Source organism: Haliotis cracherodii, unplaced genomic scaffold, assembly GCF_022045235.1.
Source record: "Haliotis cracherodii isolate W230 unplaced genomic scaffold, xgHalCrac1.p SCAF_14, whole genome shotgun sequence".
Lineage (NCBI taxonomy): Eukaryota > Metazoa > Mollusca > Gastropoda > Lepetellida > Haliotidae > Haliotis > Haliotis cracherodii.
In genome coordinates this window covers 40,555,780-40,627,868 of record NW_027266269.1, presented here as the reverse complement: position 1 = coordinate 40,627,868, position 72,089 = coordinate 40,555,780, and the positions used below count along the sequence as shown (strand labels likewise).

The window sequence follows — 72,089 nt, the reverse complement described above, 5'->3', positions numbered from 1 at the left end:
CAGCGAGCCTGACCATCCGATCCCGTTAGTCGCCTCTTACGACAAGCATAGTCGCCTGGTACGGTAAGCATGGGTTGCAGAAGACCTATTCTACCCCGGTAGCAAGTACAATAATCCTGAACGCGACGTTAAACCCCATTCACCTTACCTTTGGAATACCCCAAGGGGGTATAAAGCAATGATACCTTTGGAATACCCCAAGGGGGTATAAAACAATGATACCTTTGGAATACCCCAAGGGGGTATGAAACAATGATACTTACGTGTTTTACACTGACATAGTTTACATCCCATCATATCTCTTTTGAAGCCGGAAGGACAGTTTTTGCCACACATGAACCCCGGACAGCCTCCAAACATCATGGAGCGTGCGGGGGCTGCAGTGGAGATAGCATCATCGGTTACTAAACTCAAAACGTCGATGTCATTATTCAGTCTCGATTGTCTTCCGAAACAGATTTCATGGGCGTAAAAGGCAAAACAGTGATGTTAATTACATGTATGGACCATTGAGAATCAGTGATGACACCAGGTGTTCGGGAAATGGTTGGTTGGTTGGTTGGTATGTTGTTTAACGCCGCATTCCGCAATATTCCAGCTATCTGGCGGTCTGGAAATAATCGAGTCTGGACCAGACAATACAGTGATTGATATCATGAGCATCGATACACGCAATTGGGATCGATAGCATGCATCAACCAAGTCAGCGAGCCTGACCACCTGATCCCGTTAGTCACCTTTTACGAAAAGCATAGTCACCTTTTACGGCAAACATGGGTTGCTGAAGGCTTATTCTACCCCGAAATCTTCACGGGTCGTTCGCGAAGAGGAGAGGCATGCCCTGCTTCATCGACTCAAATCTCATATTTCCCCCCAAAGGTCAATGGTCTAAGGCAGTGCAGTACTGAGTTGCGTCACGTATCTTAAATCCGATCTATTGGTCGTGGTTCAAATCCTGTTTGTTTGTTTTGTTTAACGCCGCACTGAGCAATATTGCAGCCATATGACGGCGGTCTGTAAATAATCGAGTCTGGACCAGACAGTCCAGTGATTGATATCATGAGCATCGATCCACGCAATTGGGATACGAGGACATTCATCAACCAAGTCAGCGACCCTGACCCCCCGATCCCGTAGTTGCTTCTTACGACAAGCACAGTCGCCTTTTACGGCAAACATGGGTTGCTGAAGGCCTATTCTACCCCGGATCTTCACAGGTCGGTTCGAATTCTGAATTCTGCTGGTATATGATACTTAGTGGCAGTGTTCCCAGCTTGTCGGTTTTCCAAGTCTTAAACAACAAGTATTAATGTGTCTTTAACACTCCTCGTCCAAACTATAGTGAACCATGGGTTATTACGACTCAATACATAAAACTCAAATCGTTAATAGCAAATGCGATATTTTATCCAACCAAAAGAGTCTGAAAACTTAATGATTTGGGATAAACCTGGTTATACCGACCACCAGACATCACGCTAGTATCACTTACCCACTAGCGTCGTACATAGCAGGCAGAGCAGACAGGCTTGTAGAAGTACATCCATTGTTGTAACGTTCTCTCAATGGCTTGGAAAGACAATTTCTCACAGCGACCGCTCACACACTTATATACACATGGATCGTGACAAAAGCCACTTGGAAAACCAAGACTACTTTAAAGTTAAACCAATGTCAAATTTACGAAACAAGAAGTTCGGAGCCTTTCAAGGAACTCGCGAGCGTTTGTTAGTATTTGGATTAAGCTGTCAACAAGTACATTGTACTGTCCCTACGGTCAAAGAGTTGTCTCAAAAACATCACCTAAAGCAGATTATTGGTAAGGAAATGAGACTTGGAAGTCAATACCGGTTGTTTTCACTGCAGTGTTAGAATGCAAGTGTATGGAATGATAAGAGTACTAATATTGCTTAAAACAAACAAAACATTGAAGGATGTAACTTTTGACCAGGGATGTTTACTTTGAACAAACTTTGATTATTGAACGTGTCGTGTGGAAAACGCTTCCGTGTGTGAAGTCCTTCTTAGTTTAGACTAGGAAGGGCCGATACCTTACTGTCTACACATCACGGAAATACGCCATTCGCTACATCCTCAAGCACTTGACTGATTCTGTTAGGTATTATGTGGGAAAACCTCGTCCTCGCACGTATCATTGCCCCGGTCAATATTGTAATCACGAATGAATACGTGTTCTTCTGGACAATGTTGGCGTTTTATATTGAATGTGCGATTCAGTCTCAGAGACATGTTATCATTTTCAGTTTCAAAACAAACTAAATAAAATAAAATAAATAATCAAACAACCATAATGATAATAATATCAGTATAAGTACTATTAATTACACGATAATGATGGGTCATCTACAAATGCCACTGATAATAATAGTTATAATAATTATGATACTAGTAATAATATGGCCAACTTAACCGGGTGGAAAAGAAACTACACCTCTCAGTTGATTTTTTCCTATGGTTAATGTTCAATTAAAAATATCTTAAGATAGGGATATTATTTAAAAAAATGAACAGTGCTGGCGCTTAGTCAGCAGTCGGAGAATATTTCTACATGGTTTTATTTGATAAAATATGGTATAAGTTTAAACTTCTATAATAAAAAAGGTCTTCAGAAGAATACAAATTGATTACCACCTCCCCATCAATAGTTACTGACGCTCACCTTCCACATTAAACTAATGAAATCGGATATATTTCTTAATAGAAATATAGACATAAATGTTTACACTAATTCCCCTTCTGTTATGTTGTTTACCTTCACTGGTGAATAGATATCCAGACACTCTTGTGGTGAGAGAACAGCTGTTAGTTTTAGAGGTTTGGCCTGGACAAACACACCACTATGAACAGAGTCTAAGTCAAACGTGTTGCCATGGAAACGGAAAAAAAACAACTTCTAAAACTCCTTCATAGCAAGAGGCGTCGGTCCGGTTAACCAACCTAGTCTTTGTGTGTGCAATGTTACATTAAAGGTGAGGTGAAATGGGGTTTAACGTCGCGTCCAAGATTTTTGCACTTATATAGCGACGTGCATGTAACGGGATCGAGTGGTCTGGCTCGCTGACTTGGTTGATGCAATTAGGATACGATGACATGCATCAACCAAGTCAGCAGCTTGTCCACCCGATCCCGTTAGTCGCCTCTTACGACAAGCATTGTCACCTTTTACGGCGAGCATGTGTTGCTGAAGACCTATTCTACCCCGGATTTTCACGGGTGTTCTTTAAGTGAGTTAGTGGGTGAGTGAGTTAATCTTTAACTTAGCACGTCAAAACAGTATGCAGTATAAAACAAACCATACAGTTAAATGTAAAACACTTATAGATAACAACATGAAGTACAATAGTAGCATGTTATTTCAACACGTACTATGTACATGCATTCAGAATTTACATGCTGAACGATTTCCCTTAGATACTATTACTTAAAACACAGAAAAATAGATCTTTTAGATTTCCTGCCCTAAAATACAAATCCCTTTCGATTGGAAAGTCCACGCAGTGAAGCAAAATATGCTTGATAGTTAAACTTTCGTCGTGAGGTTTCAGCAGATATTCATGGGTAAAACGACAATGGCCAATATTGTGACATTGTCGCAAAATGACATCATCATATCTTGACTGAAAACAGACAAGCAAGTATAACCGATTGTTGGTTTGAAGTTTATTTTTTATGTCGGTGTCCCACCTTTGTTGCATAAGATCCCGAAAATAGCTTTTTATTATTGATCTTATATCACTGTATGGGATAAAACGGTAGAGATAATACCTTGTCAGGAACTGCCTCAGCTGCTGCATCGGGTTTTGCGTTTCCAGCTTTTACCAACATGGCTTGGAAACCAAGGAAAGAAGATGTGGCATTGACCAGTAGAAATGTCGTTATGTAGTTCCCAAGTCTCTGGAATTAATGTATTACTTTAGGAAACACTTTTAAGTGCCTGTAGGTAAGACTAGGAATGTGAAAAGATGTAATTTTGTTTTTAAAAGGGCTAAAAATGTTTAGGGGAAATATGTATCTCATTTTGCTAATGGTAACCGGTCTATATTTTGTAAGAACAAACTATGGCGCATTGAGCGATTATCTCCTTTAGCTTTAGGCGTAGTATTGAGCTTTATCACGCACCAGGCTTCTATAAAGTATGACTTTGTTCAATAAACAAGACCTGTAAAACAACGGTTTTGATATGAGAAATTTGTAATTAGTTGTCTTCATAATCACATGTATGACCCTTGCTGGGCATAGTTGAGCACAGTATTGTATCAAATAGTTCACTGTATGTAATATATGATTCATACCGTTTCATGCGTCGGTTTACGGTTCTGCATGGTTTATTGCTTTGACAGGTTTTTCAGGCAGAGATTATATACCCGTATATGTTCTTTGTTTCTGGATACATAGGAAATCAACAGGTTGATCTGTAGTTTGAAATTATTTTCCTAAAAGATGATAGGTTGCATGATTTCTTCACAATGTTTGGGTTGAACATAGTAACATTCTTCTAAACATACTTCAAATCTAAACCGGAAGTAGTCACAACACAAACACAGTTAACCAAACGGAACCGTACACAAGAGTGAGTGAGGGAGTTGGGTTTAACGCCGTTTTGAATAGTATTCCGTGTCAGCTTGATGTGGGAGGAAAGTCTGAAGTGATGCAGGTCCTAGACGTTCACCACTTTGGTGAAACCAGCGAGCACAGGTTTTGTGCTGACAACACGGTGCAACCGGGATTCAAACACACTGTCATAGGTTTCTGGCGTGCCCAAGGGACACAACTCTGCATTGCGTATTGCAGTGCCTTATGCAACTGGCCCAACCGTGCCCCCGTACACAACTGTAAGAGACTATGATACAATAAAGATGTTTTAGATGCGGAACATTCCATGAAGAAACAGTGGCAATATTACACCATCACAAAGTACAAAATACATGCACAATGAACGACAATTAAAAAACACAGGTACATTCAACATACAAAGGAGGTACATTTTAACAATTTATTCAAAAACTAATTCCGGGTCCTTCAGAGGTTTATATTGCCGGAAAAATGAGGTTTATATTGACGAACGTTTGCTTTCAGAAAATTAGGAACCATCCACAAGTGAACATTTCTGAATTTTGTTGCGACAGTTACAGCAGCCTTTCGAATGTTTGCACGTGTGTTTCATATGTACACGTCAAGAAATGTTAAAATCATCCACAATAGGTGATCAATCAATCGAGTCATTAAAGACGTTGGAGAGACTGTCCATTGTGAAACGCTAAACAATGCGACAGATGAAATGTAGCCTTGGGTGACGTGATCAGACATGGAAGAACTCACTTGGACTTGACATTGTTCAAGTAATAAGGTGAGGTGAAATGGCGTTCAACGTCGCGTCCAAGATTATTGCGCTTATATAGCGACGTGCATGTACGTGTGTGTGTTTGTGTGGCTGCTTGTACTGGTCCGGAGTGATGCCGATTTAAAGTGCTAGCTCACTGAGATACCATGCCGCAGTTTAACATGAATACCCCACTCAGACACAGTACACTGACTCCGAGCCGACCAGTCCTTGTTTTATTTAGCCCCTTAATGCCGAGCGCCAGACAGGGTAACAACAAGTACCATCTTTTAACATCTTTTGGTATGACGCGGCCGGGGATCGAACCCCGGACCTTCCGTTCTCCGGGCAGACGCTCTACCACTAGACCACGGAGGCGGTCTCAAGTAATAAGAGGCGAACAGCCTTTCAAACCAAAATCGTGTAACAGTTCTGACATACCACGTGCACGTTTCCGTTTTGTGTTCTTTCGTGAGTGAAAAATGTAGATACAGTATGTTGTTTGCTGGCAATGACATTTAAAAGTAAGGTTAGTTGGTTTTTTTGTTGTTTAACGCCGCACCCAGCAATATTCCAGCTATATGAAGGCGGTCTGTAAATAATCTAGTCTGGATCAGACAATCCATTGATTGACACCATGAGCATCGATCCACGTAATTGGGATCAATGACATGCATCAACCAAGTCAGCGAGCCTGACCACCCGATCCCGTTAGTCGCCTCTTCCGACAAGCATAGTTGCCTTAATATGTCACCGTGGGGTAACTATATCAGTACGATGGTATTATGAGCATCGATCTACGCAAGTTGGATACGATGACATGCATTAACCAAGTCAGCGAGTCTGACCACCCGATCCCGTTAGTCGCCTCTTACGACGAGCATAGTCGCCTTTTACAGCAAGTATGGGTTGTTGGCAGGCTTGCTGACTTGGTTGATGCATGTTATCGTATCTAAATTGCATGGATCGATGCTCATGATGTCAATAACTGGATTGTCTGGTTCAGACTCGATTATTTACAGACCGCCGTCATTGTGCTGGGATATTGCTGAGTGTGGCGTTAAACAACAAACAAAATCTCGTTGTTTCATTCTGCTCCACTCTCTCACGGCACACCTGGCGTCATCACATTTTTACAGCGTTTCATAAGACCGCCTCCGTGGTCTAGAGGTAGAGCGTCCGCCCGGAGAGCGGAAGGTCCGGGGTTCGATCCCCGGCCGCGTCATACCAAAAGACTTGTTGTTGCCCTGTCTGGCGCTCGGGATTAAGGGGCTAAAACAAGGACTGGTCGGCTCGGAGTCAGTATACTGTGTCTGAGTGGGGTAGGTTAAACTGCGGCATGGTATCTCAGTGGGCTAGCCCTATGAATCGTCATCAGTCCGGACCAGTACAAGCAGCCACACACACACACACACACACGTGCATGCATGCATGTCGCTATATAAGTGCAATAATCTTGGACGCGACGTTAAACCCAATTTTCACCATCACGAGTGATTCATAAACATGAGCGTATGAAATACCCGGGAAATACAAGCCAAAACCAAGTAAACATTTATCTGTAAGAGTAAGTTTCCATCCTGTATAGTATTTGCTGATTACATTTGTAAAAAAAAGAAAGAACTATAAACATATTATTTTTCTTCTCTTTATTTACTCAACATCAATCGTTGATATTATCAAAATTTTACAAAAAAGCAGTACACATGATTGTCGTTGTATCGAAGTGCCTAACGTTCGACAGAACAGGTGTTCGAGATACAGGAAGAGGATGCGTGAATATACTATACCACCAAAACATATTAAGTTAAGGTTATTCTATGGTGGTGTATTTAGGGTATATTTTGTTTGACACGCATTACCTTCAAAGCTGACGGATGACAAAGTACACAATATATGAATAACAACTACTATATTTACTGTAAAGGCGGCGTTTCTATATAGATCCTTATACCGTTGTAAGAAATGTATTTGATACGGTATCGTTCTTGTGTTTGGACCTTCAGTTTACAGTGTTCTCACGACATTTACCTGGTACCATTATGATAACGTTTGTACTTTTCTGTCAAATCCAATTTAATTTTCAAGTGTACATTTCCTTTTCCCGGCAGTGTATATAGACGAAATCGCTATCAGGAACGTCTTCATACATATATTTTTGAAAAAATACAGTAAACTACGGTTAAAACGAACACGCTTATAACGAACTGACGGATATAACGAACTTACTTTTTCGTCCCGACTATTTGCTGTAGTTATGCTGTATATATGTTTATAACGAACTACGGTTATAACGAACTAAACTTAGAAGTCTCTCTGAGTTCGTTTTAACCGTAGTTTACTCTAGTTCGGCCTATTCTGTAAACGTATGCTGTTTTATTTGTCAACTTTGAACGAAACATATTTGTTTTGGATTACAAGGAGATACTCACATTAAGATGCAGAATCTGTAATCGATTGTCAGCAATAGTTACTTGTTGACTCTTTCTACTGCTATTTCATATTATAATGGCCAGTACCTACGACCATCTGGGGGACATAAAGGGTTCTTGTGCTAACATTCAAGCAGGTATTGGTGGTACCGCGGGCAAATACCAAAATGAGCACTCAGCAATATTCCAGCTATATGACGGCGGTCTGTAAATAATCGAGTCTGGACCAGACAATTCAGTGACAAATATCATGAGCATCGATCCACGCAATTGGGATCGATGACATGCATCAACCAAGTCAGCGAGCCTGACCGACCGATCCCGTTAGTCGCCTTTTACGTCAAGCATAGTCGCCTTTTACGACAAGCATGGGTTGCTGAAGACCTATTCTACCCCGGATCTTCACGGGTCTTCTGCATATAGGGGTCTCACCGCGGCCCTCGCCTTTATAGAATATTGCCACCAATATCACATGTAGGAAATATACTGCCAGGCAAGGTAAAGTATACACCCATGTTTGATGGTGGCTAGGAATGTAACAAACAAGAAATGGTTATTTGATGGTGATGCATTTGATACGGGTATAATTGTTGTGTTTTTTACCTTAAGTTTGCAGTATTTCGGAGACTGTGTTCAGCCAAGTTACATTTTGATCAAATTAGTAATTATGGATTAAATCCAATTTTCAGATATAAAATGTCTTTTGCCTGACAGGTTTGTACGACTGCGTCTACTTTTGAATATGAAAGTGATGCAGGCGTCCAATCACTATCAGGTATGTAGAAGAAAGTATATCTATATACAGTGACATCTGGACAAGTAATGTCGCCAACGTCGGTCTCCAGTGAAAAACATGGTAAATTTACATATAAAATGAAGAGCAATAGAAACTATACCTCACATGATTTTACCATGTTGTATTTGTCAATTGAAAAGATCTTACGTTAGCGGTTTTAAATCCAAAATGCTAACTGCACTAGCGCTTAGTCAGCACTCAAAGAATACTTATACGTGGTTTTATTTAAAAAAATATAATTTGATTTGAAACTTCTTTTTTTTTAAATCGCACAATACACTACCTTTGATGGGTATATTAGACATCTTTTCTTTGAAATCAATTCATTTACTTTTGGGGGCACATTTGCAACATTTCAAACATGGAAGTGGCTATGTGGTTGAAAACTCAGTTTGTAACCAAGTCGTCATCTGACTCATTAATTTGACAACAACATTATTGTTTACAAACTGTTGCAGGAAGGAGTGATTGTTGAAAGGACATAATCAAATTTAACAACAGTGCTTTTAAGTTTCAAGTACATAAAAGTGCAAACTCGGTATACTTTCTGCTGCCACTCGGTTTACATCGAGACCGAAGAGAAATCCTCCGTATCATGATCCGTTGAAAGAAGAGCAACGTCTGGATTAATGGGATTGTACTGTACAAGTCGGGTGTACAGTGACAGAGATCCAGGTCCATCAACAGAATATTCTCTTCTTGTGCAGGTAAAAGGCAGCATGACACCCACCACAGTAGCTCTCCCTGCAATGGTGAGTGAGTGAGTGTGTACGGTATTACGACGGGAACACCAGAAATAGGCTTCACATTGTACCCAAGTCGGGAATCGCACCCGGGTCTTCGGCGTGACGAGCGAACGCTTTAGCCACTAGGCTACCCGACCGCCACCCAATAGAGGCAAGACAAACGGAACGGGTTTAAAAATATCATTCTCATAATCAAGCCTTTCAGGACCAGACTCGATTATTTACAGACTGCCGTCATATAGCTGGAATATGGGCTACTATCCTCATCTCTCTGCGGAGTATACGCACACGAAGATGACGATTTTGAACATGACATGTTTTCACCACCCACCTTCAGCTCTCTGGATTGGTTGGTTGGTTGTTTGGTTGTTTAACGCCACAGTCAGCAATATTCAAGCTATATGACGGCGGTCTGTGAATAATCAAATCTGGACCAGACAATCCAGTGATTCACATCATAAGCATCGATCCACACAATTGGGATACCATGACATGCATCAACCAAGTCAGCGAGTCTGACCACCCGATCCCGTTAGTCGCCTTCTACGGCAAGCATTGGTTGCTGAACACCTAGTCTACCCCGGATCTTCACAGGTCTCCGGGCAGACGCTCTGTCCACTAGACCACGGGGGCGGTTCACTGATCCCCGAGGAGTATACTTAAAAGCAGTTGTCCGCATGCAAAACGTACTCTCAGCTCCCTTGGGCAAAAAACTTACAAACCGTTGGCCATATGGTACATGACGTATTCTCAGCTCCCTGGGTAGTATACTTACACGCAGGTGGCCATAGGGTACATGACGTATTCTCAGCTCCCTGGGTAGTATACTTACACGCAGGTGGCCATAGGGTACATGACGTATTCTCAGCTCCTGGGTAGTATACTTACACGCAGGTGGCCATAGGGTACATGACGTATTCTCAGCTCCCTGGGTAGTATACTTACACGCAGGTGGCCATAGGGTACATGACGTATTCTCAGCTCCCTGGGTAGTATACTTACACGCAGGTGGCCATAGGGTACATGACGTATTCTCAGCTCCCTGGGTAGTATACTTACACGCAGGTGGCCATAGGGTACATGACGTATTCTCAGCTCCCTGGGTAGTATACTTACACGCAGGTGGCCATAGGGTACATGACGTATTCTCAGCTTCCTGGGTAGTATACTTACACGCAGGTGGCCATAGGGTACATATGGCATTTGGCGTTCAGGCAAGGTGAGATGAGACAGAACACTTTCGGAATTCCAAAAGGACATGAGACACTCACTGAAAAACAAAAGAGAATCACAAACGTGAGAAGTATAACGTCCATGATTTGATAGAATCTCAAAACTTACAAATTAGCAAATCTGATGCGTTTTAATGTGTGTCCAATAACAAACATAAACCAAATGTACTATACAAATAAATAAATAAATAAATAAACAAATAAATAAATAAATAAATAATAAACTAATAATAATGATAATTTAATCTACCTTGCACCTCTGAAACAAGTATATTCATGCTGTGAATTTTGTACATTTGACGTTAATGCATTGGATAACGTTACCAATATATATTTTGGCTCGATAGAAGTGGTAAAATCTATGAAAATTCATTTTTCCAATTTGAATTATTATCCGGGCTGGTCTCTTTATCAAGCAAGTGACCTTTACAAAAATGTCGCGTAGAAAGAAAAATGAAGTCAACCCTGGCTTCAACGTCACTGCTGCTCGACTTACAGAATCCGGACGAACCCAATTGAAAGGATGAGAAAGACGAGGAGAAACCGAAGTTCATGTTTCCCATTCCAATCCCAGAGTTTCCAAAACCAGAGTTCCCGAAACCAGAGTTCCCGAAGCCGGAGTTCCCGAAGACTGAAACGTAAAACGACAGACATGTTAACACCGAGGACTGGGGGCATGGTGGTTTCCATGGTGTTATCGGCTTGTTGGTTGTTGGTTTGTTGCTTAACGCCGCACTCAGCAATATTCCAGCTATATGACTGCGGTCTGTAAATAATCGGGTCTGGACCAGACAATCCAGTGATTGATATCATGAGCATCGATCCACGCAATTGGGATCGATGACATGCATCAACCAAGTCAGTGAGCCTGACCACCCGATCCCGTTAGTCGCCTTTTACGACAAGCATAGTCACCTTTTACGGCAAGCATGGGTTGCTGAAGACCTATTCTAACCCGGAATCTTCACGGGTCTGTCGGCTCGTTTGCCGCCTGTAGCAAGGACGCTACACGCTACACGAGGCAGCAACATAACCACGACTGTCACTGAGTGTTTATTCGTGGCTTTTGTCCGTCATGACATTGTGTGGTCGATGCTCACCGTCAGAATTTGGTTTGTCTACACAACACATTTTTTCATCGTGACGCAACTGAATTACCTATGGATTTTCATGCAGACCTACCACACTGTCGCAATGCTGGTTGTCGTCACCTCGTCGTGCAACTCGACCTCAGTGTTCTGTGTTTCCAACTAGTAACTCAGGTTAAGTTCTATCTGCACCAACGTGGATAGATGCTCATGATATTAATCACTGAATTGCCTGGTCCAGGCTCTATTATTTACAGACCGACGCCATATAGCTGGAATATTGCTGAGTGCGGTGTTAATCAACAAACAAACAAACTTGGCCATATATATGCTACATAAAAACAAGCTTAAGAACACCCGATTTTTAGATTAACTAGAATATAACGTAAATGAACCGCCTTTTTAAACTAATCATGAAGCGTAACACTCTATCCTCTCCTAGACTTGTGTATCACAGCCTGGTCATATTGCCTAACACCCTCTCCAGTCTTAGACTTATTTATCGTCACCTGGTCATATTGCCTCACTCTATCCAGTCATAGTCTTGTGTATCTTCACCTGGTCATATTGCCTAACACTCGTTCCCGTCCTAGACTTGTGTATCTTCACCTGGTCATATTGCCTAACACTCTATCCAGTCATAGTCTTGTGTATCGTCACCTGGTCATTATACCTAACATTCGTTCCTGTCCTAGACTTGTGTATCGTCACCTGGTCATACAACGTAACAATCCATCCTGTCCAGTGTCTGTTTATCGTCGGCCCTCAGTGAAACAGCAACACTAATCATTGCTGAAACAAAGACACCCAGTACGTTCCGACGCTGTATTGACGCGTCGTCTGTTCTGAAAAGAACATTGACGAGAATCTGAACAAGGATGCGTCGTGTCGTTACTGCGCTCCGACACTGTGTGAGTGAGTTGGGTTTAACGCCGCTTTAACAGTATTCCAGTTATATCGCGGCGTGTCAGCTTAATGTGGGAGGAAGGCCCGAAGTGATGCAGGTCCAAGACGTTTACCACTTCGGTGAGACCCACGAGCACGGGTATGGTGCTGACAAACCTAGAAACATAATTGGGGCGAACCGGGATATGAACCCACAGTCATAGGTTTCTGGCGTGCCCATGGGACGCAACTCTGCTCAGCCTACCGCCTTAGACGACTGGGCCACATGTGCCCCCCCCCCCCCCCCTCCCTCCCAACCCCCGATACTGTGATACTACTTACAATGCATGCAGTCGCACATCTTGCATCCCATCATGTCCCTCTTGTAGCCCATGGGGCAACTCTTGAAACACATGAACATTGGACAAATACCTTGCATGATGGACAGGGCCGGCGCTGGAACAAGCAATGTCAATCAATGTTGGTTGGTTGGTTGGTTGGGTTGCCGCACTCAGCAATATTCCAGCTATATGACGGCGGTCTGTAAATAATCGAGTCTGGACCAGATAATCCAGTGATTAAAGCATGAGCATCGATCCACGCAACTGGGATCGATGACATGTATCAACCAAGTCAGCGAGCCTGACCACCCGATCCCGTTAGTCGCCTCGTACGACAAGCATAGTCGCCTTTTACGGCAAGCATGGGTTGCTGAAGACCTTCTACTACGGATCTTCACGGGTCCACTCGGGTAATTAAGAGTTCCAGCACATTTAATTAATATACCTTCAACATAAAAACACTTTCTTAATGTGACAGTTAAAATGTTCCTCAAGTAAGCAGTTCAGGATTAGGATAATCAAAGATGATGTTTAGGTTACGTTTTTAATCACAATATCTGGAACTAAGCCGAAAACACGCGCCAGTTATGGGAGGACAGACCTTTTTAGTAAGATGCAATTGTGGTCACATTGTCGAGAATTTTCGGTCTTGTTTTGGCTCGAACTACGGATATATGTCCAGACAGACGTTCACAAACTACACGATCCTCAACAAAACAAAACAATCCCGAAATCCATCGGGAACAGTTTTTTAAATGGTACCAGCGATCATTGGACAGACGGATATTTTGGATAACCCTCATTCTATTGCCATATACGTCTGACTGGAGAACTGAAGGTCATATCAAAAGACGTTAAAGGTTGGTACTTGTTGTTACCCTGCCTTGCGCTCGGTTAAGGGGAAAAACAACGACTGGTCGGCTCGTAGTCAGTATACTGTATCTGAGTGGTTTATCCATGTAGAACTGCAGCATGGTGTCACAGTGGTCTGGGACTATAAAACCGGTATTAGTCAGGACTGGTACAAGCAGTCAAACACACACACACACACACACACGCACACGTACGCGCACGCACACGCACACACACACACACACAGGCACGTACGAAAACACACGCTCTCGCACACACGTACATTTCACCTCACCTCGCCCATCCATTGCGCTTTCAAAGATTTAAAAGTGAATTTAAAATGATTCCAGTACCATCTGTAACAAACTGGGGGACAGTGAGGGCATTCGATCTTTGGCGTGATTGGTTGGTTGGTTTGTTGTTTAACGCCGCACTCAGCAGTATTCCAGCAATACGACGGCGGTCTGTAAATAATCGAGTCTGGACCAGACAATCCACTGATTGACAACATGAGCATCGATCCACGCAATTAAGACCGATGACATGCATCAACCAAGTCAGCGAGTCTGACCACCAGATCCCGTTAGTCGCCTTTTACGACAAGCATAGTCACCTTTTATGGCAAGCATGGGTTGCTAAAGACCTATTCTACCCCGAATCTTCACGGGTCGGGAGCCTGTAACAAATTCAGAAATCTCTTTGGCGTGACGAGTGAACGCGTTTAACCACTTGGCTACCTCACCGCCTTCCGTGTAACCACATAATACATATGCACCTTACCTGATGACAAGACACATAGGATCGCCAACACAAATCCACGTGTTAAGACCTCCATCGCGGTGAGGCAGAATAGGGAGCCCAACGTCAAGTAAGTATGTACGTATATGCCGGCTTCTCCAAACACAGACAGCAAATGTGTTGAAATAATAGCCTATAACCAGTGTAGATAAAAAATAACGTGGGATGTGCCAACCAATCAGAGTCTCGCGCACATGCCCGTTACATTTTAATAGTTATTTGAGTCCACAGTTTCAAAGAACTTGTCGTTCTTTGTTGTGGCCTTGACCTTGTAACCGTGGGCATGGTCTTGTTACGCCAATCAACGTTTTTGTCAAGCTGGAGCTTGTTTTGAAGTAAGTACGTGCATGCAGCTATGAAAGACACAGAGGTAATGTCGCTAAACAGTAACACGTCGTTAACTAGGGGCCCAGGAGATGACAAGTTGTAAATTTGAATTTCACTTTTGACGGTGTTGCTGACGCTGTCCGTCTTCTGGAAACAAACACATAATTTTTAGTTAAATTGTGTGAAGGGCTAATGAGAGGGCAGGACATGCTTACCCTTTTCGCAAACACCTGGAGACTGAATTTCTGTGACACATTCATATAGACTTCACAGCTATTTTGTCTTTTACGCTCAATTGTATCTGTTTCCTCGGATAATCGAGACTGGTTATTCTCTGGCGTTGCAATGTTATGACGTTAAGTGACAATGATAACTGAACCCGCTTGGTTAGAACAATGTAACAAAACGTTAACTATTGATCAAACTCTATTCTTAAATCAGGTGGTATCCATCTCATCGTTTCAAAATACAGGTTTCACATGTTATGTCTCCATTTCTAAATACGCTAGCAGTAAATGGGTACCGAGTAGCAAGAGACGGGTATTGAATTGTCAACCTTTTAGCGCATAATACGGCCGCTTGGTTGAATCCCAGGGAGCTGATAATGAAATTTGATTTTACACTGATCCAGGTAAATGGAATCAGGAAGTTACATGGGAATCTGTTATACTGATATTTTCTGCTTATGTACTTACACTAAAGCTTTACCTTGATAATGTCATCTGATCTAACCTTTTGTACTGTGTGAATGGTATGACACTGGTGCTACTGTCTTTTATTGTATATATGTACAGGTAATATGAGTTTGTGTGAATACGTTTGATTAATTATGTACAATCTTCGGATTAACTTATGGAGGAAATAAAGAATCTCTCTCTCTCTCTCTCTCTCTCTCATGGTCTTCTCCGCTAATACCAGAGGTGTTATGTGATGAATGCGCTTGTTGTCATTTTGCCTCTGCAAAATAAACAGCCAGATCCCCTCTTTGAGACATCTAAAGCCGTACATAAAAGGCTGACGTTAAGTCCAAATCGACCTTAAGGTTTCTGCGTCACGAGGACACCAGCCCCGCATATATCCAGAGAACCTCCGCGGGTGTCAGCTGCATGGATAACTGTCGCAACACACACGTGGGCGGGGCCGACATTTAACCTAATCCTGAGGCCTTTTGTATGCATCCCAAACTCCTGGAAAAGTACATTCCTGGTCACAGTGACATATTTCAGACCCCACAGAACATTATCCCAACGTGCTTCATAGACTTGTTAAAATACATTGCTTTCTTTGCATGACCCTCCCGGTACTAACATTGTTTTTTACCTTTTACGAACTGTTACGCACTAAAATATTTTTTCTCTTGGACTAAATTCCCACTTTTAACACGTGGGAACCATAGAGGGCGTGACCAAATGTTGTCACGTGGAATATTGAAATCAGGTTTCCTTGTCGCTTACTAGTGCAATAAAGCATAAAACATCCCTCTCTACCCTGTCAGTTTTTGAAAATCGTCATTAGAACCAATGATACTTAAAATTGGCCTCTCAGTTTAAAAAAAAGAACGTTTCGATACAAATACTTTTCTTCTTTTGTGACCCGGTTGAGATTCGGGTAAACCTATGCTTGTCGTACGAGACCACGTGTTGGTTAGGGTGGTCGGTGCTTTACTTGATGGAGTTTCAGTAAGGATAAGATATATGGATGAACAACTTCTTTATTATAATTAGGAGCGACGTTTCGGTGTTAGTTCTAACGCCGTTATCCTTTTGTTTATATTTGTGGTTTCACCCTTTTGTTCATATGGCTGACGTCACCGGTCAATACATCTACCTTTTTGTGTACATGACAGACTTCTCCACTTCAGTGTAACTACATCTGATGTCTACTGCACTTTATAAACACTGCCTCCTACCTGTATATATACTTGTCGACCATACTCTGTACATCACTTGCTTGATAGAGGTGTTAGAACCTGCACCGAATAGTCGCTCCAAATTGTAATAAAGAAGTTGTTCACCCATATATCTTATCCTTACTTAATATTCCAACTTCTAAATGCCCCTGAACGAAAATGATGGTGGTCAATGTACCTGACGGTGTCGGTCGAAGCTCATACTACTAAACACTGTATTCCTCCATTATTCAAAGGCCGCCATAACATAGCTGGAATTTTGCTGAGTGTGGCGTTAGAACGAAAACAAACAAACCCCCTTCGTCTGTCAATGGAGTGAGTGAGTGAGTGAGTGCGTATGGTTTTTACGCCGCTTTTAGCAATATTCCAGCAATATCACGGCGAGGGGCACCAGAAATGGGCTTCACACATTGTACCCACGTCGGGATTCGAACCCGGGTCTTCGGCGTGACGAGCGAACGCTTTAACCACTAGGCTACCCGACCGCCCCGTCTGTCAATGGTACAGGAGAAGTATATATTGAATACTAAACTCGCTCCCGTGCGTTACCATTCCCGAGTTTCATAAAATTGGTATTATTACATGGGAGCGAGTTTTATTTATTACTTGCCGTTTATACCTTTTTCCAAATATATCCCTTTTGTTTATTAATAGGCAGGCATCTACGCGATCAAAAGCACAATCCAGTTGCGTTTAACAGAATCAAACTTCAAACACGTCAGAAGTTGACGCGTATTAATTAATACCCTACAACGGCCTACCTTTAGAATTCAGGGGTCGGTTCCACAAAGCCACCGTACCGCTAAGGTTATCGCAACTCCCACACTTTAACATAGACTTACGACTGTCGTTGCATTATCGCCTTGTGGAACGGGACCCTGCATCAAACAGTTTGCAACACGTAAGAAATTGGTTCAATGAAGACAGGGATAAAATGACTTTGCAACCACATGACCCATATGATAAAAAAAACACAAAAAAACAGAGAGACATTATTGTGTATTTGGCCTCCACAAAATGGCGATCATCGTCATGGTTCCCTCTACTGAAACCATTCGTGTGCTTCCTTGGCGCGCGGATATCCGGGTTCCATTCACCACTTTGGTGCAATGGTTGAAGCCCATTTAAAGATAATATAAACTTTTTAAAGTATTCTTAGGAAACGTTTCGTAAGATATTTTGTTTATTTGTTTGTTGCTTAACGCCGCACTCATCAATATTCCAACTTTTTGACGGTCTGTAAATAATCGAGTCTGGATCAGACAATCCAGTGATTGACATCATGAGCATCGATCCACGCAATTGGGATCGATGACATACATCAACCAAGTCAGCGAGCCTGACCACCCGATCCCGTTAGTCGACTTTTACGTCAAGCATAGTGGCCTTTCACAGCAAGCATGGGTTGCTGAAGACCTATTCTACCCCGGATCTTCACGGGTCGATTCCAGTATGATCCAATATGACAGAAACTTTCGCATCGTAGGTTGGGTTCCAAAGCCTCAAAAAACGGCACAAGGCACAAGATGTCTCATGATAATATTTTTTCAGTTGATCAGAAAGGTTCTTGCAACGATTTCTGACGATGGATGAAACCCAAGTCCCAACAACAATCACAGCACTTCATCACCACCACAGAAGCCAAAGACTGTTCCATCATATGGAAAGGTAGAGTTTGTTTGTTATGAGGGCGGTCTGTAAAAAAAAAATCGAGTGTGGACCAGACAATCCAGTGATTGACATCATGAACATCAATTCACGCAATTGGTTGGTTGGTTGGTTGGTTGCTTAACGCGGCACTCAGCAATACTCCAGCTATATGACGGCGGTAGGTAAATAATTGAGGCTGGGCCAGACCACCCAGTGATTGGTGATTGAAAACAACAAACCAACCAACCAACCAATTGCGTGGATCGATGTTCATGATGTGAAGCACTGGCTTGACTGGTCGAGTCTCGATTTGTTTACAGATCGCTGTCATATAGCTGGAATATTGCTGAGTGCGGCGGAAAACAACAAACAAACATTGTAGCTGTAACTTTTTGGACGGCCACGAGAGCGACTTCTACTAAAATGGAATAAACTTCCTTCAAAATCGTTGGGCAAAGTGCATTAACGCGGAAGGGGATTATGTAAAAACTATTTATCATTTGAATTTCGTTTAGTCACGTCGTGGGGGCACAGGTGGCCCAGTCGTCTAAGGCGCCGCGATTCGCTGTGCAGAGTTGCTATGATTGTGGATTCGAATCCCGATTATGTTTCTAGGTTTGTCAGCGCAATTGCCGTGCTCGTGGGTTTCAAGGAAGAGGTAAACGTCTGAGACCTGCATCACTTCGGGCTTTCCTCCCACATCAAGCTGACACGCCGCGATATGACTAGAATACTGTTAAAAGCGGCGTTAAACCCAACTCACTCACTCACTGGTCACGTCGTTCCTTTATACCGACTCCATTTTCAAGCATTAATTTTCCACAAACCTAAGAGAATTACTATTTTTCATTATGGCTAAGGCACTTGTTGTGCTCGAAACAGATGAGGGCAGGGTCCTCTTACATTTTGAAAGACGTAAACTAAAGTTTATTTCGGTAACGAGTTTTCTTTTCAGCGAGTGTCCACATGTCAGTGCGACACCTTGACGCCTTGTCATCAACGCTGTCAGTTTGACATATGAGCCTCAAATACCTTGCTGTCATCTCGATCTTTTTAAAGGTACAAATTAGGAGATGAAAGGTTGAGTGTTTTCAGATTTGCGTGTTTTATTCAGTATTTTATACTCGGACATTTCATTATAAAATCTTGAAGATTTGGTGTAGAATAGGTCTTCAGCAACCCATGCTTTCCGTGATAGGTGACTATGCAAACTGACTCAAATCTGGTTAAATTATTGTTTACAGATTTATCTGGAGATTCATACAATTTATGTATTCTCTACCCAACTCAGAAAATCTGATCCCCAATAAGAGATGTACAACATATGTACTTCATGTATTAACATGATATATAGATTCCCTTTTCATTCGCTGATCCACGGGGCATTTGTCAATAACACGGTGGTCATAGATATAGCTTCATCTCCATCTTTACAGATTTGGGGCAATTTGTTAAAAATGAAAGCAAACGTTCTCTGAAGTTTACTGAGATAACAAAATGTGAAATAATTAATAATATCTGTATGAAATTTGGATGGGACATTAAGGCAAGATGTAGGCATCCATGTTGGCTCAAATAATGCTCCCTTCCTTGCTTATATGATTTTGTCGCATTTGAATCATAATTTCTGCTCCGATTTGGCAAAATAAAAAATACAGGAGAATGCCATCATTCAATAATTAAATAGCCAATTCGCTTACACAGATTTCCCACCTGAACTAGAAATAAAAGAGAACAGTGAAACCACCTCATCTGTTTCATACTAAAATCTAAAGATTCAGTCAGAGACCCGTGAAGATTCCGGTGTAGAACAGGTCTTCAGCAACCCACGCTTGTCGAAAAAGGTGACTATGCTTGTCGTAAAAGGCGACTAACGGGATCGGGTGGTCAGGCTCGCTGACTTGGTTGATGCATGCCATCGATTCCTATTGCGTGGATCGATGCTCATGATATCAATCACTGGATTGTCAGGTCCGGACTCGATTGTTTACAGACAGCCGTCATATAGATGGAATATTGCTGAGTGCGGCTATAAACAACAAACCAACCAACCAGCCAACTAAAGATTCAGAATGTTGAAAAGCTATCCAGAAGATAGTATGACAAGGGAGATGACTTCAACTTTCCAATAGCCTTCTTGCTCTTTATTTCGAGCAATTATCCCACAGCTCCAGCCTTGGGTGTCTACATTCACAGTTTTCGAGACACAATCGAACATGTTCTTTCAAAGAGCGTCATACGACTCTTGCTCAGATGTTGTTTGATCAGGTTTACATTAATTACTAAGCTGTTAAAGAGTTTTTATTGCAGACGTATCGGTACCTTATGTTACTTTGATTCAAGTGAACCTTTGATTTGCCTTTGCATGTGTTTTTGACGGGTGCCACCGGTCGGCCAGGATAGGCTCACCTTATCATGAACACCTGGCATCATCATTATTCGATTTAATTCACAAAAGAAAGCATAAAATATGGTCGGAATCATCGTCGTCATCACTCTGTGTCTGGTAGGTCTTTGTTATTTTGTAAGGTCTGTATTGACCGTTACAATATTTACATTAAATTTAGTACATTATCGAGAACCTCAATATCTTTTACACAAATTCAAAATGGACCAAAACTCTCACTTGATGAGCGAATGATCGGTATTTAAAATACAACTTTGAGGTCAATTTATTGTAGATATTCTATAAAGAATTGTCAGTTTACCGACCTACGCACTGCAATGCAATGCAATGCCCATTCATCAATTCTATGCATGCGAATTACGAGTATATTGGTCGCAACTGTCAAATTACACAAAATGCATGTGCAGTGCGAATATAAGGGCGACTTCAAATGCAGCATACATATCGGATATCGAAGAACGAATTTATAGATTCTCACATGTTACGAATGTTCTTCATAAAATATCCCTACAGTATTATTGTGTATTATTTTTAAGTTATTGGCTTTTTATGTATATAAAAAAATCTGATTACCTTGAATTTTATTCCTTTTATGCTGTATTTTAAGTAAGATAACGCAAGTCAGATCGTACATGTACATCATTTGTACAAATGTCCAGTTACTTGTGCGTATCCTTAGTGATAACAAATCTGAGTAAGTATCGTGATTTATAATGACAATTCATTAACTATATACATAAACTACCATATATATCACCAGTTGCTCAAGAAGCGAGCCCCAGACATAAAAACTCTCATTCCAAAGATAACTGACAATGGACACATGACAACTATTCTTGTTTTGATTGACAAGGCCTACGGGCAAGCTCAACGACTAACATCAGTGTTGTATTCTATCTCCAACAGTCGTGTTAAGCCCGTGGAGGCGTCGATGTACCATCGATGGGTGCCTATAGGATCGCATTCATAATTGGATTTGCATGGACCATCGGTAAGTGTTTGAAAGTATACTGTTCATTCCTTTTTCGATATCATATTGAATAAAATAATTGATTGAGAAAGATACTCATTACATTGAAATACAATCCACGTGCCATTGGTGGGTGCCCATTCATTCATAATCGGATTTGCATGGATCAATGGTCAGAGTTTTGAAAAAAAACATGATGTACATTCCTTATTCAGGATTAAATTGCATGGTAACAAAATTGAGTAAACATTAAAAGTGACACAACCCTCTCCATATTCATAAGACGGCTCTGCCAAAAGCTGCGTCGATTTACGGTTACGTCCTTATCATAAGCATGCGTCCATGAATCACTATCAAATAGTGATGATACCAGGTACAAGTCACAATAGGGTATTGGAAATAGGGAACGAACACTACATATGAATTCGAGCTATTTTAATGTATATGGAGGAAGGAACAATGTACAACCCTACCATTCATGTTACTTATGTAGTGCGTTCGTAAGTTTTATATTGAACTTGTTCGGTCGAAGTCAAATAAAAATAGGGCGATGGTGTATAACAAGAAGGTTACAGTATATATCAAGTTTGTGGTGTATAACAAGAAGGTTGCATTGTTTATCAAGTTTGTGGTGTATAACAAGGAGGTTACATTATATATCAAGTTTGTGATGTGGGAACAAGAAGACTGCATTCTCTATGAAGTGTTCCTGGAGTATAACAAGAAGGTTACATTATATATCAAGATTGGGGGTATGAATAAGAAGGTTCCATTCTTTATCAAGTTTTTTTTATGTGGGAACAAGAAGGCTGCATTCTATATGAAGGGTTCGTGGTGTATAACAAGAAGGTTGCATTATATATCAAGTTTGTGGCGTATAACAAAAAGGTTGCATTATATATCAAGTTTGTGATGTATAACAAGAAGGTTGCATTATAAATCAAGTTTGTGATGTATAACAAAAAGGTTGCATTATATATCAATTTCTTGGTGTATAAATAAGAGGGTTGTTTTATATATCAAGTTCGTTGGGTATAGTCAAATGGGTACCATGTGGAGCAATCCTTTACCCCACCTTGTATCATGTTTTACATCCTTGTGACCCTTCATTGTAAACCTTGCTAATCCGCACATCTTTTCAATGCTTTACAATGCCTTGTGTCCCGTAGTGGTTCATTCTGATAGTGGAACATTCTTATAGGATCCAATACAGAACCACAATGGGATGAATCATGATACGACCCAAGAAAATATCTCCAATCTTCAGACTTGGGTATTGCGCGTTAAAGGATGATGTGTCACAATCTTCCCACTCCCTTAAATCGCTCAATCAAAACAAAGTTATATTGTTGTGACCTGTCATATAACAAGGTAAATAAAAGGGTTGCGTTCTTACGTTCACATATTCAATGAGACCGCCTCCGTGGTCTTGTGGTAGAGCGTCCGCCCGGAGAGCGGAAGGTCCGGGGTTCGATCCCGGGCTGCGTCATACAAAAAGACGTTAAAAGATTGTACTTGTTGTTACCCTGTCTGGCGCTCGGCATTAAGGGGCTAAAACAAGGACTGGTCGGCTCGGAGTCAGTATACTGTGTCTGAGTGGGGTATTCGTGTTAAACTGCGGCATGGTATCTCAGTGAGCTAGCACTATAAATCGGCATCAGTCTGGACTAGTACAAGCAGCCACACACACACATACACGTACATGCACGTCCCTATATAAGTGCAATAATCTTGGACGCGACGTTAAACCCAATTTCACCTCACCTCTCATATTCAATGAATGATTAATAACTATTCTAACATAACTAATACACGAAGCTATTTTCTCTTAAGCCACAATAACCACCTCTCATTTGTACCTGTGTCGGGAATCGAGCGAACGCTTTAACCACTGGGCTACCCGACAGCCCCTGAAGGCATTTTTAAAAATGATATGTACGAATATAGGTTTCATAATACAGTGTTTGGGTATGTTGTATATTGTTTGCAGAACGATAAATATTGATTAAAGAAAATTATTTCAAGCAGGAGCTTTAACTTTGTTGCTTTTCTGTATCCGACTCTGACGTCAAATCTTTTGCGTCACTATGAGCTGTGTGACGTCATAAAAGTGGCGTGCGGTGAAGCGCTAAACGTTGCAGCTCTTAATATTGTAAAGGGGTGTTCTTTCTGTTGGCTTACGAAGTAGCTGTGCTTCATGCTTTTAATGCCTGTAATATGTGCGTATGAAGTGTTATGTGAGGATTCAATATGGGATGTGCACCGCCATAGTCTATTTCAAGGCTACCATCAGTGTTTGTCTGGTTTATTGTGTGTGTGTGTGTGTGTGTGTGTGTGTGTCGTGTGCTATCGGTGGGGAAGGCCATGCTTACCCGTGAAGATCCAGGGTAGATAGATCTTCAGCAACCCATGCTTGCTTTAAAAGACTATGCTTGAGGCGACTAACGGGATCGGGTGGTCAGACTCGCTGACTTGGTTGAAGCATGTCATCCTGTCCCAATTGCGTGGATCGATGCCCATGTTGCGGGATTGTCTGGTCCAGACTCCAATTTTTACAGACCGCCGTCATTTCGCTGGAATATTGTTGAGTGCGGCGTTAAACAACAAACAATCAATCAATCAACTCATCAATGATCCATTCATATACTTTACACTGCTATTTTGACTTTTACAGCCTAATAAAATCTGTCTCGGCAGTATTTTAGACTGATTATTCACTGGAGTTGAAGTTTCATATTTACGTAGTTAAACAACCCACTCAGAACACTGGACTCCCCGTCGTGATATTGCTGGAATATTGTAAAAAGCCGAGTAAAACCATACTCACTCACTCACTCAGAACATCCATGTTGCTTCACTCAATATCGTATCTTTGCGTCCAATTTTGTCACGGTAGAATGGAGATAATCAGACAGTGGTGTCATGCAGATCATGCAGAGATTGTTTATATCATAATTAGCCAGGCCGTCTCCATGGGAAACAGTGTTAAGTACATCCTCAATCAGCTCACAACAGCAATCGTGACAAGCAATGACAGACTGGTCGTGCTCTACTTGTCATTGTTTAATAAACACATTTTATCAATACATGTACTACTGATGTGGAGACATTGTAATCTGTAAGGCTAAGCGTATGGCTATAGTCAGTCTTTGGCTATCAGTGTTACAACATTGCCTTGGGATATTAGGGGGCATAGATGTCCGAGTCTTCAGGCTGATGTGTGGAACCGTGTTCCTTTGGTGAACTAGTTTACTGCGTCAAATGGATAGGATATGGATAAATGCAAGATAGATGCAATGTTTCTGTGTATGATTTGCGATTTCATTTTAGAAATAACGATACAAGGCAACCGGTGCTATACAGGACAAGACACAATGTATTCATAGACCCATGGCCAGAACTTTATAAAGTCATTTTATAAGGTCTAGGAGTGCAATATGCGGATACAAGATAATGTTCACACGAGACATGCTCCACGTCAAACCCATCTCAGTAATTGGCGAAAGGATTCAGTGTCTGACCTTGATTAAAGATATGATGAGCATTGCATTACCGACACTCGTATAATTTTAAAAGATCTATGTAGGACAAGAGAACGTTAGGGAACATGAATATTTGCGAGTTCACTATTTCATGAAATTATCCCCAAAAATATTCATGATCCCTATTTTTTTTGGCCCAGTATAGACTTTTACGACGCAGGTACCTGTGGACTGCGTGTATGGGCTTTGGCCCATCTACCTACTTCTCGGTGATCGAATCAACGACCTTCCGCTCTCTGGGCAGAGACGGCGCTTCAGAGACGTTAATGCTGATAGGACCTTACACTACACGAGATTGATCGTTTGTAGATATAGACAGCTATATGTTGCGGGAACTATATGTTGCGGGAAATGACAACATCCGTAATACAATCACGAGCCAAGATGTCTGGGCTCAGGAACGCGCCGCGTGGATATAGATCTGGGCTACGACAAACAAGCATTAATTGATGTTTTATGTCAAACAGGTTGCTGTAAAACTGATTAATGACGGGGACAGTCGTGGAGAAAATAGAAACAGGCTCTTCGAATAGCCACTGTATGCCAAACATATATACATATATATCCAATATAAAGGTCCATACTCACGGCTCCGTCGCCCATTGGTTAATAAATGTCGGCTAAATTCAACTGGAGAGATGAAATTTGAAACTATACAGCATTGAACAACAGTCATAAGCTTCAGATTGTGATGAAGGTGTCCATAGTCATGCCGGAATATAATGTGAGAAACCCATTTTGTGGTTCCTCACCTTAGTAATGTCAAAAGCATCGTGAACCCGAAAAAATGTTTAATTTTAAATTTTCCGTTGCACTTACTACCATTAGGATCCTGGGTTAGAATTGGCAACCCCCTGCAGCCTACCTTGTATAGGTGCAAACTATGGTTGTCGAGGAGTCTTAATGGATCGGGTGGTCAGCCTCGGTGATATTGGAGTCATCGCAGCCTTGACGCATGGGGTCCTTTTCTGACACACAGTTCACTGGGCGGAACTGGTCAAGGTTTTGTTTGTTTGTTGTTTAACGCAGCACCCAGCAATATTCCAGCTATATGACGGCGGTCTGTAAATAATCGAGTCTGAACCAGACAATCCAGTGATTGACATCATGAGCATCGATTCACGCAGTTGGGATAACATGGCATGCATCTAGCCTGACCGACCGATCCCGTTAGTTGCCTTTTACGACAAGCATGGGTTGCTGAAGACCTATTCTTCCCCAGATTATATATGATATAAGAGGTTCCCGATGTATCAGTAATGTAAAGGTTATAAAAATGTACAGATCTATCTAGAGAGATGATCATAAATAATTCCTTATATACTAGGGATGCAAGAGCAATGTGAGGATGCATCTATACATTGCGTACAGGGTGCGTAATGCGTCGTTAATGCAAATACTAGTATTTTACGGAAAAAGGTAGCTGTGCGTCATATCACGTGGTGTAAATGTTGTTATCGAAATTAGTAGCATAATGTTTAGTCATTCGTCTGATCAGTGTTAACAATTTCACAGATGGAGGTGACACCAAAACGTTATTCCCGTCAGGTACCGTGGTTTTTAGGGTCTAACCAACAGCGTTCGACTTGTGGTCGAGGAAGTATCAAGGTTTAGGATATTTAATGGGATAATTTTCAAATTTATGTTGGAATGGGCATACAGATTGTAATGTGTAGCAACTGATCAGTCTCGTGAGTGTTTGATTTCTGCAAAGTGTTCCTTGATCCTAATGCACGTGTTGTTTCACAATTTATTATCTGTTGCTGTGAATTAGGTATTTTACAGTCACGTGGATATAGACATATATAAGTATGTTAGATGATAAATCGCTTGTTAGGAAATTATAACAATTCAGAGTGTCATTACACAATTTCAGTGTAAATATTAGACGTAGATGTGAAAAAAGGATGTTGAAATGGGTATCTGTAAAAACTGCCAATTTGGAGAAATTGAGGATGAATTTCATGTTTTATTTGTATGTGATAAGTATGAACATCTTAGAGTAATGTATTTTCTCTGCTGTTATTCATTCATTAGCCATTTTGTTGAAATATACTACTATTCTCTATTAAATAGTGTGTATGTATCATGTATATCGCTTGAAAATTAAAATGTCAACTGTACAGTGTGGCCTTAAATACCGAATAAAATATCTATCTATCTATCTATCTATCTATCTATCTATCTATCTGTCTGTCTGTCTGTCTGTCTGTCTGTCTGTCTGTCTGTCTGTCTATCTAACAATCCTGAGTTGACTGACTGTGAACGTGTGAAGGTTTGTGTTTAAACATTCCCACCAGGTATCATCCAAACCAGAGCTTCGTTTATGTCACTCTGTCTTGAACATATTTGTATACTGTATATTTCCAGTGCTGCAGGTCGATGGCCAGCCAATCCATTATTCTGAGAGGAAGGCGTCGAGGCAGCCAGTGCCCTACAACTCCGGTTATCATGTAGATACATCGTATGACACCAACCATGGATCGCCCAGCGGCGAGACCAGGATAATCACGCTTCCTCAAACAAACCTAAAACCATCAAGGCAACCGGTGCCGTTCTCCGGCAAGACTGAAACATCATCATCTTATGCCTTCCCTGACCAGAAGCCTCATCGTCAGCCAGTGCCTAAAGCTGACCGATGGGCTGAGCAACACACTTCTGATCCTAGAAATCAAACATTTGTTGCATCTGTTCGAAGAGAAAAGTCACAATTCAAAAGGAGACCATCACGACAACCTGTACCTTCAGCACCATCTGTACCAAATGAAAGTTCTTTAAAAGACAAGTCCATTAAACCAGTCCCCAAAATACCATCTGTACCAGCGGGCAACCAAATCGCAAAAACATCCCAATCGGCATCGGTAATACCATTATGGAAGCAGGCACCCGAGACACCATGGCAACCAGACATCGGTGGCTATCAACCATACTCTTTAAGCTACAATTCCAGACCAAACAACCATCTCAGCTGGAACCCAATTGTTAACGTGGCTCGTCAGTACCAAAGGAAACAACAAGGGCTCAGCCAATACGGTACTGGGAACCCATTGAACATCTGGGGTCTTTCTGGTAGACAGATCAATGGCAACTACATGTACAGAGAGATGGTTCCAGCAGACAACTACGCAGGAAACGCCTACGACGGTCATCTCAGCTCCTTCGGTCTCGTTGACTACAACGGCCCATGCAGAAGGCTGTGTACAATGTACTGCTCCCTTGGGTACGACGTTGATATAAAAGGATGCCCTGCATGTAACTGTCAGCGTCCAGGTATGTTGGCTACAGCATAAGTTCAGAAAAGAGAAAAAATATTTTATGAGAATTAGAGAATAGTGAGTGAGTGAGTTGGGTTTAACGCCTCGTGTAACATTATTCTAGTTATATCACGGCGTGTCAGCTTAATGTGTAAGGAAAGCCCGAAGTGATGCAGGTCTCAGACGTTTACCACTTCGGTGAAACCCACGAGCACGGGTATGGTGCTGACAAACCTAGAAACATAATCGGGGCGAACCGGGATTCGAACCCACAATCATAGGTTTATGGGGTGCCCAAGGGACTAACTCTGCACAGCGAATCGCGGCGCCTTAGACGACTGGGCCACCCCTGCCCGCGAATTAGAGAATAACCAAGATCAATGAGGAATTACGGATTATCTGTCCCGAGACAATGAATGGTGTTAACTCCTTTGTGATGGACTTACATCATTCATAAGTGAAGAACAAATAATCCGTAATCCAAGTTTTGAGTCGGTTATTCGAAATGCTACTCATTGACATTTTAAGAGAAATTGAAGCCAAAACGTTTGAAATGTTAATCCGCCATTTATACTTCACTGACGGCAGCCTATTGTTTAGATGACGCAGTGTAATCAAATTGTGACATCATGGACAAAGGATGACGTCTTATCGTATTTTCATAACAATGAAACATAGTGATTAAAGTTGATTAACTGTTTATTAAGTGTTTTAGAGCAATACTGTTCCTGAATTGAAGGGCATCGTGTCAGTGCGTCAGTATTAGTATAGAATGTCTTGTGGAGTAGAGTTCTCTTAAGGACATCAGCCCAAGTAAAATAACGTAATTATTCTTTGAAATGTTGATTCATAGCGATAGCATTGTTAAAAGGTGCCGGCCATCCTACGTACTTTGGGTAAGTACAATTTGTCTGCCAACCGTACGCTTTCAAAACATATGCCGTATCTGTCCCACAGCGTGTGCCATTCTGATCAAAATAAGCCTTCCAGATTAAGTGTGATGTTACTTTAGCGATGCTTCTTGTTCAACAAGTTGACATGAAAATATACAATCTACCCTATGCTATTGTGATAACACATTTGAACCCTCACACATTGTACGAATTTGACAACATCATAAGCATGTGTTACGAATCCCTATACAATAGTGATGGTACCAGGTACGTATAACGAAACACCTGCTTAATTTAGAATTACAATTTACCCGTGAAGATTCCGGGATAGAATAGGTCTTCAGCAACCCATGCTTGCCATAAAAGGCGACTATGCTTGTCGTAGAAGGCGACTAACGGGATCGGGGGGTCAGACTCGCTGACTTGGTTCATGCATGTCATTGATCCCAATGCGTGGATCGATGCTCATGATATTAATCACTGGATTGTCTGGTCCAGTCTCGATTATTAACATACCGCCGTCATATTGCTGGAATATTGCTGAGTGCGGCGTTAAACAACCAACCAACCAACCAACCAAAGAATTACAATTATATAATTTCCAAGGAGAATGGACACACATTGCTTTGTAACAAACTTAATCATGGGCGCTTACTGTAGGATATACGGCAGCCGTTTATGCGTGTTTAACAAAATGCTTTAGCTCAAACATGTCCGTAAAGTTTAGCTTTATATGTTCCAAGGAAACAGTGATAAGCATATACACTACTGCTCACAACTATTTACCTCTTAACTTTGAAAAAGCTTCGCAAGAGTACCGTGGGAGTTCCGTACCACTTTCGCCGCTTCTTGAATACCGCAACGTACTGTGGTATGTTAGCAAAAGTACCGCATATTACCAGTTCATATCGCAAAAAAACAATCTCGGAAAATCAGCAAAAGAGAGGTAGGTACTTGTGAACAGTAGAGTATTATGCAATATTGATGTGTTTGCATCGTCTTTATCCAGCAGCATCGTTTGCCTGTCCTCGTCGCTATTGTAATCAGCATTGTCCTTACGGCCAGGAGAAGGATGTATTCGGCTGCAGCACATGTACATGCAAGTCATTTAGTGGTATGGGTACCATCCATGCATATCACCTTTAAGGCTTCAGACCAGTGAAGATTCCCGGGTAGAATAGGTCTTCAGCAACCCATGCTTGCCGTAAAAGGCAACTATGCTTGTCGTTAAAGGCGACTAACGGGATCGGGTGGTCAGGCTCTCTGACTTGGTTGATACATGTCATCGATCCCAATTGCGCGGATCGAGGCTCATGATGTCAATCACTGGATTGTCTGGTCCAGACTCCATTATTTACAGAGCGCCGTCATATGCATGTAGCTGGAATATTGCTGAGTGCGGCGTTAAACAACAAACAAACGAACAAACACATTTAAGGCTTCGACAGCCATCCAAAGAATGAGAGTTGCCATTGCCAGATCGTAGCTGAATCCAGTAGGCATAGCCAGCCATTTCATCACAACGTGATTCAGTTGGCAGGATTTGAATTTTATTTTGTATCCTTATGATCCCCTGTGGTATTCTAGTATTTGTACCTGTGAAGATTCCGGGGTAGAATAGATCTTCAGCATTCCATGCTTGCCGTAAAAGGTGACTATGCTTGTCGTAAAAGGCGACTGACGGGATCGGGTGGTCAGGCTTGCTGACTTGGTTGATGCGTGTCATCGATCCCAATTGCGTGGATCGATGCTCATGATATTAATCACTGGACTGTCTGGTTCAGACTCGATTATTTACAGACCGCCGTCATAAAGGTGGAATATTGCTGAGGGCGGCGTTAAACAACAAACTAACCAACCAACCAAGCCTTGTTCCGCAAAGGTCACTTAGCTACGTCTTGTGTTAGATGGTGAGAGTCATAAATTAACGCTAAGCTATATTCATCAAGTGCACTTGGGCAAGGGGGGAGCGTTGAGTTCCGTAGTCCTTCACTCACAATATGACACATAAGTACAGGATTATAGATACTCTTGACTTTCGCTTCCCTTTGAACTCAAAGGATGCACGCGTATTTCAAATATTTTTGATTGATCAGGCAATTTAAATGCAATCGAAAACGCTGGAAAACAGATACCGCCAAGGCGTGTTACCGCAGGCATTGTCTTCTAGGAATGTTCAATCACGAGAATGACAAGGCCAAGTCATGTCTGGGGTATATTTCGATCAGATTATATGTATCTGCTTGCGTCTGCTCTAACAAATGTCGCCGCCATTGATCATATGTTCAACATGTCATGATTAAGCCATCAGGAGAATGATTGCTCCCAGCAACATGGCTTGATGATTCAAGAGGCAATTGTATTGATAATGTACCTGTCTTCGTGTGTGTGTGTGTGTGTCTGTGTGTGTGTGTGTGTGTGTGTGTGTGTGTGTGTGTGGTTTTCTTTTGGTGTGTGGTCGTTGTTTACAGCAGCGGACTGTACATCATGTAGTCTGAACAAGATCAAGCAAGTCACTTAGCCCAGGGCCTTCATATATGTACGTTAGTACGACACTGTAAGTGAGCGTTATGTGGACAACCCAAAGACACAGAACAGAACAGAACAGAACAGAAATTTATTACGCTCAGGCCGAGATCCTCGGCATATGAGGTACAAAATGACAGCAAAATACACATTATAATAGCGGATATGTGGTTAGCCGGAAGATTTTACAATTTGCATGACATATTTACAGAATATACTAAGGTTTTTTTAATACAGATATCTCTTTACAAGTGAAAAGTCTTTGAGATTTAATTATATTAGGTCTTTTAGAATATGTAGGTGGGATATACAAAATTCTTTCTTTAGTAAAATATGCACATTTAAAATTAGATGTTTACCAGTTTGGTGAGTAGGTATGGTACTGACAGACTAAGGATGATAATTCTGGGATGTACGTCGTACTGACATGAGCGAGTGAGTGAGTGATACATCCACTGAGAGCTATAATTTCTTTTGTAATTCAGTTTATAACAATTGTTTGATAGAACCACCCTGAGAAAGACTACATGTGAATATCCTGTATGATGAGAATTATATCATACACAAATTCCAATGTGTCGACAGTTGTTAGCGTTTAGGAACATTTGTATTTAAACCCCGACGACCACCAGTCGTAAACATTGGCCTTGTATTTTGGCCAGTGGCGGGGTATCGCCACTCTCACTGTCAATTACTACTATATCCTAAATGCCTCTTCTATCCAGGACAGTTACTTCGATCTGATATATGAAAACAAATGCATCCTCGACGTTTTCACAAACTCCGTAGCTTCAAATACGAAATATCCACATTGTTTTGGTAGCCAATGCAAACCATCCCATCGTGTCTACGTTTAATCGTAGAAATTTTATTAACCTACCATTAGACACATAAATCAAGAGTGGCAGTTCGAAGTGGCACGTCGAAGACCCGGGTTCGATTCCCTCATGGGTTCTATGTGTAAAACCCATTTCAGGTCTGCCCTTTCGTGATATTGACTCACTCACTCACTCACTCACTCAGGCTGAGAGAATGGATATCGATACCACTAACACATACGTTAACATACCCTTTTGAATGCAACGATTCACTTCTATCATCATGTCAGTAACATTCATCTACCATGATATACAGATCAATCTCCATGTAAAATGACACCACAATGAATTGTTAAATGATATGGAAGACTGTTTACGACATCCCCTGTTCCCCATGATGTATAGCCATGATATTGAAAACACTGATCATGATGGATTTAGCTTGTACGGTCGTGACTATCGTCCCCTACACAGATCCTGAAACATAAAAAAACACAAGTAGTTCATTGGCAAGTCTAGATTTCTTCATTATATTATAAACATGAAGCGATTCTCTGTTTCCATTTTTAGTATATATTAAAAGACAATTGTCCCGTTAGGAGACGGTTTAGAATTGGTCTTCAGCAACCAATGCTTGTTGTAGGTGGCGACTAACGGGATCGGGTGGTCAGACTCGTTGTTTGATTGATGCGTTTAATCGTATCCCATTTGGGTAGCGCGATGCTCATGATATCAACCACTGGACTGTCTGGTCCTGACTCGATTATTTCCAGATCGCTGTCATATAGCTGGAATATTGCTGAGTGCAGTTATACAACAAACAAACAAATTGTTGGTTATTGAATGTACATCTCCACGGTCCCTAGCACAAACAAACAAACAAATATTAAAAGACAACTGAAAATCTGAAAATATATGGCAGTGTGAAAGGTACATTCTGTAAGAATTTCAAGCTTTGCTCTTCTTTCAGGGATGCTGATTGAGTACATTCGGAGCCTTCCCTATGACCCCGGAATCCTTTTCTCTGAGTAGACTACACAGCATAATGCCGATTTCCCCAAAGCGTGCATACCACGCAAATATCACACAGATGTATAGACACTGTTCTGTCATTGTTCAAATATATTAAATCGCTTGTCAGTTGTATATATTTGTTTATTGTATGTCACTTGCAGATGTCATCAATGTCACATCTTCAGGGCATAAAAAGGATTCTCAGAAAGGTGGACCTGATCGCTGTTTTTTGTTACAACACATGGCATCCTGTATGTCCATCGAACAGGTATGGTTTGTCTTCTGTGGCATTGAATGTACCCAGATTGATTTCACAACTCTTTGAGGTACAATAGAACGTCCCCGTTCTACGATGATTTCGAAGAAAGAACGCTTATGTATGTTTTCACGCCAGGGAATTCCCAGGAGTTTCCCCAGGAATGTGGAAGTAGTCCGTCAGTGTTTAAGTCATTTCATCTCGTGAAAAACGTGTGAACGTCAAATTGTGTCGTTCATACACTTATGAACGTCAATTTCGCGGTCATGTGACCGACCTCTCGAAAAGCCGTAAATCGTGTAAACATCAAATTAAAAAATATTATTCTTTGAAAATTGGATAACGTCTAAAACGTTTAGTGAGAAGGGTCTTATCGCTTTTATTTCTGATGCAGTCTGGTACCAATTGTGTTGTTTCCAGTTTATATATTTGTTCTATTTAAAACAACGTCTCTCAGTTTCCATATGACATCTATGACAAATGCTTACATTGCATTCAAACATTGGTGATAGATCTGTAATAAATGTCACAGGTAACCTTGTGAATTGCTTGAAGCCTTTGGCAAGGTCGTGCAACTTGATGCATTTAGAAACAAGACCTAATGAGGACACGACCGCCTGTACCTTTGGGAGAATCCACTCACTTGAGTTATATTAGAGCATCAGGGCATCTTAGGACATGACCTCATGAACTTGGCAACTTGGCCTTATATAACTGAAGATTGTGTTCATGTGTTCAGTGACCTTTGCGGAACAAGGCTTGGTTGGTTGGTTAGTTTGTTGTTTAATGCCGCAATCAGCAATATTCCAGCTATATGACGGCGGTCTGTAAATAATCGAGTCTGGACCAGACAATCCAGTGTTTTATATCATGAGCATCGATCCACACAGTTGGGATACGATCATATGCATCAACCAAGTCAGCGAGCCTGACCACCCGATTTCGTTAGTTGCCTCTTACGACAAGCATTGTCGCCTTTTACAGCAAGCATGGGTTGCTGAAGACCTATTCTGACCCGAATCGTCACGGGTCTTGGAATCATCCCAGTCAAGTCGGCATATAAGGATACGATAACGAGTCATTCCCATTCTTATATACCCGGATGTATCCCAGTTCAGACATGGTGTTTGTTTGTTTGTTGTTTAACGCAGCACTCAGCAATATTCTAGCTATATGACGGCGGTCAGTAAAAAAAGTCTGACGACAAGCATGGGTTGCTGAAGACCGATTCTTTCCCGGTGTTCTCACGGGACCAGTATGAGTAAGCTCTGCCATACCGGTAGCACCGATACTGTTACCTACACTGAGCACGTCATCAACTCGTAGTTGGTTCACTAAAATACACTTATGTTAAAGTGTATATGTGTTTAGTCGATGAAATAATACCCATTTCTGTTCTCAATGTAACAATGCACCTTTAAAAGTGATCCCCGCACTGTCTAAAGAATCTTATTTCATATTACAATAGCCAAATGATTCTGTAAATAACGTCTCCTTGTTATCACTATATATCAACCTGATTAAAATGACAACCTGTCGGTCACATGTGTCAGTTTAAAGGCGTTGGTTTCAGTCACCGCATGCATAAATCATGCATTTTGCATTTAGTGTAAGAAAATGGGCATTTATAGACAATATATGCCACTTAATCCGACGTTGCATCTAAGTGAAAACGTTCCGTCTCGAGGAAAAAAGCTCTTGGCAAAATGAAACACAATTCAGCAACCCCATTCTGGATTATTTGAGACACGAACGTGTAAACATTAAAACACCAACTATATGTCACTAGCTTGAACATGCTTGAGTGAAGTTTCCAGTTCAGACATATATGAAGTGTGTGGAGTTTCCAGCTCAGACACATATGAGGTGAGTGGAGATTCCAGTTCAGACACATATGAGATGAGTGGAGATTCAAGCTCAGACACAAATGAGATGTGTGGAGTTTTCAGTTCAGACACATGTGAGGTTAGTGTAGTTTCCAGTTCAGACACAAATAAGACGAGTGAAGTTTCAAGCAGAGACATATATGAAACGAGTGAAGTTTCCAACTCAGACACACATGAGGTGAGTGAAGTGTCCAGCTCAGACACAAATGAGATGTGTGGAGTTTTCAGCTCAGACACATATGAGGTGAGTGGAGTTTCAAGCTCAGACACAAATGGGATGTGTGGAGTGTTCAGTTCAGACACACATGAGGTGAGTGAAGTGTCCAGCTCAGACACACATGAGGTGAATGAGGTTTTCAGTTCAGATACACATGACATGAGTGGATTTTACAGTTCAGGCACACATGAGGTGAGTGAAGTTTTCAGTTCAGACATACATGGAGTGAGTGAAGTTTCCAGTTCAGACACACATGGGGTGAGTGGAGTTTCCAGTTCAGACATACATGGAGTGAGTGAAGTTTCCAGTTCAGACACACATGAGGTAAGTGGAGTTTTCAGATCAGACACAGATGAGATGAGTCGAGTTTTCAATTCAGACACAAATGAGGTGAGTGGAGTTTCAAGCACAAACAAACGAGACAAGTTGAGTTTCGTGTTCAGACATATATGAGTTGGAGTTTCCAGATAAGACGCATATGGGATGAGTGGAGTTTCCAGTTCAGACACATATGAGGTGATTTAAGTTTCCAGCTCAGACACATATGCGAGGAAAGCCCGAAGTGATGCAGGTCTCAGATGTTTACCATAATGATTATGTTTCTAGGTTTGTCAGCACCCTACCCGTGCTCGTGGGTTTCACCGAAGTGGTAAACGTCTGAGACCTGCATCACTTCGGGCTTTCGTCCCACATTAAGCTGACACGCCGTGATATAACTGGAATACTGTTAAAAGTTAAAAACACAACTCACTCACTCACTCTTTGGCGGTTGAAGTGTCATAACTGTTAAAAATGTTTTCTCTAAAGGGTCTTTGATCGATATGACAGGACAGGCCGCGTCACGACTTCGCTGTATCCTGACAGCTTCCTAATCTCTGTTTGAAGTTTCCTGCACCTCCAGATGTCTTTTCTGACATTTGATGCAAAGGGAAACGGCTGGCGTTACCTCAAACTCAAGAACATGACACATAACGCATTCATCGTATAATGTTTGATTTTGTAACATTGTTACGTTGTCACTTGTTTCCTGGACGACCAAGTGTATGTGTCCTTATCAGGTAAATGAGGGGCACCTGTCAAAGACATATAATCATAAAATGTGTGCGGGCGTCTGGGGCGGATGGAGGCTGACAAAGATATGTAATGAAAGTGAACCCTGTGAAATAATGTTTAACCTTAACAAGGTGCATACTGTCAAATATACGTAAACGTACAATGGTGTGTGTGTGGAGGAGGGGCGGGCGGGGAGTTGGGGGGGGGGGGGATTCTTTTCAAAGATATGTTACCATGCAATTAGGGACAATCTGTAAATGATATGTTACCTTACAATGAAGGGGATCATGTCTAAGATAAGTACCCATATAATGACAGAACCTCTCAAAGATATAAAACTATACAATCACAGGGAACCCGTCAAAAATATACAGCTATACAATCAAAGTGAACATATAAAATATATATAATTATACAATCAAGGGGAACCGGTCAAAGATATATAAATATTAATTAAAGGGTACGGGTCAGAGATACTAGTATATGATCATACAATCAAAGAGAACCCGTCAAAGATATATGATCATACAATCAAAGGGAACCCGTCAAAGATATATGATCATACAATCAAAGGGAAACCGTCACAGATCTATAACCATGCAATCAAAGGGAAACCGTCAAAGATATATAACCATACAATCAAAGGGAAACCGTCACGTATATATAACCATACAATCAAAGGGAACCAATCACAGATGTATAACCATACAATCAAAGGGAAACCGTCACATATATATAACCATACAATCAAAGGGAAACCGTAAAAGACATATAACCATACAATCAAAGGAAAACCGTAAAAGATATATAACCATACAATCAAAGGGAACCTGTCAAAGAGTTATAACAATACAATCAAAGGGAAACTGTCACATATATATATAACCATACAATCAAAGGGAAACCGTCACAGATGTATGACCATCCAATCACAGGGAACCGTCACAGATATATAACTATACAGTCAAAGGGAAACCGTCACAGATATATAACTATACAATCAAAGGGAAACCGTCACAGATATATAACTATACAATCAAAAGGAAACCGTCACAGATGTATAACCATACAATCAAAAGGAAACCGTCACAGATATATAACCATACAATCAAAAGGCAACTGTCACAGATATATATCTATACAGTCAAAAGGAAACCGTCACAGATGTATAACCATACAATCAAAAGGAAACCGTCACAGATATATAACCATACAATCAAAATGCAACTGTCACAGATATATATCTATACAGTCAAAGGGAAACAGTCACTGATGTATAACCATACAATCAAAGGGAAACCGTGAAAGATATATAACTATACAATCAAAGGGAACACGTCAAAGGTATATAACCATACAATCAAAGTGAAACCGTCACATATATATAACCATACAATCAAGGGGAACCAGTCAAAGTTTTATAACTATACAATCAAAGTGAAACCGTCAAAGCTATATAACTATACAATCACAGGGAACCAGTCACATATATATAACCATACAACCAAAGGGAACCAGTCAAAGCTATATTATTAACTATACAATCAAAGGGAAACCGTCAAAGATATATAACCATACAATCAAAGTGAAACCGTCAAAGCTATATAACTATACAATCAAAGGGAACCCGTCACATATATATAATCATACAATCAAAGGGAACCAGTCAAAGCTATATTATTAACTATACAATCAAAGGGAAACCGTCAAAGATATATAGCCATACAATCAAAGGAAACCGTCAAAGATATATGATCATACAATCAAAGGGAACACGTCAAAGATATATAACCATACAATCAAAGGGAAACCGTCAAAGATATATAACCATACAATCAAAGGGAAACCGTCACAGATGTATAACCAGACAATCAAAGGGAATCAGTCAAAGTTATATAACTATACAATCAAAGGGAACCCGTCAAAGATATATTACCATACAATCAAAGTGAAACCGTCAAAGCTATATAACCATACAATCAAAGGGAACCAGTCAAAGCTATATAACTATACAATCAAAGGGTAACCGTCACATATATATATTACCATACAATCAAAGGAAACCAGTCAAAGCTATATAACTATACAATCAAAGGGAACCCGTCAAAGAGTTATAACCATACAATCGAAGTGAAACCGTCAAAGCTATATAACCATACACTCAAAGGGCAACCGTCACATATATATAACCATACAATCAAAGGGAACCAGTTAAAGCTATATAACCATACAATCAAAGGGAACCCGTCAAAGATATATAACCATACAATCAAAGGGACCAAATGTTTAACCATACATTCAACAGCAACCCGACAAAGACATATAACTAGACAACCAAAGGGAACAAGGATATATAAAATATAATCACAGGATACCTCTCATAGATATACGACAATACAATCAAAGTGAAGATGTCAAAGATATGTATCCACTAGACATGTAAAATAAGCGCTAACCGAACTGGTATGATGCTTAAAGATTTCACACATGAACAGTGAACACTCAGCGGGTGTTTCCCATGGCCCCGTGTTTTACCGGTAGATATACAAGATTGAGTATTAGTTCGCGTTGATGTATTATATTTAATCACATGACCTGCCGTTAACTTAACGTATATCCTCCACAAATGCTTTCCAGTTCCTGCTGACAGATTTACCACGGCAACAAAGGGGCTCGAATAATCCGCTGCTAAAGAAACCATTTGCAAAAACAACATAGAATTAAGAGATGAGTATCATTGGATTGATTTTTCTCTTCCATAAATTACTGTAAAGTACCGTCGGAAATTTACCGTATCCTAATCTTAAAATAGATTTCCTATTTCAAACTGTCCGATTCATTTATTAAAGAATGCCTTGTGAAACTAAGGCAATCTCTTCTAAATCTCTCCCACTAATATTGTCATCACAAAATGTCACATCACATTTATTCTATTTACAAACATGTACATGAACATGTAACATAATCATATCCAACCTAAAGTTCACTATCATGTTTCGTTTACAACATATTTGACCATCCCACAATTATGGAACGAACGACGCCATGTGACAAGTCAAAGGGCATGACCCAAAGTGACCTACATCTACACTAGGGGTGTCATGGGGCTGACAGCTTAGTCCGTATCTTTTCAAAGACATTCATGCGAGGTCGTACTTACAGGAGATAGCCCGAACCTTGCACGGGGATCAAGACTTAATTAGTGAACTTTAACTTGTGCTTAACTGTCGTCGTTTATGATCAGAAAAAAATTCTTCGTCTGATTACCGTTTCACCTATTGAAACATTGGTAGCCATTTGCGTGGGATAGCAGAACAGCGCTGTTCAATCATGTTTAATAAATAAATGTGTTAAAACCCTTTCCATATCCTTCGGAAATCTCTGCTGAAAGCAGATGCGATTGTACGATTCCGACCATGAATCACTATCAAATAGGGATGACACCAGGGGTTGCAAAACCAAACTGTACACAATACTGTAAACTACGTTTATAACGAACACGCTTATAATGAACTGACGGATATAACGAAATGTGTTTTGATCCCGTCCATTTGCTGTATATTTGCTGTATATATGCTGTATATATGCTTATAACGAACTACGGTTATAACGAACTAAAATTAGTTGTCTCTTTGGGTTCGTTATAACCGTAGTTTACTGTAAAAGAAGTGACAAAGCCATGTCCATAATCAAAATTAAGACATCTCTAATAGATGAGTCCATTGAACAATACCATTGTCATAAGCATGTGTTTATGAATCCTTTTGAAATAGGGATGACACCAGGTTCATAACCATGAGACATCTCTATTAGTCAAGACCGCCTCCGTGGTCTAGTGGTAGAGCGTCCGCCTGGAGAGCGGAAGGTCCGCGGTTCGATCCCCAGCGGCGTCATACCAAAAGACGTTAAAAGATGGTACTTGTTGTTACCCTGTCTGGCGCTCGGCATTAAGGGGCTAAAACAAGGACTGGTCGGGTCGGAGTCATTTACATCATAACATCGATCACTGGATTGTCTGGATTGTCTCTTTCGGACTATGTACAGCCGCTGTCAGATACTGATATATAGTTGGTGTGGCTTTAAACAAAAACTTGCACACATGTATGTGTATCTTCAAATATAATCATGACCTCATGTTTGTTATTGCAAATGTAAACAAGATGTTCATACAAATCGTCATGGTAAATATTGTCGTGATAATATTGATGCAAGTAAACGATGTCGAGTATGACAGTACGGATGGGCTGGGATATGTTCGTTCCATACGGCTCTTGCGCAAAAGTTGTATGATCAGTGTACGGATATTGAAGGCTTCAGAACAGCTTTTCATTGGCAAATATGATGCTCAATGCAATTCCCTATTTCGACTTAAAGAATCCCGTGTTTGTTTCAGGTAAACAACTAACTTGGATTTGCATGTGTTTGTGAGGGAGCCACCGTTGGGGAGGATATGTGCCATCACTATTTGATAGTGATTCATAGACACATGCTAATGATAGTGTCGGAATCGTATAACGGTCTCTGGCATTGACAGCGATTTCTTATGATTATGGATTTCTTTTGTCGCTTTTACGTAAATAAAAAAAAAAAAATATATCCTCAAGCTTCACAAAAGTAAAAACGTTAACAGTTCAGTGGACAATTTGGCTTCTCCTTCCTCGGGTGACTGAAAACTATTCTGTCTAAAATAAATACTCACACCCCACCTCAACCCATCACCATCCACAACTTATGGTACTATTTGCCTACTATTGATTAGAATTATGTTTCAGAGCATACCTTTCATTGCAGATGACTCACAATCGCGATATACACTTTTGGTATTGCGCAGCTATTACAAAAATAAATACAAGAATTTAATGCATATTTGGAAAAAGGACACAAGACAACACGTAAATCCATAGACAGGAAGGGAAGCTATGCACATGTAGTTCCAAGATTCACCAGCTTATTAGCGCCACTTTCATCCTTGGTACTCCTATCTCGTCACAAAGAACTATATTACATTCCCTGCCTTTGTTTTCGTAAATGTTGTTGTTAGAACAAAGTGACAGTTTTAATTAACTTATTTGAGTTATGTTTAAAAAACTACCTTTAAAAAGCATTTAAAACAACACGTTCCTCCACAGTAGAGGCATCTAGTGAAGAAAATGCCATCTTGTAAAAAAGGCCTCTTGTAAGAACATCATAGAAGACGACAGTCCGCGCGTTCTTTATTTTTCTTTTTGTGCTTAATCCTAAGACCTACTAAAACTCGTGTTGACTCCGTAAAGCTAATTGCATAGCACCTGTCCTCTTTGTCGTCTTTAATCTTGACGTTAAACAGAAACGCATAACCTAAACCGGTAAAGGTTACCCAAACTAAACCGTTTCTAGTTCCTCTAACTGAGTCTGGTTCGACAATGTCGTGAGGATGCTGACATAGTTATGTTGTAAAACTCAAATTAAAACAATAGGAAACAATTCTAAAAAAGACGTGATGTAAGTGCTCTTTGTTGAAAAAAACACCACGGAAGCGGCTTAATATTGCTTTTAAATCCAAAGGACGACATAACTGTAACCGGTTAAACCAAAAGCAAACAAACTGTGGCGAGTTCTCGAATGGGTTACACCCCCACGTTCTTGAAAGTTGACACAGATTTAGAAAGCAATTCCAAAAGCGCTATTCCGTATTCCGCGCATTTAGCACCCATTTACTAAGTAAAGACAAGATATATAACATACAGCCTCCCATACAGTTGGTAGTTTCAGATTCAGCCTACAGCAAAATGGACTTACTTACTCGGTTATCCGTAATGTGCCTTATTTGTGCCATGATTACAGGTAAGCATCTTTTATCATTTTAGGTGAGGTCAGGTGTAAGGGGTTTAACGTCGCTTCCAAGGATATAGCACTTAAATAGCGACATGCATGTACGTGTATGTGTTTGTATGGCTGCTTGTACTAGTCCAGACTGATGCCGATTTATAGTGCTAGCTCACTGAGATACCATGCCGCAGTTTAACATGAATACCCCACTCAGACACATTATACTGACTCCGAGCCGACCAGTCCTTGTTTTAGCCCCTTAATGCCGAGCGCCAGACAGGGTAACAACAAGTATCATCTTTTTAAGTCTTTTGGTATGACTCGGCCTGGGATCGAACCCCGGACCTTCCGCTCTCCAGGCGGACGCTCTACCACTAGACCACGGAGGCGGTATTTTATAAATTTTAGTTGCAGGGTTAAAGGGAATAACGGTAAGCGGAACAAAAAAATGGAGTCTTGCTCAGAAGTTGCTTGATTAAGGTTACCACATTCAGTGTATAACTAAATATTTCAAATAATTTTATGGTGGACATCTGGAGGGCATTTCCAAATATTTCGTATCAGTGACAAAAATGATGTCCGATGCAATTTTTTATTTTGACTTGAACTATTTGTTCCCGCGTGTTTTCAGATGAACAATTGACTTTCCTTTGCATGTGTTTTTGGCTGGTGTCACTGGTGGAGCAGGTATCATCACTATTTGACAGTAATTCATGAACATAAGCGACAAAACCCCTCTCTGAAGCAACAAGAAAACAGTGATAAAGGCAGAGTCGATTGTTTGATTCCGGCTGTATCATATGTTCCAAATAGGACGATACAAGGTGTTAAGCACGTGGTAATATTACAGTCGGAATCATACAATATAATTTGCTTATACAGTGATTTTTCGAATGAATATGGAATGGGTTTTTGTCGCATGTGTTAGTTTTTATGTTCTACGACATTTAGCAAATTTTATTAATTTAGTGTTTCAGAAAACACGGAGAAAATTGCAGAATGTTCTTTTATCCACAGTTTTATTTAAAATAAAAACGACAAATTCCTTTCCATATTCATTAGAAATCTCTGTTGAAAGCGGGAGTAGATTGTACGATTCCGACTATATCATGATCATGTGTTCATGAATCACTAATGAGTATCAAATTATGATGGCGAAAAGGTGAGCGTACCTTGTCCAATCTTTGGCACCTGTAACAAACACATGCAAAGGCAAGGCAATTGCACAAGTCAAACTTGGGAATCGCATCGGACATACTTTGTGTCACTATAGCGTCAAATTTCGAAATGTCCTCCACATGTCCTCCATCTTTGAAAGCTTTACTGAGGCCTTGAATGTTGTAACCTTGATTACAGTAAACTACGGTTATAACGAACTCAAAGGGACCACTAGTTTAGTTCGCTATAACCGTAGTTCGTAATAAGCATATATACAGCAAATGGCCGGGACCTAAAACACAGTTAGTTATATTCGTCAGTTCATTATAATCGTTCTCGTTATAAACATAGTTTATTGTAAACAACTTCTGAGCAAGAGTCGTACGACGCTATTTCAATCTTGGTAGAAAGAACACGCTCGATTGTACCTCTTAAAGTTGTGAAATGTAGACACCAAGGGCTGGAGCTGCAGGAATATTGCTCGACATAACTTCAGCCTTCAATCACCGCCTCCGTGGTCTAGTGGTAGAGCGTCCGCCCGGAGAGCGGAAGGTCCGGGGTTCGATCCCCAGACGCGTCATACCAAAAGACGTTAAACGATGGTACTTGTTGTTACCCTGTCTGGCGCTCGGCATTAAGGGGTTAAAATAAGGACTGGTCGGCTCGGAGTCAGTATACTGTGTCTGAGTGGGGTATTCATGTTAAACTGCGGCATGGTATCTCAGTGAGCTAGCACTATAAATCGACACCAGTCCGGACTAGTACAAGCAGCCAAACACACACATGGATGCACGTCGCTATGTTAGTGCAATCATCTTGGACGCGACCTTAAACTCCATCTCAGGTCAGTCTTCAATCTTGGTCAGTGGGTGTTCTAATTTGTTCCGTTTTGCACAAAGTGCAACTTACTTTGAAAATAATGAACTCATTTAACTGCGAATAATTAAATTTTCGTTGTGTTCATGGAAATTCCTACATTCTGATTAACTGAATTGGCCACGTGTTCTTGCATTCATTTCCCAATAAATGTAAAAAATTAAGCCACGCCCACCGCGGCGCACTACTTTGATTACTGCGGAATGTCGGGGAATCCCAATATTACAGTCAAGGGAATTCCTTTCTGCTCACGTGTATCGTCACGCACAGGACATTTAGCGACTTTCATACATATTCATTGTCCAAACTACCCTTTGAAACCGAAGGCCGAGAGTGAATGAAACAGCAAACGTGCAGGCTCGCTCGCCTGTTTTTTTTCCCGCTCGCCTCGGTTCAACTTTCATGGCTTCGGGTTTCATTTCTAACTAGCATTTCTCCAACTGTGTTTTACCGTAATCAGGGAAGTAATGTTTGAATCACGCAGTAAATGACCATGTTATTTGAAACAGCCGCCTTCTCTCGGTCGACATATTTCTTCCGGTTCGTTACAGTCTGACTGTACATGTTGCAGTTCTTTTCGCCTCTTGCCTTTACTGACAGGTCCAATGAACATTGTTTTAAACCCACTCTCCGTTGATTGGCTACTGACTGTGTAGGCGTGTCAAGTTATGTGCATAAATTAAACGATCACCTGATTCATGTCACGCCAATGTATGTATTCCTACTCCTTGAATGTTTATCAATGTCGTCATTTTTGTCTGTTTTGATATATGCAGCTGTTTTGGGTTAAACTATTGTAGATAAAACATGTTCTACGTTGTCGAATCTAATTACGCGGATTCATACAGTTTGCACATCGGTTTTTCGATTCATGCCTCAATGAACCGAGAAAAATACATAGTCAATCCTTAAGTGCATTTAAGCCCAGAATTATAATATTATAAGAAGAGGGTCTTGACAAACATGCAGCGGAATTTGAAGAATCTTATCACATGACACATCGGAATGTTTAAGTTGAGACATATTACAATATATGACAGAGGGGAAATAAGAGAAGGGCAAACAATCTGAAAATGTTAATTTTTCGAAGAAAAAAATAATTCAAATAAATTACGCAAGAAATATGACAAATGAGACATATCTTACCAAATATCACATATTTGTATGAGATGAAATTAAAATAAGTTGCACTTACATGTAGGCATAAAACCCACTACGGGTGACTGTGTCCACAAATTTCGAGTTAAAATCATCTTAGCGCTCAGGTCATTTTTCGGCACGAGACACATGGTATTTCATCACACTAGCATTCACATATCACCAATTACAATACGTGCTATCTTATAAGCTGGTTATAAGTTTGTATTCTCTGTACGCTCTGTATATTCACCATATACATTTAATATTGGTAGTTCTAAATCATTCAATTGCTAACATGACTTTTTTTATAGCTAAAAAGGGAGTGAGTGCAGATAGTTGTGTTTTGTCAATACAATATGCTTAAAACTACCACGTAGACAGAGCTAGTTAAACAATATCATAAGGATCTGCGGGGGCACGGGGGGCCAAGTCATCTAAGGCTGTGCAGAGGTGCGTCTCTTGGGCACGTCAGAAACCTATGATCGCGGGTTGGAATCAAGGTTTGCACCGATTATGTTTCAGCACATGTTTCAGGATATAAATCCCCAATTTTCCTGATCATGTTCTACGTTTGTCAGAAACCATATCGTGGACATCCGTGTACCATAAGTCACGTGGATTTTCATGTGAACAATTAATTGACTTGCCTTTGCGTGTGTTTGTGATGGTGATACCAGTGGAGGAGGATATGTTCACTTTTGCGAACATCTGATATTTACACTATTTGAAAGTGATTCATATACACGTGTCCAAGATACATTCGGAATCTGTACAATCGAATCGGCGTGTGACAGGTTTGTTTTACTTCTTTTGTCTCATGTATTTTATAGAAGTTGTAAATGTCTACGAAATGCATCACTTCAGACTTTCCTCCCACAGCCAGCTAACCCGCCATAATGCAACTGAAATACTTATCGAAGCGGCGTTAAACCAACTCACTCACCAACTGCCATATAAATGTATCGGTAATCATACACGCCCTTGGTACATTATCGGGGGCACAGGTGGCCCAGTCGTCTAAGGCGCCGCGATTCGCTGTGCAGAGTTGCGTCTCCTGGGCACGCCAGAAACCTATGATTGTGGGTTCGAATCCCGGTTCGCCCCGATTATGTTTCTAGGTTTGTCAGCATCATACCCGTGCTCGTGGGTTTCACCGAAGTGGTAAACGTCTGAGACCTGCATCACTTGGGGCTTTCCTCCCACATTAAGCTGACACGCCGCGATATAACTGGAATACTGTTAAAAGCGGCGTTACAACCCAACTCACTCACTTGGTACATTATCAGTTCTATAACAGCGAATTGCTGACCATAAGCTACCAATACAAACTTGCAGCTGGCAAAGTGTAAGTGGGGAAGATAGGTTTTGACCACAACGGTATTTTACAACTGTCGGAGACGAATTTCCTTATCGGTTTCGGTGCGAAGCCCTCGAGCCACAAATACTTCTTTACATTCCAACTCCATGTAAATATCTTCTTTGAGTGGCATTTAGAAGTTGGTGTGATGAAGTAAGACGAGTTCTATGGATTACAACAATTGTAATAAAGAAGTTATTCATCCATAGAACTCGCCTTACTCCATGTAAATATCAAGAAATGTCAACTCACTGCAGAGTCCATCAAAAGTATCAGTACTTAAACACCTGTCAGGATTTTTTACCTACCTTCAAACTGTTTTTCTTCAAAGCACATAACATGTACATTACCTTTGTAATCAGACATGTATTATGATAAACGTATGTTAAAATATGCTCATGTACAACTGACGGTGTTTTTTAAAAAAAACCCATTACAGTAAACTACGTTTATAACGAACACGCTTATAACGAACTGACGGATATAACGAACCTACTCTTTTGTCTCGACTATTTGCTGTCGTTATGCTGTATATATGCTTATAATGAACTACGGTTATAACGAAACTTAGTGGTCCCTTTGAGTTCGTTATAACCGTAGCTTACTGTATACCGAATCCGAATCCGCTAAGGATGGCGTGCTCTTCACAATGCATATATTATATATTTTTCTAGGAGATTTCTTATGGTTAAGGACACACACATTCCAGACAACAACTAAAGAACTACGACTGAGTTTACATGTGGTTCATTTTGAAATCAACCGGTGAGGTAGCCTTTAAGTACCAAGCATTACTGTTGACATTAGCACATGCAGCACCTATTCTGAGGAATCTGCTCCCCATTGCTCCCAAACAATATCCATCTAATGACTCTTTCAAGGTAACTATTAAAACTCTCCTCATAGTAACTATCTGTTCATTGTAGACCGCCTCCGTGGTCTAGTGGTAGAGCGTCCATCCGGAATGCGGAAGGTCCGGGGTTTGATCCCCGGCTGCGTCATACCAAAAGACGTTAAAAGATGGTACTTGTTGTTACACTGTCTTGCTCTCGGCATTGAGGAACTAAAACAAGGACTGGTCGGCTCGGAGTCAGTATACTGTGTTTGAGTGGGGTATTCATGTTAAACTGCGGCATGATATCTCAGTGTGCTAGCACTATAAATCGGCATCAATCAACTAGTACAAGCAGCCACACACACACGTGCATGCACGTCGAAGCTATATAAGTGCAATAATCTTGGACGCGACGCTAAACCCAATTTCACCTCACCTCACCTGTTCATTGTAGTGTTTTGAGCATGCACAAGTTTTGAGCATGGATTCGGTGCATCACAAATGTCCAGTTATATTTTTATGATTATTTACAGATTAAAATAAGAAAATGCAGCAAAGAGGGTTTGGGTTAGGCACAGTTAGGCTGGTTAGGTTCATCATTAGCTCAGGGCCCTTGCCCCCTCTACACGCAACCCAGACAGCGAATTGGACTTCTCCCAGGAAGCGCTGTCTTGTCGAAACCACCCAGAACTTTTCAGAGAATGTGAAGACTCCCCAACACTGCAGCTTCTGCATTACCCAGATTGTCAGAAGGGCTGTATTCCTGGTAGCAAACCCGGGTACTCTCCCGATGTCAGTCAACAGATTGGGAGGTACCAAACCAAAGGTTCCAAAGAATTTTGTATTTATCATTTTCCATGACGCCCTCTATATATTCAGGGTCATACCATGGGTGAACCTCTGTGTCAAAACCACATGCATGGCGAAGACGGTAATAAAATGATCGAACTATACCATCATGTCAGTTAATATACTGTGTTTGTGCCAAAGATGGGCATCCATTGACAATGTGTTGGACAGTCTCATTAAATTCATTACATATTCTACATTTCATATATACATTTTGATGCAAAATCACACATTGACGGTTTCGAGTGGGAAGTGACTGGTCCTGAGCAGCAAACAGAAAGCCTTCTGTTTCACTTTTCAGGCCAGACGACTTCATCCAAGCGAAGGACTCTGCAAGATTGCTGACCTTCTCAACACACTGCACACAAACGTGATGCAGTGGTCGTACAGAAAGCCTCTCCTTGAAAAACTGAGTCTGGGCCGACTTGATATGGCAATTCGCTTTGTTGACACTCATTTCTGTACCGTCCAGCAGTACAGAACCATCAACAAAATCAACACCGACATTGAGATTATGTCCCACATCCTTGGCTTGTTTAGAAAACTGTGGAATGCCTTGTTTTCTTCATGAGTCTTGACATGCTTCACAGAAGGATCATGAGCACAAATAAACGTGTGCAAAAGTGCACAAAACAATTCTATCATGAAGAGCCCCAACGTTAATCAAACCACGTCCTTCCATAATGATTGGTAAATATGAGCGATTGAGGTAAGAGCGAGGGTGGTGGGATCTATTGTCTGACATGATTCTTCGTGTGAGGGTGTCAATACCCTGAATTTCTGTATTATTGTTATTATTATTTATTTATTTTTTATTATTATTCAGGCTCTGCGTTGTCGATGATGTATGGAGGAGGTTGTCGGACGTTCATGTGCACGAAGTCGTGCCCCATGGGGTACAAGAGGGACATGAACGGATGCAAGTTATGTCAGTGCAGGACAGGCAGCGGTTGTGAGTCTTATATTAACATTGACCATCTACATGTAGTCTTTGAATGACATTTAGAAGTGACACACATAAAGGAAAGAATTTATGGATGTCAACTTCTTTATCATGAGGATCACAAAGTATATGCTTACTTCTACATCAGACAAGAAAGGTTGTGTTCCGTATAATAAAGACGTTGACATTCATAAATTCTCTCTCTTAATATACATATATCATACATATTGTATAATGTATCTGTGGTTATGTAGTTACATGTACACCAGCGGATAAAAGGTATCTTTGTTCATGCTTTTGATCGTTGTACCATTTTACTCACATAACTCACAACGTTTGCCCTTTAAAGATTACAACACGATAGTTTTATTAGGTATGACATTTATTGGCCTCATTTGTATAAAATGTTTTTGAAATTTTAAGTGAAAATAAGTTTTATTTAAACTTTTAACTTGACATGCCTCCTTGTAACGTTTTTTATTTGCACATTTATTATACAAATTGCTGTTAATATTCATTCGCCATAAGCACGATCAATGATAATTGTTTAAGTAAAGTAACTTCATAGTGTGTATTTCCCTTTTACATATGAAAGTCATGTAGCCTTCATCCCCACACAACTACTATTATGAACTATGAGTGAGTGAGTGAGTTAAAATTTAACGTCGCATCTGCATTATTTCAGCCATATAGCGACGAGACCAAGTTAATACATTTAAAATTTAGTTATTTATGCAAAGTTTTATTTAAAAACAAGTTGTGAAACATATTTGAGCATGCAATATTTAGAAACAATTTATGAAACATATTTGAGCATAACAATATGATATATACAGTTTTAAAACACTGGCTATAGGCCACCAGTAACCAAAGCTAGGCCACCTCGTTTGGGAATAATGGGGACTTACAGTACCCCAGCAGGATTTACGTCATTACTTTAGCTACTGGTGGTTGTGCGCAATACTAGCCAATATTAAAAAATACTCAGCAATGAGACCATGAACTATGAATGAGTGCAGATACTTCCTTCCGCCAGTGTGTGTGTACCTGCTAAACTACTGCCATGGCACAGCCATCTCATTATTGATGGCGACCGTGAGGATATGCATGATAACAACTACTCAATCTTGACCTACACTTAATCGTATTTGTTAGTGCTTTATATTGACTTTTCATCTTCAAAATGCTGCATGTACAAATATTTAGTTCAGAGGCTCTTGGAGATATTATCCAGTACTGTTATGATAATTGAAGCATTGCTTGAATAATGTCATCATAAAAAAACCTTTCAAACTCCCTTTTGCTATTCTGATATTTAGAGGATATTGCGCGAGTATGTTCTTGTATTACGAAAGCATACTGTATTCAGCTAAACTTGTATTTGTCATATAATCCTGTCCTTGAAAACGTAGTCTCATCTGCCACAAGCGGTACCTCAACATAGCTAGTTGTAAAATCGTGGCATCTAATGTGAATACAACTTAAACTAAAAACAACAACAACGACAACAACAACAAAAAATCAACAAAAAACAAAACATTGCTAGTTTTCCTGGATTGTGCACATTCATACATTACCCTTAGTCAGTCGGACAGTGAAAACAGGTAATATAGTTTATTAATCTTTGGCTATTATTTTGATAATGACAACAAACACATGGAATGACTTGAGAATATGCTTCTATGATCGACAAGGTCGACGCCGTGTTTGTTAATACTGAAAGTTATACGTACATGACGTTTTTTTTTTCATAATTATCCATAAATTACCCTTCCAATACCCATAATGATGAACATACTATATCCACTTTCTTGACCATTTCTTGCTGACGATATTCATTGTCAATACACATTATATACACACCAATACACTTTCTATACAAAATACAGCTAATTACGTATACGTATCTTTTCAAAATAAACATCTACATGATCGGGACATAGACGCTTCAGTTCGCTTTCGGTCGCGATCGTTTTGACGTTAATTGCACATGACCGTTGCCATTACGAAACGCGAGGTCCCTTGCCAGTTGCTGTCCACTTTGAAATCTTGAATAGCACACACAGATCACAAACAATGTGTGATTAAATAGCTGTCTTCAGTAGCCACTTGAACTCCGTCAACTCAGAAAATACCGAGATGAGACAACTTATTTATATAAAAGCTCTGTCAAAGCCAATGTTAAATACGCGAGTTGTGGTATTTTATATCAGTGTACATTCATAGTGTTAAATGTTCTGAGTTTGCGTGTAGCACTTGCAGCTGTATTTATAAGGAACACTGTCAGCCATTACTGCTAAATGAATACGTCTCTAAGGTACATACGCCTTCACATGTGTGATCACTGCTGGACTATTTTGATCTGCAACTGTATATTCTTCTCATGTGACAACTATTTATATTTGCAGCACAATCATCAGGTTTCCAGCAAGCTAATTATAGGCCTGTTATTCGTAAGTTATCTAATACACAAAAAGAGACAGGTTTTAAAGAAAATCGAACTACACTATGTCGCGCCATATACTAATCCCATTTAGTAAGATAGATGAAGTCAGTGTAAGTAAATATTAACGCAAAGAAAAAGACAAATTACCAATATATATATGTGATCATTAAATTTATACGATTTAAGCTCACATCAATCATATTGATCTTAAAGTTTGTAATACTATTATTTCCTGAAGTTAATTGTCTGAAAGAAATTTTTTTAACGTTGAAGCCATATCTCTAATTCGAATACAATATTTGTATATGTGTACAAATACCTACCGTAATACTATTTCTTTATATTTTCGATTATTTTAGTAATACCAGTTGTTTGCAAAAAGCAGAGTTGTACAACCACGTGCTCTAACGGCTATGACAGAGACGATAAAGGCTGCGAGACGTGCACGTGTAAATCATGTAAGCTGTAAACGATAGAACCCATTGGGGCTGCTTGTTTTGTGTCTGCTTGGGAAACGTGGGCAGCAACACAATCATTCACATAAATGTTAAACGTCAATGACAAACCATTAACTCCACTATCACAAACAGAGTATGTACATTAAAGAACGTGTGAGTTCTTCAACGTTTCAAACCACTTTTCTAAAAACATGTTGTTATAATATGGCCGTTTTTAACTTTTGGAACTATATGCAAATTGCCAACGGATTGTGCATTTTGCACTTATGTGTAAAATATTAAAATCCTCATAATTTCACTGTGACTTCTTATTTCACATATATCAAACTCTTTTAAGTTTAATAATTGTTCATCGTTACATTTTCTTGTATGCATATATTGTTGCAGATTACAATGTATCTTCTGGTTACTTTACAAGCTTCACGCTTTCTATGTAGTGCTTTTAAAAGCTTTATTATATTGGTTTACTATAGCTTTTGGAGGATTGCTTTTGATTCTTTGGCTTTGCAGTTTCAAGGAAAGTAATCTTAATCAGTGTTTGCGTTTATTTCAGCTACTGGAACAAATGGGAAGGGCAAAATAATACTCGGAACTTCGGGAAACATGGGAATGATGAATAACATGGGAAATATGGGGATGATGAATAACATGGGAAATATGGGGATGATGAATAACATGGGAAATATGGGAAATATGGGGATGATGAATAACATGGGAAATATGGGGATGATGAATAACATGGGAAATATGAATAATATGGGAAACATGGGAAATATGGGAATGATGAATAATATGGGCATGATGAACAACATGAAGAAAAAAAGGAGAAAGACTAACAGTATGTGTAATTCTAGTTCGTTGTGTTTGTAAATCGAATTTGTAATACACTATTACTCATTGTGACATATAATCATTAGCTAGTTCCCACTTCCCAACTGTGTTGTTTGATCTCAACATGTACCTGAGTATTATGTACACGTTTGGTCACTCGTCCGTTTGTAAAACAATTTTTACGTTATTGTGTCTGTTGTCTGTGTCCTTGTTAGACGCATTCCCATGTGAATGTCTGAAGTTGTGTGTACACGCCGCTACAGTTAAAGGGGGATAACTACATGTATGTCAGGACGGAAACGCTGGTTTGACTGACATTCTGGTTGTTAGTGAGTACATAAGAAGACCTCTGGTTTATTGCATAAATGACGTTTCGATGTAGAGTTTTACATCGTTCTCCTGCTGGGTGAGGTGAGGTGAAATTGGGTTTAACGTCGCGTCCAAGATTATTGCACTTATATAGCGACGTGCATCCATGTGTGTGTGTGGCTGCTTGTACTAGTCCGGACTGATGCCGATTTAAAGTGCTAGCTCACTGAGATACCATGCCGCAGTTTAACATGAATACCCCACTCAGACACAGCATACTGACTCCGAGCCGACCAGCCCTTGTTTTAGCCCCTTAATGCCGAGCGCCAGACACGGTAACAACAAGTACCATCTTTAAACGTCTTTTGGTATGACGCGGCCAGGGATCGAACCCCGGACCTTCCGCTCTCCGGGCGGACGCTCTACCACTAGACCACGGAGGCGGCCTCTCCTGCTGGGATTAGAACGGTGTAGGAATCAACATCAAAATGTCGTTGATGAAGTAAATCAGTAACTGTTATTCATAAAGTTGTAAGTTTTATTCCGAAAACGTTTGAAAACTAACAACCAGTTGGATTTATGTTGTTCAATCACCACTTGGTTATCTGTTAACTCCAATTGCACGTCAATTTATTAGGTAATTATTATCTCATTTATCCAGAGATAATGTCACTGATTACAACGCCTGATTCTAGAACAGCTGTTTATCATTCACCCTTATCAGGTCCCACGTGCAGATTCGTGAAGATCCGGGTTAGAATTGGTCTTCAGCAACTCATGATTGTCTTACAAGGCAACTATGCTTGTCGTAAGAGGCGACTAACGGGATCGGGTGGTCAGACTCGCTGGCGTGTCATCGTAGCCAAATTGCGTAGATCAATGCTCATATGTCAATCACTGGATTGTCTGGTCCAGACTCGATTTACTTACAGACAGCTGTAATAGCTGGAATATTGCTGAGTGCGGCGTTAAAGAACAAACAAACACGTTTAGTTTCAAATGGTTCTACTCCATGGGATATAACCCCCATTAATGATCAACACACGTGTCTACTTGTAACCTTGAGTTCAAAAGTATATATATTTACTATAACAGAGACTTCAGTGTCAATACGTTGTTCCCTGCTCGCCCTTTCGTGGTAACCCCGTGGGGATTCCGGGTTATCATTGGTGCCCAGCAATATACGAATAGGTCTTCAGCAACTCATGATTGTCGAAGAGGCGATTATACTTGTCGTAAAAGTCGACCAAATGGATCGGGTGGTCAGGCTTGATGACTTGGTTGATTGCATGTCATTCTCGCCGGACGGCCACAATGACACTGTCGGAATGGGTCCTTGCTCTTTATATCAATGACTTGACTCCAAACTCGATTAGGGGCGGTCGGGTAGCCTAGTGGTTAAAGCGTCGCTCGTCACGCCGAAAACCCTGGTTCGATTCCCGACATGCGTGAAGCCCATTTCTGGTGTCCCCCGCCGTCATTTTGCGGGACTATTGCTAAAAGCGGCGTGAAATCATACTCACTCAATCACCCATACTCGATTATTTACAGTCTGTGTGCGGCGTTGAACGGCAAACAAACTGTACAGGGTTGAAGGATAAGAAGACAAGAAACAAACCCTCATGTACAGTTGTCCAGTTGTCGTTTTGTGATGGGGAATCCCATTATTACTGTTGTGAAGTGGAGAGGTGCACTTTTAAGGATATGTTATTTAATGTGTGTTGTGATAGTGTGTGATGTATATGTATGTATCTAACATGGGTGTGTTGGTGAAAAACGTAAATCAGTGCACGTGGGAAAAGGGTTTGAATTGTTACAGTTTAAAATTATGTGAATATTGTTTTTCTATGTGAACAGGTTTATGTATTGGCAGCGACTTCCTGTTTGTTTGCAACAATTTAATCCATGTGACATAACATAGTTCGGTCGAAAATTAAATGATAATCAGATCTAGTGCTTTATAATTGCAATAAAACCTAGTCATGTATAATATTGTTTAAACTTCCGATTTCTTGTAATGTATGAGTCAAAATAATTATTTGATCACTGGTTTTGTAATTCATGTGCTGGACTAATAGTGTTTTTTTTCTTTTTTTCAGCTTTTGGTAACATGGGAATGATGAATAATATGGGAATGAATAACATGGGAATGAATAACATGGGAATGGGCATGATGGGAAACATGGGGATGATGAACAATATGGGAAACATGGGAATGATGAACAATATGGGAATGGGGGGCATGTCCCAGTGTCCCATGTTATCATGTTTCAAGAAGTGTTCGATGGGATATAAGACAGATTTCCGAGGGTGTCGACTCTGCCAGTGCAGATCCGGCTTCAACTCGGGCTTCAATTCCGGCTTCAACTCTGGATTCGGCTTCAATTCTGGATTTTCAAGTTTTTCGATGAACTCTGGATCCAGATTCTGTGAGTGTGGAGATCACTTAAACCGATTGTTATGATTATGTGCGCATGTTATTATATCAATAGGAATTCCCACAAATGAGGGGTACACAGTACGTGATCTGACCCTTGAAGATCCGGGGTAGAATAGGTCTTCAGCAACCCATGCTTGCCATAAAAGGTGACTATGCTTGTCGTAAGAGGCGCCGAACGGGATCGGGTGGTCAGGCTTGCTGACTTTGTTGATGCATTGTCAGCGATCCCAATTGCGTGGATTGATGTTCATAATGTCAATCACTGGATTGTCTGGCCAAGACTCGATTATTAACAGACCGCCGTGCGGCGTAAAACAATAAACCAACAGTACGTGATCTAGACTACCAGTTGTCGGACTTTCATTATTCAAGCCTCGGTGAGTTGGTTAGATCGCTGACTAGACTTAGGTGCCTCAATCTGGCAGTGTGGGTTCGAATCCCGGATGGGACTCAACCCTAAAAGGCACTCACTCACACACTCACTCACTCTATCTGGTTTCATCTACAGTATCAGTACCGTGTCCAATGGGTATCCCGAAGGTCAACTGTGCCATGTCTCCATGTCTCAGCGCTAAGTGCTTCAAATTCCCCATGGCAACATGTGTGTAAGTATCTTTATTTATAAATCAATAAACATAAACACCGCAACGATCGCGGCTGTGGGGAAAATGTTTATTTGTTGATTTCATATTGTTTTTAATAAACAGACAACAATGACTTCCATGTTAGAAAACAAAATATATGACACGATGACCAATATTTATAGAAGCTGTCTTCATTCCCACTCATACTACTACTACTACTACTACTACTACTACTACTACTACTACTACTACTTCAGTTCATTCTTGAAGATCTGGAACGATGGAATATGCTTTGTGTAAGATTTTCGCAAAGAATAATAATGAGATTAAATGGGCGGACTGGTTGACTTGGTTGACTTGGTTGCTACATGTAAGCGGATCCCAATTGCGTTGACCGATGCTCATGATGTCAATCACTGGTCTAGACCCGATTATTAAAGACTGGAATTTTGCTAAGTTCGACGTTGAACAACAAACAAAAAAAACGAATTAACCGGGACAGTAACATTACATCGTCTGAAAACATACATCCATCGCGTTGGTGAGGTGTCTGCGTAAAAGTGGTAAATTTTGAATAATTTAGATTTTGTTTCTGGTAGCCTAACCAACGTATTTAAATACTCTGAAGTGGACAAATGAATTGTACTGTACTTTCGTATCTTTCAAAGGGAGAGCTACTGCGGTGGATGCCACGCCGCTTTCTACCTCAACAAGAAGAGAGTGTTCTGTTAATACGAGAGCGCAATGTATGCTGCCAGGTGCATCTGAATGTGACGTCACGCGCCATTCGAATTCCTGTGTAATAATGGAAAGGTTTAATCATGATATTTAGTGCATGATTTTGTATGTATTGTATGTGTCGTATGTACATGTGTATTTGTATTGTTTGTGAACGCTTGATTAAAACTCTACTTTATTAATGTTTCACATCTATAAGAAATATGAACAGTAGTATATTTTCAAGAAAGATGAGTTTTGTCTTATGTCATATGTGAAGGAGGCATATGGCTGTCATGTCTGATAAAATGTGCTGTTGTCATCTTTGTTTCATTCACAACAAAAACGGATAAATATATAACTAAACAACAATAAATTATGTTTTCTTATAGCTTTGTTTTCTTATGGTTTGGATCGACGTTTACTTCGACCCACGACCCACCTCGTGTATAAACTGCAGAACAAAAGAAATTGACAATTGGATTTGACCGAATAATTACAAACGTTAACAAAACATTACTAGGCTGAACACATTCGGCAGAAAACTGCAAACTTAATGTCCAAAAGACAACCAAATCTCATCAGATCTTAGTTCTCGCTATTGCTTTGTTTAGCGGCAGCGAGAACTTAGGTCTGATTTTAATGAGATTGCAAGACAACTATGATATTGGTATAAAATACATCACCAACTTTTCTTCTTTGTTTCATTTTTTAGCTACAATGAGACATGGATGTTCAATGTATGCTTTCTTTTGCCCGACGGTTTACATACGTAAATGCAAAGGTTAACGGGTCTTAAAGCCTCTCCAGTTTTTTTTTGAACTTCAGAGAGTTATATCACTCAATACAACTGAAGATAGACTCTAAAGACGTAAGATAGTTGTTTAATTTTCAATTTTATTAAATCTGATAATTTTCATTCTTTATCATTTTGTCTGGCTGAAAGGAAAACTCTGAAGAACATATTTAAAAGGGAGACTCCACTGCTGGTGCCCCTCCGCAGTCTAGGTCGAGACGTAAGTGGGGCGCTCTGGTAGCCTATTGGTTAAAGCGGCCTGACCAACAGATCTTGTGAAACGCCTCTTACGACAAATATAGTCGTTTTGTTCGGCAAGCAATGGTTGCTGAAGACCTATTCTCTACCCGGATCTCCACGGCTGATGTAATAAGTACAGAGTTGTATTTTTGTCAGAGTTTACAGTGTGTGTAAAACCGTGATATAACTGGAATACTGTTTAAATTGTTTGTTTGTTTGTTTGTTTGTGGTTTAACGCCGCACTCAGCAATATTCCAGCTATATGAAGGTGGTCTTTAAATAATCTAGTCTGGACCAGACAATCCAGTGATGTACATCATGAACATCCATCCACGCAATTCGGATCGATGACATGCATCAACCAAGTCAGCGAGCCTGACCACCTGATCCCGTTAGTCGCCTCTTGGGACGAGCATAGTCGCCTTTTACGGGTTGCTGAAGACCTATTCTTCCCCGGATCTTCACGGGAAGACTGTTTAAAGAAGAGTTAGCCAACTCATTTACTTCTATGATAACGGTCAACAGAGCAATGCTGTTAAAATACACGACTGTTCGATTTAACACTAACACTTTATGCAACACTCTACATGTTAGAAGGGATCAACTTATCTACTGTATTATGCTTCTCTTGATATCAGTGATTGCGTCATAACCCTTACTGCATTCAGGATTAATAATACACACAAATAATTTTTACATATGTTTAAGAAATATTGAGGAATTAAAATACAAACGAAAACCTCCAATTATTAAGGCTGTTTGTTTTCTGTTGAACAACGCAATCAGCATTATTCCAGCTATCTGACGGTGGTTAGAATTGATCTTTAGCAATCCATACATGTCGTAAGAGGCGACTAACGGGATCGAGTGGTGAGGCTTGCTGACATGGTTCATGCATGCCATCGTATCCCGATTACGTAGGTCGATGCTCATGATGTCAATCACTGGAATATTTACAGACTACCGTTCTATTACTGAAATATTGCCGAGTCCGGCGTCAAAGAACAACAAAGTGAGGTTAATATAAGGTGAAATTGGGCGTCCAAGATTATTGCGCTTATATAGTGACGTGCATGTACGTGTGTGTGTGTGTGCGTGTGCCTGCTTGTACAAGTCCGGACTGGTGCCGATTTTTAGTGCTGAGATACCATGCCGCAGTTTAACATGAATACTCCACTCAGACACAGTATACTGACTCCGAGCCGACCAGTCCTTGTTTTAGCCCCTTAATGCCGAGCGCCAGACAGGGTAACGAGAAGTACCAATGTTTAATGTCTTTTGGTATGACCCAACCGGGGATCGAACCCCGCACCGTCCGCTCTCCCGGCGGACGCTCTACCACTGGACCACAGAGGCGGCTTAAAGAACAACAAACCGAACAAGCAATAATAAATATATGTACATGTATACCCATTGACATAGGGAGCCTTGTGGCAGCTTAGTGGGTGAAGCGTTTGAGCGTCACGACGAAATCTCGGGTGTGATTTCCAACACCAGTACAATCTAGGAAGCCCATTTTGGTGTTTACTTGCTTATATTATTCCAGGATCATATTTTCCAAATTAGTCGCTACCCTGAACGTACACATGCAGTGTGTCGTCACATCTCTATCTTCACTATATATACCATGCAAAAACATGTATAATTCCTTCCGGTGTTCGCACACCTTAAAGGGGAACCAATGCAGAGACGTGTTTTGTGTAAAGGCAAAGAGAAAATAAAGAGTAAAACCAATGGAGATGTGAGCTGGGTTCTGATTGGTTGAGAAATGTGATTGAACGGGATTGTATAGCTGTTCATAAAGTTTGAAAATTCGGTTGTCTCCTGCACTATTCATTGCGCATGCGTACTTTTCTTGATAACTATTTTTGACCCATCCCATATTTAAAAAAAAAGTTATATTCTGCTTGGCCAAATGGATACCACATTAACCCACTGGATGCCGAGATCTGAAATGTGCGAGAATTGCTCTCACGCGGCACTGGATCTACCTGCTGCTATACAATTACGCAGTGATGTAGAATATTGTATTCCCTATCTGATGGTGTAAATTTATCTGTAAATATTAAACCGGTTTGAAAAAAAAAGACACTGATAAGTGTTTTCCGTTAACGCCGTGAATGTTGATTTAGTTTTGTGTAAATAACGGCGACACTTACGACATTTACGATGCAACTAGTTTTCAGAGGTCATTTGCAGTAATTTTGCTTTGCCTAAATGACAGTAAATGATATCACATTGCACAGTGAATCGCGGCGCCTTACACGACTGGGCCACCCGTGTCCCAACAGTGATTGGGTAACCCCAAAATGACATCAATTTTATGGAGCGGAGGTTCTTGTTGTTTGGTTGCAGAATGGTTGCACATCATAAGCAGAAGGCCCAACATAAGCCACTAAGGATTTCAACAACTGAATGTACTTATGTTCCCTCAACGTCAAACACGTCGTTTGAAGACCGGAGAATTAGTCAGATGCTTAGGCATGTTTTAAACTGAGTTACATTAAACTGAACAACGTCACCTTGCAAACGGATTTGGTATTCACCTGAAGTGTGATCAGCATAGAATCGATACCAGACGTTTGGATCAGCTACCAAGCGACATGCAAGTGGTCGACCACACAGCGGGGAGACAGGTTTCCCCTGATTGCAGGAAGACGTCATCACTTCGTGACTGCCACCACACTAAGAAATGACCTACGGAACACAGGTGGATTTTACGTTTCTACTCAGACAGTGCGAAAACGTCTCTGTGACGCATGCCTCCGATCACGGATGACATGCATTCGCATCCCACTGACCCGACATCACAGGCAGGCACGTTTGGATTGGGCTGACGATCACGTCAGTTGGATAGACAAGGAGTGGACTTCAGTTCGTTTCACTGATTCGTCGTGCCCGAGCGTTGCGTAGACAAGGAGAACGATTTCAGGATTCTAACGTTGGCGAACATGACCGCTGTGGAGGGAGCTCAATCATGATTTGGAGTGAGATCAGTAGAGCTGCAAGTACCGATCTTCATTTCCTACAGCGGGGCACGATGACATGTGTGCGCTACAGGGATGATATTCTGGATGTGTACGTGAGACCGTATGGTGAGGCGAAATTGGGATTAACGTCGCGTCCATTATTGCACGTGTGTGTGTATGTGTGTGTGTGTGTGTGGCTGCTTGTACTAGTCCGGACTGATGCCGATTTATAGTGCTAGCTCACTGAAATACCATGCCGCAGTTTGAACATGAATACCTCACCCAGACACAGTATACTAACGCCGAGCCGACCAGTCCTTGTTGTAGCCCCTTAATGCAGAGCGACAGACAGGGTAACGACAAGTACCATTTTTTAACGTCTTTTGGTATGACGCGGCCGGGCATCGAACCACGGACCTTCCGCTCCCCGGGCGGACATTCTATCACTAGGCCACAGAGGCGGTCGAGAGCGTATGGTGGTGCAATCGGGCGGCATTTTGTGGCACATGGCAACGGACGTTTGCTTATTAAACATGTTTTCACGCAATATTGTCACAAATTAACGTCTTTAAAGCGATGATACACAGCAAACGTTGAGTAGTATATGTTACTTATGGTACAGACCCGTGAAGATCCGGGGTAGAATAGGTCTTCAGCAACATGGTTAATGCATGTCATCGCGTCCCAATTGCATGGATCGATGCTCATGATATTAATCACTGGATTGTCTGGTCCAGACTCGCTTTACGTCATATATCTGGCGTTAAACAACCATCCAACTTATGGTACACCATACATGTTGATTTCTGAGGTTGTGTTTATTGTTGTAATGGGAACAGACTTTTGGTTTTTAAATAGATATATAGTTCCATTGTAGGTGCCATATAAATGTTCCCTGCATAATACAGAAAGGTCAGGATGCAATCAAGACTATGATGAGTGATTTGGTTTGATTTGTTTGGGATATTCATTTGAGATAAATTGGTTGTCACTAAAGTAAAGTGATGCTCGAGTCAGAGGTTAGTTGGTTGATTGGTTTGTTGTTTAACGCCGCACTCAGCAATATTCCAACTATATGACGGCGGTCTGTAAATAATCGAGTCTGGACCAGACAATCCAGTGATTGATATCATGAACATCGATCCACGCAATCGGGATCGATGACATGTATCAACCAAGTCAGCGAGCCTGACCACCCGATCCCGTTAGTCGACAAGCATAGTCGCCTTTTAAGGCAAGCATGGGTTGCTGAAGACCTATTCTACCCCGGAATCTTCACGGGTCTCGAGTCAGAGGCTACAGTATGTGTGTGGTTTCCATCGTAACTGTAGGAAAATAACTTCTTCATGCTACATGCATATAGGGTTTGGCGTTCTAGATGCACTGCCATCTGGATGGTTACAGCATCTGTATTAAACAATAATATGATGGCACCACAAGTTAAATCAGCTTTCTTGATTGTATCTTCAAAGCCTAAAAATATCACTTGCTTCTTTTCATCAACTGAGATTGACCATTATGACGTTACACGTCTTTATGGAATGAGGATTTGCTAGTAGAAGACTTCTGGACGTTGACAAGTACGCCATGGAAATCACTGACTTATATCATCAGCATACGGATACTTCACAACCCTCTTGCACATGTTTGTTTGATAATAGTACTCAAAAAACATTGTGTTTTCGCAATATTTGAAACTTTGAGCTGGATTTGACCTTTTCAATTGGCTCATGAAAGAAAGTGTTCTTTAACTTCTTTTGAGTAGTATATATCCTCATCACCGAGTAAGTTCAACATTATTTTACATTCTGCTTTCGGGATATTTTAAATTTTGACCTGGATTTGACCTTTGCAATTCGCTCCGAAGTCTCTTAAAGCGCATTTATGGCTCTGTAAAAGTTTACTTTTAACTGAGGCATGGACATTTATCATTTTTTCAGTTTCGTCCTCCATATATTTATGCAGAACATATACGCTTTAGGGACGTGACACTCATGTTTAACAAAAATGAATTCCCTATTCTCTAAACCATGTCTTCGGCAAAATATATTTGGATTTCTTTTTCATGCAACATATACGATTATTAATATCCCTAAGGGTATAACCCATTGCATACTTGGAATGGTCTAGACAAAAGTGATATCTCTAACATATAGAGAGGGATTTTTACTCAGTATGCCTTTCAAATGGGAGTCTTGAAATTTGTTGTATTCAAAGGTCCTTTGTATATCATATAACCTAGAATTTATTTGCAAATATATTTGCTGATGAATATTTCACTTCCATAATTATCGTTTAACCTATGCGAGACATACCAGTAGGATTTCTCTGTGAGAATAATAATTGCACTCAGATGATTTGTCGAGCTACAGTCATTAAATCTCTGTTTGAAGATTACCATATGTGATATGCAGCCAATGTGAGTTTGTGAGTGGGCTTATGCCGCCTTTAGCAATATGCCAGCAATATCACGGCAGGGGACAGCAGAAATGAGCTCCACATAATATACCCATGTTGGGAATCGAACCCGGGTCTGGTCCAGACTCAATAATTTACAGACCGCCGCCATACAGCTGGAATATTGCTGAGTGCGGCGTTGATTGATTTACGAAATCTGGTTTGCACACTCTGAATAATGTTGTAGTTAGTGGTTCCCCATATCTCAGACCCGTGGCACAACATAGACGTGATAATAGCATCAAAAATGCAAAAGATACCATTGTTACTAATAAAACTTTGATTGGCAAAAGAAAGTATACCTCAGCTGATTTTATAATATGTTTAATTTTCAAGTGAAAGTATCTTAAGTTAGCGATATTATATCCATAAGATGAACTATACTGGCGCGAATTCGGGGCACAAAGAATACTTCTACATGGTTCAATTTTGTAAAAAATAATTTGATTTAAAACTTAATTTACTTTGAAAATTATTTTTCTTCCGCATAATACACGACTGTTGATGGGTATCTTAGACATCTTATGTTTGAAAAATAATTAAATTTGCATTTTGTCAAACATGGTAGGGGTCATGTGATTGCAAATCAATTTCCTACACCTCTTTATTTTTACGCAAAATTACCCAGCCACAAATTGACGTTGATCACACACACGAGACATATGCTGACAGATTTAGATATATGCAGAAGAACTCAGCAACCCATGCTTGCCGTAAAAGGCGACTTTGCTTGTCGTAAGAGCCGACTAACGGGATCGGGTGGTCAGGCTCGCTGATTTGGTTGATACATGTCATCGTATCCATATTGCGTGGATCGATGCTCATGATGTCAATCACTGGACTACCTGGCCCATACACGACTATGTACAGACCGCCGTCATATAGCCGGAATAATGCGGCGTTAAACAACAAATAAACAAACAAACAACAAACAAACTGAGCAACTGACGGGAGGAACAATCCCTTGTGGTCCTCCTGGTACAGATTAATATCATACCAGACACTTCATCTGTGCTACCTGTCCCAGAAAATAATTCTGTTTTAGTGAAATGTAAAACCAACGTCTGCTACAACAAATATGGTGTTGCAAGACGTTTTAATTAAACAAATTATCTGGTTTTGCAGCTGTAGTAAATCTCAAAACAAAATCCTATTCTAAGATGGTTGGTTGGTTTGTTTGTTTAACGCCGCACTCTGCAATATTCCAGCTATATGACGGCGGTCTGTAAATAATCAAGTCTGGACCAGACAATCCAGTGATTGATATCATACGCATCGTTCCACGCTATCAGGATCGATGACATGTATCAACCAAATCAGCAAGCCTGACCACCCGATCCCGTTAGTCGCCTTTTACGACAAGCATAGTCGCCTTTTACGGCAAGTATGGGTTGGTGAAGACCTATTCTACCCCGGAATTCTAACGGGTCCCTATTCCAAGAATATCGAATGGTCTTAACACATCTTCGTTCAGTCAGTTTGTCACTACCGAGTTTCGCGATAACAATGCACTCCTATACGTCTTGATGAACCATGAGATGACAAAGGCAGTGGCTCATTTGGAGGACAATGCGTTATGCCTTGTTCGTAATTACCTGATTAGACCTGACACGTACAACAGTCCTTCATGATAATCATGGTAATTAGTGATTGTTGTTTGATCTGAAGCCGTCGTTAACAGTATTTCTGTGATACAGAAATACATTTTACCATTATTAATTATTTTCAGTGTGGTGTCGACGCCTTCATTGACATTTGGCCAGATGTTATTTTCCACTGGATTGATGATGACCATGACCATCAATGAATGACGACTTGTTGACAAATAATACGTTGATTATTCCAACCACAATATCTTCAGGAACATCCAAGTAAACATCGATCAGCTTCAAGGTGCCTTTTTTAACATGGATTTGATTTAACGCCGTTACGAACAGTATTTAGGATGTAACACGGCGTATTATCTTGGTGTGGAAGGAACATGGGTTTGATTTAACGCCGTTAAGAACGGCATTTTGGTTGTAACGCGGCGTGTTATCTTGGTGTGGAAGGAGTGAGTGAGATGGGTTTAACGCCGTTTTTAACATTATTTCAGTTATATCAAAGAGCGACAGGTTAAATTTGAAAAAAGGGAAATAGCATAAAACAGACGGTAAAATACGACAGGCGAAATCGTCATCCAAAAGAAAAAAGATTCCGCCACTGAGGGGAATCCTCTTGCTGGGGTAAAAAAGGGAACCCCTGTGTTTGACGTGCTGCGATTTCTTAACGAACACGACGATTGGGCCGACGCACAATTTGCCTGCTTCTGCTTTGGATAATTTAATACGTTGCGCCTTTTCAAGTCTGCTCCTCCATTTGATTACCGTGTTCACAATTTATATCACCATAACAACAACACTGAAGACGCCTTCAGTTGTTTACTTAGGAGATTAATCCCTAACGCTAACTACCGATTGCTCATTGTTATTTTAATTATGCACAATGTCAAAATGAAATGTCTTTCCACAGATTTAATAATGTATGCAATGTTGTTATTTTTGTAGGATCGACAAGATAGAAGAAACAGTATATGTCTCACAAGATAGGTAACGCGGGAAACATGAAAACAGTTGTCACTATGCGCAGGTTTCATTAGGCCATGCCCCTAAAAAGGTTTGTTTTGAAAGCGGATTACAAAGCGTGTGACACCCGTGACAATTCCGGGGTAGAATAGGCCTTCAGCAACCCATGCTTGCCGTAAAAGGTGACTATGCTTATCGTAAAAGGCGACTAACGGAATCGGGTGGTCAGGCTCGCTGACTTCGTTGATATTAACCACTCGATTATTTGCAGACCGCCGTCACATAAAACGTGTGTTTTTAGCACATTAACTACGAATATTAGTTTTTCTCTTGGAAATTGACTAAATGTATCTTGGAACATTGATATTTGCAACAAGATCGAAAAATGTTTTTCACTTGACTTGTCCTTTTAGAGATATTATTGGCAGACATTTATCTTGCTGCATGTTGTCATGTCAGTGACTCTACTCGTCTCATGCAACCATATATAAGTGAACACAAACGAAGAGTAAAATAAATTTATTTAACAACAAATAACTGAACTAAACTGACAATATCAAACTCCAATTACCTGTCACAAAATAATATCTCTAAATATGTACACTATTTCACACTTATCTATCCCGGGTTGGGTTTTTTATCCCGGATTTAGACAGAAACTGACTGAAATAATAGTCGGTGGTTGCTCCATAGGCGGAACCCCCTTTCTTTTGAAATCAACAACCAATGAGAACGTCCCTCACCACCGAGGGTAAAAACAGTTCATTTGAGAAAAACTGGATCCGCCTCTGATTATGTATTATAAAAAAGTGACACAAATATTTTTTTTTTCACATAGATAGTTATCGTGAGTCATGCCTGAGGCTAATACATGTCCTTGATATTTTTTTTATTTTTTTTTTCATGACTTATACATCTTTTTTGATATCATCTATCCTGTTTTCAAATAGAAAAGGTGTATATAAATACATCTTTATTGATATCATCTGGCTTGTTTTCAAATGGAAAAGATGTATATAATTATATTGTGATGAGCAGTAGCGTGAGTTATATATTTGTTTTAAGAATGGCACCCTAAAAATGTTGGTTGGTTGGTTGTTTAACGCCGCTATCAGCAATATTCCAGCTATAACCCCTAAAAATGTAGAAAAATTCATCCTGCATGTTTTGTGAATAAAATAAGAGAGACCTTGACTGAAGAATCAGACATGGGTTTCATGTGCGCCAAACTACGAACTGAATATCTGAATTAATGTACACAAAAATTGTGCCAAATATATAACCTAAGCGTGTAATCTGATCAATGTACATGGTCCTTTGTAATTGTTGTACGAGGAGAGTCAGTCATGGATTATATGTAACAATGAATGATAACTTATTGTCGTTAAACGTCCGTTTAGCTTGTGTGGATCTCTCTCTTAGACAGATGCCTCAATATGCAAGAATCACAAAACGGCATGTCCAATCTGTTTTCCATTTTCCTCCCCGCTGACGTCGCTTTATCAAAACTTTCCTTCTCGCTAAATCGTCCTTTTCGCTTGGAAATTTCATGAAGGGACACGTTTTACTTTTGTTTGATAAACTAGTACACCCCACGCCCACACAATACCCAACTTTGCATCTTCAATAGCACAACACTATTCACAATAAGACCACTACAAGGTCAAACTCAACATTGCTAATATGCGTATCTCAATACGACAACAGTATTCACAATCAGACCACTACAAGGTCAAACTCAACATCGCTAGTATGCATATCTCAATAGAACAACGCTATTCGCAATCAGTTCACTACACGGTCAAACTCAACATCGCTAGTATGCATATCTCAATTGAACAACAATGTTCACATTCAGACCACTACAAGGTCAAACTCAACATCGCTAGTATGTATATCTCAATAGAACAACACTATTCGCAATCAGTTCACTACACGGTCAAACTCAACATCGCTAGTATGCATATCTCAATTGAACAACAATGTTCACATTCAGACCACTACAAGGTCAAACTCAACATCACTAGTATGCATATCTCAATAGAACAACAATGTTCACAATCAGTACACTACACGGTCAAACCCAACATCGCTAGTATGCATATCTCAATATCACAACACTATTCACAATCAGGGCACTACACGGTGAAACTCAACATCGCTAGTATGCATATCTCAATAGAACAACAATGTTTACATTCAGTACACTACACGGTCAAACTCAACATCGCTAGTATGCACATCTCAATAAAACAACAATGTTCACAATCAGTACACTACACGGTCAAACTCAACATCGCCAGTATGCATATCTGAATAGCACGACACTATTCACAATCAGTGCAATACACATGGTGAAACTCAACATCGCTAGTATGCATATCTCAATAGAACAACAATGTTCACAAACAGTACACTACACGGTCAAACTCAACATCGCTAGTATGCACATCTCAATAAAACAACAATGTTCACAATCAGTACACTACACGGTCAAACTCAACATCGCCAGTATGCATATCTGAATAGCACGACACTATTCACAATCAGTACACTACACATGGTGAAACTCAACATCGCCAGTATGCATATCTGAATAGAACAACACTATTCACAATCAGTGCAATACACACGGTCAAACTCAACATCGCCAGTATGCATATCTCAATAGAACAACACTATTCACAATCAGTACACTGCACACGGTCAAACTCAACATCGCAAGTATGCATATCTCAATAGAACAACACTATTCACAATCAGTGAACTACACGGTCAAACTCAACATCGCCAGTATGCATATCTGAATAGCACGACTTTTCACAATCAGTATAATAGACACGGTGAAACTCAACATCGCCAGTATGCATATCTCAATAGAACAACACTATTCACAATCAGTTCACTACATGGTCAAACTCATCATCGCCAGTATGCATATCTCAATGGAACAACAATGTTCACAATCAGTTTACTACACGGTCAAACTCAACATCGCTAGTATGCATATCTCAATGGAACAACACTATTCACAATCAGTGAACTACACGGTCAAACTCAACATCGCCAGTATGCATATCTCAATAGAACAACACTATTCACAATCAGTTCACTACATTGTCAAACTCATCATCGCCAGTATGCATATCTCAATAGAACAACAATGTTCACAATCAGTTTACTACACGGTCAAACTCAACATCGCTAGTATGCATATCTCAATGGAACAACACTATTCACAATCAGTGAACTACACGGTCAAACTCAACATCGCCAGTATGCATATCTCAATGGAACAACACTATTCACAATCAGTTCACTACACGGTCAAACCCAACATCGCTAGTATGCGTTATCTCAATGGAACAACACTATTCACAATCAGTTCGCTACATGATCAAACTCAACATCGCCAGTATGCATATCTCAATGGAACAACACTATTCACAATCAGTTCACTACACGGTCAAACCCAACATCGCTAGTATTCGTTATCTCAATGGAACAACACTATTCACAATCAGTTCGTTACACGATCAAACTCAACATCGCCAGTATGCATATCTCAATGGAACAACACTATTCACAATCAGTTCTCTACACAGTCAAACCCAACATCGCTAGTATGCGTTATCTCAATGGAACAACACTATTCACAATCAGTTCGCTACACGGTCAAACTCATCATCGCCAGTATGCATATCTCAATGGAACAACACTATTCACAATCATTACACTACACACGGTGAAACTCAACATAGCCAGTATGCATATCTGAATAGCACGACACTATTCACAATCAGTACACTACACAGTCAAACCCAACATCAGCTTGAGCACCATCTGAATGTATAATGTATGCACACTTATAATAGATAATAATAGCTACAGTACTGATGAATAAAACTAATACCTATATTTGCAGCTCGGTGACCAAATATATTTTACCAAACCTGCAGAGCAATATTGCCTACAGGTAACACGAGCGATAAAACCCTTTCCATTTCCAACTGAAGTTTCTGCATGAAGCAGAGTTGACAGTACAATTCCGACTATATCATGAGCATGTGTTCATGAATCACTGTGAAATAGGAATGACACCAGGTGTTCGCGAAAAGGTGAGCGTATCCTGCGCCACTGGTGGCTCCCGTCACAAACACATGCAAAGGCAAGTCAATTAGGGAATTGCAGTGAACACAATTGTTGTCACTAATGCGTCAAATTTGGAAATGTCCTCCACATGTCTACCATAAATCCTTTTGAAAGCTTTACTGAGACCTTGAATGTTATAACATTGATCAAACAACTTCTGAGTAAGAGTCGCATGACTCTCTTTGAAATCTTTTTAGAAAGAGCATGCTCACTTGTATCATTCATTTGTATTCACAATACATTATGTTCGCCATCAACAATGTTCACCATCTTCCGACATCAGCGGTCACAAACAATGCTTTTCACCAACACCTGTTTTCATAGTAACGATTTAACCATGACTTAAAAAAATCATTGTTACAATAAAATGTAGATGAATAAAACACCTATAATATCAGCTCGGTGCTGCAAAACAATATTGTCAATCTGCAGCACGAGGGAATCAGTGAGCAATTGTTCATGATATCTGCACACATCTAGAACGTTCACCATCAATACTGTTCATAATTCATTATGCTCGCCATCAACAATCCTCACTACTAACAGGTTTCATCTTCGATTATGTCCGCAGTCATCAATGTTTACTAATCTTTTCACAACACGTGTTTTCGTCATAATATTCTCAACGATCATTTGTGTTACCTTGTTCACATCACAGTGTACGACACAATCAACCCTTAGTAGAGGATAAGCGACCTCTGTTGCAGTAAGAGCTCTGCCAAGTTTATGAAAGATATTGGTTTTTATAATTCATAATTCCGATCAGCTTGTTCTGAAAGCCAGAACACGAAGTGTCTCTACAGCAGTAGCGTTGTTACACTGATGCAGTTGTGCATGAGTGAGTGAGTATGGATTTACGCCGCTTTTAGCAATATTCAAGCAACATCACGGCGGGGGACACCAGAAATGGGCTTCACACATTGTACC

The 72,089-nt window shown here is 40.4% G+C and overlaps 4 protein-coding genes across 4 annotated transcripts in view; 2 read left to right on the top strand and 2 right to left on the bottom strand.

The window, feature by feature from the left end:
* The window catches only part of LOC139460849 (BPTI/Kunitz domain-containing protein 4-like), a 6,857-nt gene extending 5,310 nt beyond the window's left edge, over nt 1-1,547 (bottom strand). The window contains exons 1-2 of the mRNA XM_071242329.1: nt 1,493-1,547; nt 264-377 (exon numbers count right to left, since the gene is read on the bottom strand). Of these exons, the coding sequence (XP_071098430.1) occupies nt 264-377; nt 1,493-1,547 (169 nt within the window). The remainder of the gene's footprint in view (nt 1-263; nt 378-1,492) is intronic.
* Nucleotides 1,548-9,249: 7,702 nt separating this feature from the next.
* On the bottom strand, nt 9,250-14,548 carry LOC139460875 (uncharacterized). Its single transcript, XM_071242351.1, has 5 exons — nt 14,494-14,548; nt 12,863-12,976; nt 11,044-11,178; nt 10,489-10,585; nt 9,250-9,313 (listed from the first exon to the last, which is right to left on the bottom strand). The coding sequence occupies exons 1-5, from the start codon at nt 14,546-14,548 to the stop codon at nt 9,250-9,252; spliced, it is 465 nt and encodes a 154-aa protein (XP_071098452.1).
* A 7,198-nt stretch (nt 14,549-21,746) lies between these two features.
* On the top strand, nt 21,747-33,839 carry LOC139460881 (uncharacterized). The gene is made up of 4 exons (XM_071242355.1): nt 21,747-21,795; nt 27,687-28,586; nt 30,473-30,577; nt 33,778-33,839. The coding sequence occupies exons 1-4, from the start codon at nt 21,747-21,749 to the stop codon at nt 33,837-33,839; spliced, it is 1,116 nt and encodes a 371-aa protein (XP_071098456.1).
* A 9,162-nt stretch (nt 33,840-43,001) lies between these two features.
* LOC139460848 (uncharacterized PPE family protein PPE16-like) lies at nt 43,002-57,999 on the top strand. Its single transcript, XM_071242328.1, has 8 exons — nt 43,002-43,056; nt 50,083-50,208; nt 52,608-52,652; nt 53,005-53,103; nt 53,657-53,941; nt 56,343-56,672; nt 57,192-57,288; nt 57,936-57,999. Exons 1-8 carry the CDS (start codon nt 43,002-43,004, stop codon nt 57,997-57,999), a joined length of 1,101 nt encoding a protein of 366 aa, XP_071098429.1.
* The last annotated feature ends 14,090 nt before the right edge of the window (nt 58,000-72,089 follow it).

Bases quoted from the DNA above. Each gene is read 5' to 3' on its own strand.
- LOC139460848 (XM_071242328.1), top strand. From the start codon at position 43,002: ATGGACTTACTTACTCGGTTATCCGTAATGTGCCTTATTTGTGCCATG. The intron at 53,942-56,342 runs GTATGTGTAATT...TCTTTTTTTCAG, and splicing joins AAAAAGGAGAAAGACTAACA to CTTTTGGTAACATGGGAATG. The intron at 57,289-57,935 runs GTAAGTATCTTT...TATCTTTCAAAG, and splicing joins TTCCCCATGGCAACATGTGT to GGAGAGCTACTGCGGTGGAT.
- LOC139460881 (XM_071242355.1), top strand. From the start codon at position 21,747: ATGGGTGCCTATAGGATCGCATTCATAATTGGATTTGCATGGACCATC. The intron at 21,796-27,686 runs GTAAGTGTTTGA...GTATATTTCCAG, and splicing joins TGGATTTGCATGGACCATCG to TGCTGCAGGTCGATGGCCAG. The intron at 30,578-33,777 runs GTATGGGTACCA...CTCTTCTTTCAG, and splicing joins TACATGCAAGTCATTTAGTG to GGATGCTGATTGAGTACATT.
- LOC139460875 (XM_071242351.1), bottom strand. From the start codon at position 14,548: ATGGAGGTCTTAACACGTGGATTTGTGTTGGCGATCCTATGTGTCTTG. The intron at 12,977-14,493 runs GTAAGGTGCATA...TGCTTGTTCCAG, and splicing joins CCTATGTGTCTTGTCATCAG to CGCCGGCCCTGTCCATCATG. The intron at 11,179-12,862 runs GTAAGTAGTATC...TTTACGTTTCAG, and splicing joins GATGTGCGACTGCATGCATT to TCTTCGGGAACTCCGGCTTC.